The sequence below is a fragment of the Schistocerca gregaria genome, chromosome 1, assembly GCF_023897955.1.
Source record: "Schistocerca gregaria isolate iqSchGreg1 chromosome 1, iqSchGreg1.2, whole genome shotgun sequence".
In the NCBI taxonomy this organism is placed as follows: domain Eukaryota; kingdom Metazoa; phylum Arthropoda; class Insecta; order Orthoptera; family Acrididae; genus Schistocerca; species Schistocerca gregaria.
In genome coordinates this window covers 391,325,548-391,397,636 of record NC_064920.1, presented here as the reverse complement: position 1 = coordinate 391,397,636, position 72,089 = coordinate 391,325,548, and positions in this window count along the sequence as shown.

Below are 72,089 nucleotides of genomic sequence, written 5' to 3'. Positions count from 1 at the left end.
TTAAAATGGCTGTCGTTTTAGTTGAATGCTGATTCTCTCGCTATGCCTGTTAATGCTGTTTTGTTTCATGAAATCTTCCTCGTTTGACAGCCTTCTGTTTCCTCTCCGTTCGCCGGAAGCATTCATACTCACGCAGCTACTTTTATAGTCGGTTACCTCCCTAATAATACGTCTCGGAGAGAAAAAAATGATACAAAATAATGGCATTCAAGATGTGATGCTAACACAGAATGCTAAAGATTTCCTTGGAAGTCAAAATATCAAATGAAGAATTCTTCGGTGGGCTGGAGGGAGAGAAGCCGTATCCTCAGAAGTTTATCCAACACAGAAAGAACTACTGGATCGGCCATCAGACTGGACACAATAGTTTCATTAAAGGTGTCGCTGTAGGGACAGCGGAGGGGAAGAATACAAGAAGCAAATCAAGACTGGAGTACATCACACAGATAATAAATAACCTTGACCATTCTCAAGAGGAGGGCCGAAGGCAGAGCTGCTGCCAACCAACCTGATCACTGAATATCTAAGAGAGAGAGAGAGAGAGAGAGAGAGAGAGAGAGAGAGAGAGAGACAGAACATGAATCACCTGAGTACAAATGACAGCTCCGCCAGTGGAGCGCCCATTTATATCTTGTGTAGGCCACACTATCGCCATCTGTTTATGGGCATATCGCTATCGCATGACTTTGTCACCTCATTGTATTTACAAGAAGGTGTGTAAGAGTACATTTGACAACCGAATCAAAGCACTAGATATCATTTCATACGAGGCTTGTAGACCACCTTTCAAATCATGGATTTAGCATTTCTCCACAATATGTCTTATTGTCTGTTCAGTCAAAGGCTGCATTTTACAATTAGCACATTTTTATCGAGATGTGACCCATTTCTGTTATTTGAAACCGGTCCAGTCCAAATGTTTCTCACTAGGGAAGATGAAAGACTGCAGATTTCTTCGTTGGGCTTTTAGTTAAGCGTACTTTGTGGGGTGGCTGCTCATTGCGACGTTCTTCCCACTTCTCTGTGACTGAAAACGTCTCTGAACCGAAGATCGACCTAATATGGCTTGTGTGACTTCACCACTGCTTGTGGGTTCTGAAAAGTACTCTGTAGTTTTTGGGTCCTGGGGGTCTCTGCCTTAATAATTTGCTCCTTTGTGGTCTTTGAGAGCATGGTGGCGTCTGATGATTGAGGTCCCATAGTGGAGCTGTTACCTCACGGCTGAACCCCAAGCTAAAGGCACTCGCTGCTGCCAGATACACCCACAAATGCGAAACGTCGATGGAGACACGCCATCGCTACTGGCAGTCTGCTTACGTCAGAGCGCATCGCTGCTCAGCGCACTCTTTGATAGCCCGTTCTGATAGCCAATGCGATACTAGCAACATCACGTAGCTCAAATCCACGATCGAGCTAGTACCATTAGTCAGAACACTGTCCCAATGTTCGTAGTCAAATGTGATGTGGTATGTGACTGTCATTCAGTGCAAGACATGAACCTTTATCATAGCGTGCTGCGGTTGTATCAAATATAAATCAGGCTCGTATTTACATGGATGGACACCAGGCATTAAGTGTCTTGTATCAATTTTACTGAAACTCATCTAATGTCCATTATACAGCCTATGTTGTAGCATCTACTCGATCTTCTCCAGAAGTCAAAGCCATTGAATTTTTGTCTTGCTTGCTACGACGTATAGAAGAGAACAAGAGGACGTAGGAGTCTACCAGTGAATGAGAGTTGATTTGGTATTTCCAGTAACTGTTCTGATAGCCTCATCCAGATGTACCTAAATTTGTATGTCAACCGTGTTCCCGTGGAGGGGGCAAAATATTCAGCAGCTGAATATACTTAGCTTAAACTGTAATGTCATACCGAGAATGACATTTAAATATTGAGAGATTACTTACGGGAATCTTCGACAGAATACAGTAGCACGTAGAACATCCGGTGTGAGACACAAATTAAATTATGTGACCTCGTAAAAATAAGGAATACCAACAGCCATACTTTTTATAAAATATATTCATTGCGGGACAAGTTTCGACACTACGTTGTCATCCACAAGCCCTCGCGCAAACTGAATTGTGATATCTGACATTCGGTGCATTAGGACAGCTACAATGTATACTCACTGGTCCCATGGAATTCTGTTTACACTATGTGTACACTCCAGCCATACACGGTACCTGTCCTAATGCTCCGAGGGTTAGATATCACATCTCAGTCTGTATAGGCACCTGAAGATGACATTAATGTCGCGTAATTAATATATTTTCTAAAATGTACGGCGGTTGATATTCCTTATTTCTGCAAGTTTGTGACCAGCCGCATTGCCACGTCCACTTCGATGACTGATCATCAAAGACTTTGCTGTGACCTTTTGTTTTACTTGGGTTCAGCTGGAATCTTACTCTGCAAAAGTCCTCAAGGTGAACTCACTTAGGAGTGTACTCTCAGTGTTTTATATCTTTGCTTAGACTGAACTTTCCACGAGTTAGCAGCTGATACATCGTGGACAATCAAACTGAATAGAATAGAAGCCAGGAGTGGTCCTTGAAACAGACTGTTTGTCAAGTTTCCCCATCTACTAGCTTTCCCGTTCAGCAGACTCGAAAAATAGCGATCGTAGGGAATGTTGTTGAATTAATGAGTTAGTTTCTGACACGAAATTACGTCAAAATGTCAGCATTTGGCTTTTCAAATATGAAGTTAGCAGCAGGCAAACAAAACAGTAAGCACTTCGAGGGGTACAGCTATTTTTTCAAGCAAAGCTAGAAGGAAAACAGATAATAAATTTGCGACATTCGACTGGGCTATAATCTCAGTGTGATGGGTCCTAAAATATCGTTTACACACTTACCACCGGCCCAAAATTTCTCATCGTGTTCAACGGGCCAACATCGATGAGCACGCGGACTGTAAACTCACAGAGGATATCTTCAGATAATTACCTACAACAGACAGACTGCAGATATTAAAGATAAACATTCAGGTCTATCTTCAAGCGAATATTACAATTTTCTTTGTTTATTTTCAGTGGTCAGTAAAAAACGTTGCCCTCGGCAATGTGCCGTCAGATGAGACTGTTCAAAGAATCGTATTTTGTCCCAACTTAGGCGGAACGTGCTAAAGGACGCCCATAAAACTACTTACATTGTACAGAAAGGGTTTTATGAGGCGCACGCAAATTCATGTGTGCAATAAATGTTTTAACGGCGGCCGTAAAAATGCCCAAAGTAGCGCGCTGTGTCTGCGATATGCAACCGGCAGAAGCGAGGATGATATCAAACTTCGGCAAACGGACTCGTTGCAATACCGCTAACCATAAAACCGCCGGGTTGTATTAATGCTCGGTCGGTGCGTCAAGCTTCAGTGCTGAACATATCTTTCCGAGAAGCCCGTAACATATTTTTTTCTACAGACGTGAGAAGATTACAGTTCCTCATATAGAATACTGGTGTGTAAAAACTACCTTCGGAAGAAGAGTTACAGCTTATTCTGCTCTTTCGCATGGTGTATACGGTATTGGTTCTATGTGCTGAGTTTAAATCGAATCAGGGACTGGCACCTTGTTTTCATGGCCCTTATGTTAGAAATTGCGGTGTCAATGCTCCTCTAACAGGCTGATTAAATGTTCATCATATCACACACCAAGCGATTGGGCGGTTCAAAACCCTGCCGTCTAGAAGTTTTCCACGATATCCCTTATCACTTACGCCAAGATGTTTCCTCTGCAGTGGCACGGACTGTTTCCTGCCACATCCTTCCCAATTCCTAACATTTGGTTCATTTGTAATGACGTTAAATCATAATTCTCCTTCCTTTCTTACTGCTTCCAGCTGTAAATCGCATTCTCCCCATTATTCCATCCAAATTTTGCAGATCACAGCAGTACAACGAATCTGCTGCAAAGATTCTTACGATTCATATTGAAATGGAAATTTTCTCCGTTTTAACACGTATGTATTTCGTCTTTGTTTTCAGGTATGCCAGCAAGAGGTGTTAATTAATTCTTATGTGTTCTGATGAGTGCCATGTTTTATTCTCTTTGCGATCACTGTTTAAAAGCAGCACTTGCACTTCACTTTTGTGTGCCCTTTCACTACCCTTTTTTTTTTTCGCTGTGTTCTGCATCTGCCTGTTTCAAAACCCTGTTTCTCAGGCACGAATAGACATTTCAAGTTGAAATTTATGTCGCATATTGTCTACGGTCCCTTGTCGGTGGAAAAAAGTGAGGCTTCTAAGCCAATGTAATCAAACAAGAAAATGCTCAAATGGCTCTAAGCACTATGGGACTCAACATCTGAGGTCGACAGTCCCCAAGACTTAGAACTACTTAAACGTAACTACCCTAATTACAACCCACACATCCAATCTCAAGGCATGACCGTAGCAGCAGCGCGCTTCCGGACTGAAGTGCCTAGATAATCAAACAATATGGCCCTTTATGTCACGTATTCTGATATTCGGGAACTCACTCATCAGTATCTACAGGGCACTTCCCGTTGACCTAGAATAGAAAATTTGCCAAGAAGGAAGGTTGCACTCTACCACCAAAGGAAAACACCAGATAATTGTTAATCTGCAATTGTCATACAAAAAAAGAAATTTGTCATTTACTATCTGACTGTCTCTCCGTCCGTCTTGTTAAGACCTCTTTTACCTCAGAAACGGTTGGACGTATCAACCTGAAATTTGTGTCACATACTAAGGTCTATGAAACCTTGGTGATATACTAAGCAAAATCTTCTGGGTCAATGCAATCAAAAGGTACGGCCGTTTATGTCATATATTTTGATACTCGCACACTCACTCTTTTAAAATATGTGGGTACTTTCCCTCGACACTAAATCATGAAATTTCGCAAGAAGAAAGTTTCACTATATTATACGAGAAAAAATATTTCCTTTGTCATTTGTTATTTGAATTCAAATTTCAAATGAAAACATTCTCGGAAGTTCTGGAATCCTTTCGACCAATATCTTGCCAGGCAAAAAACATCGAGATTCTCTTTTAGTGGAATGGATAAACTGTCTATATGCATAACTAAGTTTGTACGGAAACATCAATGCACGTATCCTACTCACACCTGGCCAATTTGTCTTGTTTCGCTATACTTCGTTCTTTGTACATGTCGGGAACTGAAAACTTATTCTGATGATCTAGCTCCTAATTCACATGATTACTGAGAGAACTGTTTTGGTTTCTAGTGTAATTCTCTTTGCTGCATCGAGAAAATTAAATCGACACAACTAACATGAAATGAAAATTCTATTTAAATAAAAGTAAAAATATTTATATCCCAGCACGAAAATGGTGTTTTGATTGCTATACAAGAATATTCAGTTGTAACTTTTCTTTGTTCCAGTCTCAGAACGCAGATTACGGTAATCAACGTCTGTTATCAGGCGATGATCTCCCTCTTCATAGATCTGCTGAAATACGGTAGCAGGAATGTAAATTGAAAGTTTCTGTAGGAATTCCATCGTAATTTGGAGTAATACTGTAGAAAGAGTCGATGAATTTGTATAAAGCGGTAAATTCCAGAAATGCTGAATATTTTGATGCCATTCTGCAGTATATTTATAGCCATTTTCTGCTCCGTTAACAACTGGACCGATATAGCAACTTATTACAGTGTGTGTGACACAAATACCGATACATTGTTTCAAACGAACTCTCTGCTGTTGATATTAGTTGTTTATTCATTGTGAGGCAATATGATTGCTACGTAATGTAAACTCTGTGTTTGTAGTTAGGTGAACCTCGTTTTCTTCCTCATGATCTGAGAATTAATAACGCCAGCAGCAAAGACATAACGTTTATTTGTTTTTCTTTTTTTTTCGTTGTGTGTTGGATAAGAGAGCCTGTTGTCAGGAGGTACGAAAATATAGACTCTATGACTGCAATATCGTTTTTTTGTGTGATTTACCTGAAGTCGTTTTGGTAAAATACAGACATATCTGGAAAAGGATCTGTGAATGACAAAACTAAAGAAATATCAGTATACAAGCTTTCAATCAACAGACAGGAATTGCCTACTTTTAAGGTGAGCATTTTTCTAATTTTTTTGCGTCTGCGTGGCAACTAGTTAATTCTATCATCATCATCAGAGACCAAATCCGCACCGTAGGAATTTTGGTACACGTTACATGTAGAATACAGTAATATAAACATTTGCTATAGTGCAATGTAAGAGTAGTGACCTTTTCTTGTGTGCGACAGTTTAAGAGAAATGCAACGCCATTTCCTTGACAGCAGCTACGTAACAGAACAAAGTGGTAGGTCATAGTATAGTAGATTTGCAGTCGTACGTAAAGTGGTGGAGCGCGCAATAAAGACGCGAAACAGGACTGAAATGGAAAAGAAGGAATCTAACAGCGGACCGCGAAATAAGGAAATAAGTAAAAACAAAAGCTTATTGCCTGTATAGTATGAATAGGAGCGATGGAGGCTGGAATTCACCGTGGCAGGAAGTGGCAGTGTTTCGAAATTCGCATTGTTGTTTAACCCTGAATTACAGAAGGTGCTCACTTGTAACTAAAACTCGAAGTAGAAATGATGAAAGGATTGGAGACGGTAAGTGCAGAGAACGCGAGCACGTGCAGAGAAAATCTAAGATAATAATTGATCTTGCAAACTGTGAAGCAAATGTTTGCAATTGTAAACGAAAAACTCAGAAGAGGAACTCCTGTAATATGACTGTAGAAATTTAGCAGTTTGTGCTTTTCGTTTCGTTAAAAATTACCAAGCAGCGAAGGAAGAATCTACTGCCATGACAAATATTTTCATGAATGAACGAGAAGCTTTTATGGGTGTCAAAGCTGTTAAAGTAAGTGAAACGTTCCCTTAGAAAAATTATACACGACTGTGCTTAAACTGACACACAATATTTTTAGCGCAACGCAACCTGACTTTCAATAATCCCTTCAAAAGAATAGCCCTGACTAACATTAATCTATACCTTTCACAGATCACTTACCTCACAAAAATCTTCGTTACTCAAGCTACTGCAATACAGCGAGCACCACTACTGCCAGCTAAATAAAAGATTCGAACTACTGAAGGCACTAACTACTGATAGGCATAGTTAGCAAATGAAAGATTTTGATAGAGAACAAACACTGTATTTACCTCAATAGTGTTCAAAAGTCATAATGTATATAGCAGTTCATGACATCCAGGCTTACAAATTTCAAAACTCCGCCATCTGTCTCCCCACATCCACCACTGCTGGCGGCTCACCTCCAACTGCGTAACGCTACGCGCTGTTAACATCCAGCTGCCCAACACTACAATGGCGAGTATTACAACAATGCCAACCAGCCACTGACTGCACACAGCACAGCCAGTGATTTCATACATAGCGCTACGTGGCGTTACCAATACAAAAAACCTAATCAGCCTACTTACATAAGGACCAAAAATATTAAAGTGCCGCTCAGAAGTTTACAGGTTTTACAATTTACTGTCAGCAGGTACTTCACCCACATTAACTTAATGCAACTGTTAATTCTGTTATTGAAGAGGACGTAAAAATCTGGAATACTGCTGTGGTAGTAGGGTTCGTGCGATCAAGTATCCTTGTAATGGGCAAACGAGAAAGATTCACGACGTCTGTAATAACAGGCATCCATAGACACAGCAGCAGTGTACTGAAAAAACTGCTAGTTCATGTGCAAGTGCCATGTGTTGTACGCGTATAGCATGATGGTGTAGCCGTCAAAAATACTGAAGAAGTTACACAAAAAATGCAGCAACGTATTAGTGTATCACAACCTTGATCGCGTGGTGGTAAGGGTGTGTTTGTTGTTGGTGCCCTGGTTAAATGTAAGAAATTTTACTACTTCGATTTTTTTTTACATGGCAACAAAGTAAATGTGCCACCATCAATACAGTCTATAGCCGCAATGTCGCAGTAGTAAATACGCCAATTTTTAGGAAAAGTGGAATTAGTGTACATTATCGAAGTTATTGTACTTGCTTACAGAGCACACACAGACCACGATGAACAACTTTATTGACTGTCGCTAGCTGTCATAAAAAATGACAAAGCTAATTCCTCAAAATTTTGTGAATTACATTTACGCAGTCTTATTTTAGCACTGACACCTGAAGATAATAATCGCCGCCTGGAACGCCGTCATTTACTTTAACCTGCAACCTCAGCCCAAAATGATGTACCTCTTCTATTACAACAGCAGAAAAGGAAATGCATCACCATTAAGGTCTGTGTTCATTGGCAGAAAGGTGTGTACACTGAGTGATAGTAGTGTTAGCGATTCATTTGTCACCGCCATCAGCGATCAGATGGCCTTCCGGAGGCCTGTTTGTGCACCCTCTGTTTTGACTCTGTGGGCAGTAACTGCACAGAAATTAGAGATGAATAGTGTTGGCATCATTCTACGTTCCAACCACGCATCACCGATGAGTATGTACGGTTGTTGGCAACTTCATTCATTTGAAAGGGGTAGGATTGTGGAGCTGCAGGAAGCTCACTGGCCGAATACACGGATTGCTGCACATGTTGAACATAATACATGGGTGTTGCTTCGCTGTTTTCAACATTGGACTGTGGAACATTCCCACACCTGCAAATCAGGTTCTGGACGCCCGTTCAGTAAAGACGCAAGTGAATGTCGACGCGTTGTGCAGGGGTGCCCAATCGGATATCATCCAGGGACGAAATCTGGTAAACATGCTGCATCATCAGCGACCGTTGGGAACCGTCTGCTTGCAGCACGATTAAGATCACGCGCTCATTTGGTCATGCTCCCACTGAGGACACGACATAGCCAAATATGGCTACTCAGGTGTAGTGAGGCAGTTGACTGGAGATTGGAATGGCGTTCTGCTGTCTTTAGTGCTGAGTGATGGACATATACGTCTATGGCGTAGACTTGGCGACCTGCCTGCCCCATCAGAGACATCATGCTGTGAGGGCCTATCAACTACAAAAAAATGGTTCAAATGGCTCTGAGCACTATGAGACTTAACTCCTAAGGTCATCAGTCCCTTAGAACTTAGAACTACTTAAACCTAACTAACCTAAGGACATCACACACATCCATGCCCGAGGCAGGGTTCGAACCTGCGACCGTAGAGGCCACGCGGTTCCAGACCGTAGCGCCTTTAACCGCTTGGCCACACCGGCCGACCTATCGCTTTCAACTCGCGTTCACATTTGGTGTTTCTGCAGCGGAAAGTAACCGCTGTCCGCTATATAGTACTTGCTGTTATTCCCGTGATACCACCATTCCTACGACAGGAAGCTGATGTACTTTTTCCGCTGGATACCGCACTTCCCCAAACGGTTGCTGCTACACAACGGGGCCTTCCGGGTGGACAACAACTGTTTTGGTCACCAAGATCACCAGCTAATATACTTTCGGGTACGATGTAAAGGCGACTTACTCGTTTCCCAGGTTCTGCAAGAAGCATTGCTGAATTTGCAACCAAAGACAGAAGATTCTTGGAGTAGTCAATCACCTTTATTACACTACTGGCCATTAAAATTGCTGCAACACGAAGATGACGTGCAACAGACGCGAAATTTACCGATCGGAAGAAGATACTGTGATGTGCAAACAATTAGATTTTCAGAGCATTCACATAGGGTTGACGCCGGTGGCGACACCTACAACGTTCTGACATGAGGAAAGTTTCCAACTGATTTCTGAGACATCAACAGCAGTTGACCGGCGTTGCCTCGTGAGACGTTGTTGTGATGCCTCGTGTAAGACTTTGTTAAAGGTCGGATTGTAGCCTATCGCGATTGCGGTTTATCGTATTTCGACATTGCTATTCGCATTGGTCGAGATCCAATGACTGTTAGCAGAATATGGAATCGGTGGGTTCATGTCGGTAATACGGAACGCCTTGCTGGATCCCAACGGCCTCGTATCACTAGCAGTCGAGATGACAGGCTTCTTATCCGCATGACTGTAACGGATCGTGCAGCCGCGTCTCGATCCCAGAGTCAGCAGATGGGGACGTTTGCAAGACAACAACCATCTGCACGAACAGTTCGACGACGATTGCAGCAGGATGGACTATCAGCTCGGAGACCATGGCTGCGGTTACCCTTGACGCTGTATCACAGACAGGAGCGCATGCTGTGGTGTAGTCGACGACGAACCTGGGTGCACGAATGGCAAAACGTCATTTTTTCGAATGAATCCATATTCTGTTTACAGCATCATGATGGTCACATCCGTGTTTGGCGACATCGCGGTGAACGGACATTGGAAGCCTGTATTCGTCATCGCCGTACTGGCCTATCACCCAGCGTGATGATATGGGGTGCCATTGGTTACACGTCTCGGTCACCTCTTGTTCGCATTGACGGCACTTTGAACAGTGGACGTTACATTTCAGATGTGTTGCTACCCGTGGCTCTACCCTTGATTCGATCCCTGTGAAACCCTACATTTCAGGAGGATAATGCACGACCGCATATTGCAGGTCATGTATGGGTCTTTCTGGATACAGAATATGTTCGACTGCTGCTCTGGCCAAGACATTCTCCAGATCTCTAACTAATTGAAAACGTCTGGTCAATGGTGACCGAGCAACTGGCTTCTCACAAAACGCCAGTCACTACTCTTTATGAACTGTGGTATCGTGTTGAAGGCGCATGGGCAGCTGTACCTGTACACGCCATCCAAGCTATATTTGACTCAATGCCTAGGCGTATCTAGGTCTTTATTACGGCCAGAGGTGGTTGTTCTAGGTACTGATTTCTCAGGATCTATGCACCCAGATTGCGTGAAAATGTAATCACGTCTCAGTTCTAGTATATTTGTCCAATGAATCATCTGCATTTCTTCTTGGTGTAGCAACTTTTATGGCAAGTAGTGTATCTTTTACATGCTAGAACACACGCTTACAAGTGTGGATATACTACATATTGAAGTATGTGTTTCATTTTGTCTGAAATTGCTGTCATATACTCCTACAACGAGGAACTATCTATTACCTCACTTCTCAATCAAATGAACTCGTCCTTGAGGCTGTTGCATTATTTTCCCCGTTAGTGTATTATTGGATGTCCATTAAATTCAGTGACGAAGTCTATTTATTATCAGGATATGCAAAATACGCAGGGATGCCGAAAATGGCCAATGCAGCAAACGTGACCTGCTACGTATGTACTCTCAGGCAAATTTCATCGCCCCAAGAACCTGCACAAGGAATTTCAGGGGTGCCGGCACCAGAGGGTCTTTGAGGCGGCTTCCTTGCCTCCAACCCCCCCCCCCCCCCCCCCCCACCCCTTTTTCTTCTGCACACAGCACCCTTTCCCGCAATTCCCCGGCTCATGATTTATCCCAGCCGGCGTGCAATCGAGGCGCTATTGTTGCGAGGGGTGGCGTGTTGTTATTTAATGAGAGGCCGTCCGGCGCGGTGTTTTTGCTGCCACTCCGCGCCGGGGGCTGCCCGCTCTGCCTGCCTCACAGCAATCAAGCTTTAATGCGATTGGAGCGGCCGCTGCAATTCCCTTTACGGGCCCCTACAGGCCTCCGCACAGTTACTTAAGAATCTCTTTGAGAGGCCAGGCCCGCAGGTATGCCGCCCTTACTCTCGGCTTTAAGGGCCCGGCCCTGATACAAAGGGCGCCGGCTGCCGGGGCTGCGCTCTGTCGCCAGACTGTGTGCGTGACTTGCGACACACCCCGTAACGCGAGCTTCAAATATTCATGCGCTCGCCACCGCTGCTGTGGCCGTTCTGAATGGGATGTGACACACGTACCTGTAGAGTAAAGCGACATCGTCATTTTGTGATAGAATAATGAAAGAGCCATGTGGCGCAATAATTAATAATTACAGACTGCCTATTTATTTTACGGTATATTCGAAATTCTGAGAAAAATACGTGTAGCGAAATCGACTAACATACAATACGAACAAGAACCATTCGGGAGGAATAAGAGTGGGAAACGAAGAATGAAGTGCTCGGATTAAAAATGCTGCAGGACAGGATGCAACTTCCCGCCTCTACTGATCAATCTTTACATCGAAGAAGCAACGACATGAATAAAGGAAAGGTTCAGGAGCGGCATTAAAATTCAAGGTGAAAGGATACTAACGATGAGATCAAGAGAAGACTTTTCTATCCTCACGTAAACCGAACAAGAACTACACGATCTGTCGAATGGAATGGAGAGTCGAATTAGTACAGAATGTGAACTGAGACTAAATCGAAGACAGACGAAAGTAATGAGAGGTAGCACAAATGAGAACAGCGAGAAAACATGAGAACTGGGGATCACGATGTAGACGAAGCAATTCTTCTACCTTGGAAGCAAAATAACCTATGACGGACGTAGTGACCAGGACATAAAAATCAGACTAGCATTGGCAAAAAAGTGCATTCCTGTGCAAGAGAAATCTACAATTATGTAAGTGTCTGTGAGAAAAATCGTAAATAAAGAGAATCGAAAATGAGCGAAGAAAGCAACATATACAGGGTGAAAAGTATTTAAACCGACAAACTCTGGCATGTTGTACGGGAGACGAAAACAAATATTTTTCCCTAATGTCATTTTTTCCTATGAGGAGTATTTAAAACAGTAGAGGAAGATTTCTAGCAGCAAATTAATTAAACCAACAAACACTTTTACTTTTTTTATGACCAATTGACAACACATTAACACAACCCAATTTCAATTACAGTAGATTTTCAAAAATGCTGCCATTGACACGTAAACTAAGGTTACACCATCGGATCATGTTCTGTCTGACACGGGCAAACGCCCCAGGAGTATCCTGAATTGTTACTGCTGCTGCTACTATCCCCTGGTGATGCAACAGGAATTTCGTAAACAAGGTTGCGCATCTCTCCCCACACAAAAAAGTCCAGGGTGGACATATCTGGGGATCGAGCAGGCCATGGTACAGGACCACCTCTGCCAATCCACGTTTCCGGGAACCGGCGGTCCAGGAATCGACGCACACGACCACTGAAATGTGCTAGCACCCCGTCATATTGGAACCACATGCGTTGTCTTGTAGGGAGCGGGACGTCTTCCAGCAATTCTGGCAATGCTCTGGCGAAAACATTGCAATAGTGCCTGCCATTTAATGGCCTAGGTAGCAAATACGGCCCAATTAAGCAGTCCCTAACAACACCGACATTCACATTAACGAAGAACCACACTTGATGAGCGCTAGTAACTGTGGCATGTGGGTTATCCTCACTCCAAACATTTGAACTGTGCATGTTGAAGACTCAATCCGCCCGAACGTTGCTTCATCGGTAAACAACACAAAGGATGGAAATGCAGGATGCATTTCACACTGTTCCAGGTACCATTGCGAAAATTGTGCTGTGGGTGGATAATCCACTGGTTCCAGGTTGTGGACACAATGTAAGTGAAATGGTGGTAAGAACTGCTCTCGAAGGACTGTTCTCACATTCGTCTAATTCGTCCCCATGTTACGTGCAATTGCATGTGTGCTGATTGAAGGATCCCGCTCCACATGCTACAAGACAGCTTCCTCAAATTGCAGCGTCCTTACCGTGAGACGGTGTCCTTGTCCTGGTAATCTGCTAAATGACCCGGTCTCACGCACAAGTTGGTACACAGCAGCAAAGGTCGTATGATGCGGAATACGGCGATTAAGATATTGCTGTTGATAAACACTATGTGCAGCTAGTCCGTTGTGGTGCGTTACGTAGTACGCACCAACCATATCAGTGCACTCACTCCAGGTGTATGGTTCCATTAGTAAACTGGTGGATAGCTGTTGCCTACAACTGAAGATCGTAATACGGCCTCTAACAACTGAAAAGCGTAATACGGCTTCCACCGGTCTAAATAAACCTCATAGGAAAAAATGACATTAGGGAAAATATTTGTTTTGATGTCCCCTACAATCTCCCAGAGCATGTCTGTTTAAATACTTTTCACCCTGTAGAAAACGTTGGCAAGGAGGATAACTTCCTTGATACTGGAGGGAACTGCATAGGGTAAAAACTGTAGAAGAAGACAGCGATTGGAATACATACCTAAAACAAATAACTGAGAACGTAGGCAGCAAGTACTACTCCAGCATAAAGTTGGCACAGGAGTGGAATTCGTGACGGGCCGCGTCGAAACAGTCAGAAGACATGACCAGAAAGGTCTCTGTTGGATTCCTTTCATGTTAATTTCTTAAATCCGTTGCCATTTACGGCATAAATTCCTTTTCTAAATTTACTGTGGTGTTTCTGACTATCTGGGAGGAGACTGAGCAGTGAAACGTGTTACTTTGACACATAAACAATAACGATCTGTCACACTACTACACTTTAAAACTCAGTTTATATGTAATTCATGTCACACAGTCTCATACGGAACCTACATTCGCTTTCTTTTGTATACTGTATATGATAAGATACTGTCATCCCCCTTCCTTTCTGTGTGAGAGGATGAATGAGCGAATATATTTCTAGTTGCATGCTTTAGGGTAGCAGACAAGCCTGTCTGCTAGAAAACAGTAGGGCCAACGTCGGAACAGGTAGCTTCGCTTTCTAGAAGCAAAGAGGTTTCTATTCCTGGTATGGTCGTGTCCGTCCCTTGTCATGTTGGTATAGGGAGCTGCCTCTCTGGTCACTTCCGTTTTGTATAGGGATGCACGCTCGGTAGTGGGCAGGTCAGTCGGTGCGCGGCGAGCGTCTGAAGTGGTAAGATCTCCGGCTAAGCGCGTGTCTGCTAAGTCCGTAGGACAATGGATTTCATAAGTTCAGCCTAACTGAAAATTTAATCACTTTTATTTCAGGTTTAGCTCTAAAATACTTAATGTTATCTTAAATTGCAACGCAGTGTAATTCGAATGTGAGGTTCGTAATGTATTCCGGTAGTTGCTTTGTCACTACTTTGTGAGTAAAGTGGAACCACGTGTTGATCAGTAACTCTAAGATTATCAATCTTAAATGCGAATGTGCTTGATATTATAACGTCTCGTCTTGACAATATTTTTCAATATAGCAACTTTTCTTTATGTTCAACCCTCGTGGGGTGTACTTTGTGAGACCAGTACCACGTGCTTATACAGTTGTTTGACACATCAGGTTAATAGTAAGACGATAGTAACCAGTTCGAAGTTTTTCTTTTGTAAATTGCTTTTCGATCAAATTTATTTTAATTATCAGAATTATTGTGGAGTTACACTCTTTGTGTAAGCCAAGTTGACCACCTCAAGCGTGTCTAAATATTCATGGTGGTGTCTGTTTATTCTATATCGTGTCTCCCTACCACTTTCGCCCAACGACGCTCTGAGCGTGTTTTTTAGGGAATTAACTAGTTTGAACCTGGGACCTGGGACCTGTTGCTGGTAAGGAGACGCCAGACCACACATGACATGTAGAATTCAGAAGAGTTCAGTGAGACTAGCTCCAGTGCACTCCCTGTAAAAGAATCTTAATACTAACTAAATGTAGTGGAAAGGGTTGAAGGCTTTCCTATTTTTAGTTAGCTGGTAAAATAACGTCGAAAAAGCAGTTAAGTTTACCATTGGAAATTTTATTCTACTCACAAAACATCGTTTATAAATTGCACTATTGATAAAAGGAAATGTTTTAATACAGGGTGGTAAAAACCAACTGCGTTCAACAAAAATGTGAACGAGTATTCCCTGAATGGGTTTCCAAGTTCTACAATCGATCGAAGGATGACCTATGCCATATCACATCTATAATCTAGGTTTAATTTAAGTATCACAAAAGACAAAACTATCAAAATGGTCTACAGTGACCCTCAATTACCTTTAATTACTTATCTAACTTGTCGTAAATTACAGTGGCTGATGTGGCTTCTCAATAACTATATAAAAGAAAAATTATCGCGTTTCAGATATGTTCTTGAAGTGGCAAATGTGAACACCATGAGTTTTAATTAACGATCGACACTAGTATTACGCAAAAAAGGTGTGTAACAGATGAGACTTCTGCAGTTCTGAGTGAAGGATTATGCGCTCAAAAATGCGGCATCGCGTGCGTTCATTACCTTGTCGGTGTTTAGGCAGCGTCAGGGCAGCGGCAGGCAGCACAGCTCCGCTCACCTCGCCATCTCGGAAGTAACTCTATCCTTACTACAATTTACCGAAGTTGGTTTAAAAAAAAAAACTATCTGGCTGTGTTTTAATCTGACCAATCAGGGTCTCAATGTTAACCTTAAGCTCCGCCTACAAAAATTCTGTCTATCCAATGAGAAACGTTATACTTTTCGTGGTGGGGCAATGTTTTTAAAGTTTGCAACGTAACAGAGACGCTAAAAAGTCTCACGCTAAAACGTGCGGGTGGTAGACTTAGCGGTAGGCTAGCGACGTGGGTGTCCACTCCGTCCGTTATCGTAGGGCCTTCTAGCTTAACACGGTTCTGCTCTCGGCTTCTGTCCTCGTTTCTCCCCTCGGAACTGCGTCTGCCTCACAGTGGGAAGGTATGACATCCGTTTAGGCATTCTTGTGTTAGTCTGTGGTATTCCATTTGCTCACTCGTTTCTCGTATTACTTTGGTTAATTTAAAGTCATGATTTATTCGGAGTTATGTGACATACTACTGGATTTGCTTATTATGTCAGGGTCTTCATGGAAGGTGTTGGATTTAACTGACACCTTACACATGTGGTGTAATCATCAAAGTAGCCCTCAGTTATTCTTTTCGGGAAGATTTCACATAGAGTTAGTATGAATTTAGTATACCAGGGTGTGGTAATTACATGACGGACAGGATTGCGCTACGAACGTAACTTCTTTGGGTGAAAATTGAATCAGTTGGTTGTGGTGAATTTCCTATTGCATATGTTTCAACGTTCTTCGTATGTTATTTTATGAATGTAGTGTTGTATGCAGTCTCCCAGTCTTGGCTCCATATTTGATGTGTTCTGTAAGATTACAAACTCACATTTTCACAATCCTAAATAAGACACCAGCTTAGTTATGGCTGAAGTTTAATATGCTGAAATTTCAATGATCAATGTTAAAATAAATTTCCAAATATAAACTGATCTATTTCTTTTTATTTAAATTCTCTTATATATATATATATATATATATATATATATATATATATATATATATATATATATATATATATACTCCTGGAAATGGAAAAAAGAACACACTGACACTGGTGTGTCAGACCCACCATACTTGCTCCGGACACTGCGAGAGGGCTGTACAAGCAATGATCACACGCACGGCACAGCGGACACACCAGGAACCGCGGTGTTGGCCGTCGAATGGCGCTAGCTGCTCAGCATTTGTGCACCGCCGCTGTCAGTGTCAGCCAGTTTGCCGTGGCATACGGAGCTCCATCGCAGTCTTTAACACTGGTATCATGCCGCGACAGCGTGGACGTGAACCGTATGTGCAGTTGACGGACTTTGAGCGAGGGCGTATAGTGGGCATGCGGGAGGCCAGGTGGACGTACCGCCGAATTGCTCAACACGTGGGGCGTGAGGTCTCCACAGTACATCGATGTTGTCGCCAGTGGTCGGCGGAAGGTGCACGTGCCCGTCGACCTGGGACCGGACCGCAGCGACGCACGGATGCACGCCAAGACCGTAGGATCCTACGCAGTGCCGTAGGTGACCGCACCGCCACTTCCCAGCAAATTAGGGACACTGTTGCTCCTGGGGTATCGGCGAGGACCATTCGCAACTGTCTCCATGAAGCTGGGCTACGGTCCCGCACACCGTTAGGCCGTCTTCCGCTCACGCCCCAACATCGTGCAGCCCACCTCCAGTGGTGTAGCGACAGGCGTGAATGGAGGGACGAATGGAGACGTGTCGTCTTCAGCGATGAGAGTCGCTTCTGCCTTGGTGCCAATGATGGTCGTATGCGTGTTTGGCGCCGTGCAGGTGAGCGCCACAATCAGGACTGCATATGACCGAGGCACACAGGTCCAACACCCGGCATCATGGTGTGGGGAGCGATCTCCTACACTGGCCGTACACCTCTGGTGATCGTTGAGGGGACACTGAATAGTGCACGGTACATCCAAACCGTCATCGAAGCCATCGTTCTACCATTCCTAGACCGGCAAGGGAACTTGCTGTTCCAACAGGACAATGCACGTCCGCATGTATCCCGTGCCACCCAACGTGCTCTAGAAGGTGTAAGTCAACTACCCTGGCCAGCAAGATCTCCGGACCTGTCCCCCATTGAGCATGTTTGGGACTGGATGAAGCGTCGTCTCACGCGGTCTGCACGTCCAGCACGAACGCTGGTCCAACTGAGGCGCCAGGTGGAAATGGCATGGCAAGCCGTTCCACAGGACTACATCCAGCATCTCTACGATCGTCTCCATGGGAGAATAGCAGCCTGCATTGCTGCGAAAGGTGGATATACACTGTACTAGTGCCGACATTGTGCATGCTCTGTTGCCTGTGTCTATGTGCCTGTGGTTCTGTCAGTGTGATCATGTGATGTATCTGACCCCAGGAATGTGTCAATAAAGTTTCCCCTTCCTGGGACAATGAATTCAAGGTGTTCTTATTTCAATTTCCAGGAGTAATATATATAGTATTCGTATGAGTATTAAAAGATTATAATTAATGTTAGTCTGGTTGGGAATTTGGTAAACTAGACTGGATACCTGGTGAAACAGTTGCGCAGTAATGCAAGGTTAATTTCCCCACGCAGCTCACAGCCTATCACCAAGGACACTTGACTTATCATCTAGCGACAAAATAGAAAATACATAGAATTCAACAGAGATTGGGAAGTGTACACCTGGAGATTAGACTGTTTATGCAACCACTGACAGAGCTACACGTTTTCTATGCACACATTACAGTCTCGTAGGAAATAAAAAAGGGCTCTGTATATTTGAGGATCTTCACGATGTAACACAACAAGGGCACCTTCAGTTTCACAGTGTTCTGCGGTAAGCCAGCTTCTCTCTGTTTCGAAAAAGGTCTAGATTCAAATGGTTCAAATGGCTCTAAGCACTATGGGCCTTAACATCTGAGGTTATCAGTCCCCTAGACTTAGAACTACTTAAACCTAACTAGCCTAAGGACATCAGACACATCCATGCCCGAGGAAGGATTCGAACCTGCGACCGTAGCAGCAGCGCGGTTCCGGACTGTAGCGGCTAGAACCGCTCGGCCACAGCGGCGGACGAGAAAGATCTAGGACGACAGCAATTTGTTGCCATGACCTTCTTTCTTCTGACAGGCGCAGGTATAATTCTTTAATGTGTAAGGGATGTAAGTAGGAAAGAGCTGAATCATGACTGGTACACATTTATAGCAGGGCAGTTTTCAGCTTCCTGCTCGCCTGAAGTTTTCGAAAACACGGGTTGCTCCCAATCATTGGTTAGACCGCAGCGTAGTATTGACCTTCATGGCAGAGTGAAAGGCGCCAGTCTTCCCCATTCATCCTGCCAGTTGCCGCCTCTGCCATACGAAATCGTAGAATGATAGACTGGCGTTCATTAGAAGGACTCAGACATTGGTCTCCTTCATTAGCTGGTTCCAACGGAATTCGATGAGCTTCTCTTCGACTCTATCGCACTCACAGAACTAAGGTTACCCTGGACGAGACGTGCTAGTCTTGTACTTACCTTCCGTGTTTCCGCTACACGACTGCATCCCTTGTGGTACGGGTCCCACACTGATAACCAATAAGCAAGTATGACTCGAACGAGGATTTTGTCAGGTACCTTCTTCGAGGACTACACTTCCTAACGACTCTCCCAATGAATATCAGTACGTAAACTACCTTTCTTGAGTTTAATTTTATGTAGTCCTTCCACTTTTAATCGCTGCGTACGCACAATGCCAAATACTAAATGGATGTTACTACTTCCAGTGTTTGTTCGGTAACTGTGAAATATACAACAAAAGGGCTCTCCGCCTATTTGAGCAGTACGATACATTTGTTTATGATGATGGTCAACTGCTAATCGTCACATCAAGCATCGGTCATCTGCAGGTGTTCCTGCAGTTATGGTCCTATAATATTCCCTTACGTACAACATATTTGTCTCCGTTAATGTAATGACCTGTTGTGCTCTGTATCCTAGGAATTCAGTCACATAACTAATCTAATCTTCCATAGGATCTAATTTTGTTCATTACGCGACATGCTCAACTGGAGAAAATATCTTCCGGACATCAAGAATTTCTTTTTATTTATAATTACACGATGCGTTCCAGGATGTGATTCCCACTTTTTTCTCCGTGTACTACGCCTTTTTTCGTGAAGTTTTTGATGTGCAGAACCTCACACATAATAATCATTACAAAAACATGGCATAGCACACGGAGAAAAAACGCGCCAGAAAGTGGAATCAAATTCCAGATCTCACCGTATAATCATAAATAAAAGAAAATCATGTGTGGAAGCAAAACAAAGTTATTTACAAAAAAACCATTACTAAAAACATGAATCTGAGAGATAACTGGAAACGAACTAAGTGCTGTAAGCAAGTGCCAATATCACCACATGTCTAAGTCGCAAGAAGTCGCTCCTATATGCGGCTGCAATTCCAGTACATGGGACCTCGAACCTATTGTTCAGTTTTCGCTGGCTGCCTATCAAGGCTTTCTGAGAGACATCCTCCTCGATCCATGGTCATGAAGCATCCCAAGTTGACCTTCTCTTGTGGAGTGCCACTAGTACACTGGTAGAGCGACATTCCCCTTGAGAAAAACCACTGCTAGTATGAGCGTGCGAACTGAAACCTTTTAATCTGAAATGAAAGGTGGTTACGATATCAGTTTGGCACAAAGGCTGACACACAGATTGCGAAAACAGGGACTGGCAAATGGAATGTATCCAAGAGAAAAACATTGAGAAGCCCACGCCGCAATATGAAAATCACGCGATTTAATTCTGCAAGTACTCTAGCCTTTCACTGTATGTACATTTCAAACGTACGACCCTTCAATCACTAAAGCTTCTTCACCTTTCTTTCATCTGTCAAGCCCACATCACCTAGCTCCTGCGTTCCCTATAGCAGTAAAGCAGGTGAGACAAACTGCGGCAGAAACATTGTCAATTAAAACAGACAACAAACACAGCACACACTTTTAATTCATGCGACTAATTCCTAGATTTCTTTACACTTTTTACAGTCGAACAAAGTGCGTTTTTACTTAAAAGTCTCAGTATCATTGGCTTCCCCTAATTTTATACTATGTTGAAGCTTAGTTTATAATTTTGTCATGTAGGCAACCGCAGCTTAATCTATGCATAGTTAGAAGATTTAAAAAAAAATTGGCGATATCTTCTAACTTTAGGTTAATTTAGGCTGGACGACATGAAGCCAGGAAACAAATTCTATCTCCCAACGTTCTATGAGGCACATATCCTTGCATCATCAAATGCTATGCATGCTGAAAGAGCCACGAATAATCTTTGACAATTAAGAGTCATCACTGAGGGATATAATAATTGGGACCAATCCTGGTAGTACTTACAAAAATAGCTGTTTCAGCTATGATGATCCGTGATTATGTAAGATCGTATACATTTTAATAGCTTAGTGTAATACAGCCAGTTTTTATCTGAAAATTTGATTCATTATTGCGACACCAGTAGCACCTTGATTCCACAGTAAACGAGGATTAGCGAACACAATCAGATTCTACAATTTTTAGTAGCTTGATTTGTTGCACTCCGTTTGTCTAGCGATATAGATGTCTTCGAAATAACGTCAGCCACTCCCCATATAAGTGCTTATCTTCTTCTCGTATAGGAACTACATATGTAGGAATGTAAGCATTATCAATAAATTTGACTTATAATATAGCAGAAGCAAAGAGTTGTCTTTAAGCAATGCTTTCGAAAGTTTCCTCATCATCTCCAAGCACAGTAATACTTTCCTAGAGGATGCGTTCAGTTCGTACACAGCCGGACGGGATTAGCCGAGCGGTCTAGGGCGCTGCAGTCATGGACTGTGCGGCTAGTCCCGGAGGAGGTTCGAGTCCTCCCTCGGGCATGGGTGTGTGTCTTTGTCCTTAGGATAATTTAGGTTAAGTAGTGTGTAAGCTTAGGGACTGATGACCTTAGCCCTTAAGTCCCATAAGATTTCACACGCATTTGAACATTTTGAACAGTTCGTACACAACCCCCGTGTTTCACCGAAGATGGCGAGCAGGGAAACTGTTGAAACTTGGTCGTACGACGACACACTTATTCACTGATAATCTGGCTAGATTTCATCAGTAATTCGCTGTAGGTGTTTAACGAAGTAACTGTCTGTGACAGCAAATGACGTACTCCGTAACGAAATAGGAGCAATTGGATAGTAACGTCTCGACCAGTATATCGGACATTTTTTCCTTGTAGGTGCATACTTAAAACATTTTTGTTACGGAATCTTTCTGTTATCTTCTTTTGTCTCGTTATTAAATCAGACACAACTTGAATCCATACGTGAGGGGGACATGTATTTCGCAGTTTAAGTCTGAAGGGACTGTACAAGGCACAAGTTTAACCTACCCGGTTCTACGGCCTTTATCCATTAACATGTTTCTCAAGAGAATTTGCTAACAAAGCGACTGCGTTGTTCACAATCTGCAAGTGCGCTCAAGCAAACTCTCGCCCCCTTATCTCCACTTCTCCCTCTCCCTCAACCTCTTACTCACGCGCGTACACATACACGCGCACAGACACTCACAGCGTTGTTCTGCGTGCTGAATACCCGACAGGCGGTGGTTACAATGAACTGCGGCCGAAAGCACTCTGCGTTTGAGCTCTTAGACTATCGCACCATCTTTGACTAGCAACTAAACCGGCATGGATCGCGGGTTCGAATCTAGCCACTGCTCAAACTTTGTATAAAATTCGTTAGCAATATCGGCCGAAGACTTCCAGTGTCACCCTCGTTCTGCCAACGGCCATGTCAAAGAGGGCGAAAGAGTGGACCTAATGCCCTTTTGGAGAGAAATTACCCCAAAAGGAGAAAGAAATAGCGACGACATGAGTGCGCAGTAGACAATGGCAACATATGCATTAAAGAGAGACGTAGTGTATCCACAAATATGTAGTCTGTAATTGCAAAAGTGTCGTGATTATCTCTCCACAGGCAAAAGATTGCGGATTAGTCAAAATTCGAAACCCCGCTTGGTGACTGGCAAATGGAATGTACCCAAGAGAAAAACATTGAGAGAGTCAACGGCAGGTTTCCATACTACGAGTCATCTACATCTAAATCGTACACCGCAATCCACCTAATAGTGTATGGTGGAGGGTACTTTCGGCACTACCGTCTGATCCCAACAACGCTCTTCCACTAGCGTATAGTGCGTGGGAAGAATGAATGTCGGTAAGCCTCTGTATTGGCGCTTATTTTTTCGAATTTTTTCCTCGTGATCAATACGAGAATTGTACGTGGGGGGAAGTAATATGTTGTCCGACTCTTCCTGAAGAGTGCTGTTCCGAAATTTCAGTAGTAAGTCTCTCCGTAATGCACAACGCTCTGTCGCCAGCTAAACGATCCTGTGACAAAACACTCCGCTCTTCGTTGGATCTTCTCTATCTCCTCTATCAGTCCTACCCGATAGGGATCCCAGATAGATGAACAATACTCAAGAATTGGTCGAACAAGCGCCTTATAAGCCACTTCTCTGTTAGATGAGTTACATTTCCTTAAGATTCTTCCGATGAATCTTAGTCTGGTATCTGCTTTTCCCACTATCTGTTTTATATGGTCATTCTACTTACGGTCGATCTGGATAGTTACGCCTAGATATTTTACGGCAGTATGTATGCGCAGTATGTTACATTTATTTACGTTCAGGGTCATGTGTCAGAGCCTGCACCTTTCATCAGTTCTCTGCAGGTCGTTCTGGAAATTTTTACTATCTTATGATGTTACAACTTTGGTATAGACAACTGCATCATCTGAGAATAGCCTTAAAGGGCATCCGACGTTTTCAGTTCTATCTGCAAGAAAGCCTTGACCCTGTCGAAAGTCTACTCCGATACTCCGTAAGCTCGAATTCTTTTCATTAAGCGGCAATGCGGGACGGTGTTAAATGCCTTTCTGAAATCAAGATACCCGGCATCAACCAGTGCGCCGTTGTCATCTGTGCTGTGGACCTCATGGAGGAACAGAGCTTGCGCGGCCCTCCCCCCGGAGGTTAGAGTCCTCCCTCGTGCATGGGCGTGTGTGTTGTTCTCAGCATAAGTTAGTTTAAGTTAGATTAAGTAGTGTGTAAGTCTAGGGACCGATGGCCTCACCAGTTTGGTCCCTTAGGAACCTGCACACATTTGAACATTTGAGGAACAGAGTGAGCTAAGTGTCGCTAGAACTCTGTTTGCGAAATCCATGTTGACTTTTATAGAGGAGATGTTCATTTTCCCAAAAAAGTCGTAATTCTTCTGCATAAAACATGTTCCATAATTCTATGACAGGTGGACGTCAATGACGTAAGTCTGTAATTGTGTGGATCTGTCTTACGGCATTTCTTAAAAACGGGAATGACCTACGCTTCTTTCCAGTCGTCAGGTACCTTTTGTTTCCCAAGTGAAATACGGTAAATTACTGCTAGAAGAGGAGAAAGTTATTTCGCATAATCTTTATAGAATCTTATAGGTATCTCATCCGGTCCCGATGTCTTTCCACTACTAAGCGAATGTAGGTGCTATTCAAGTTCCCCTTTCGGTTATCTATGTATTTGCAATTTCGACGTTCGTATGACGATTGAAAGGAGGGACAGTGTTATACTCTTCCGTGGTAAAACAACGGAAGTCAGAGCTTGGAGTGTCAGAAGTTTTATTGTGGTGGAGAAACTAGAAAATCAGGAAAGGTCAGTCGAGATACAGTGCGTGTCAGTGAAGCGAAATGGAAAGAATGATTTCTGATCAGACGAATAGGGAGTAATATCAACAGAAAGCAGAAAATGTTATAGCTAGAGTAGGAATGCAGGATAGAGGGTGAGTTACTGCTAACAGTTCAGTAACAGGATTGTTTTCATCATTAGACAGAGAAAGCGTATGAAGATATGGGAAGGGTAATTCGGTAAGTAATGGAGATGGAAGCCACCTGACAATAGGGGAGGGGCCTGGAACACTATAGCAAAGGAGGGAACTGAAAAAGACTTACGGGAGAATGCGGGACTGGGAATAAGAGACGACAAGAATAATTCAGTTCTCCAGTAAATTTCAGTTAGTAATAGCAGATATACTATTCAAAAATCACAAGAGGAGAAGGTATACTTGTAGAAGGTCTTCGGTGTGGGATGATACCAGCTGCATCGCGTCATGGTCAGACAGAGAGTCCGAAATCAAATATTGAAATCCAAGTTCCCATTTCGAATACCTGGGTGGGGACTGGAAAGGGGCAGGTAACCGTGAGAAAATGACAGGACTGATGTAGCCTCGGATCACAACTTACTGATGATGAAGAGGAGGCTGAAATTTAAGAGACTACCTCGGATGAACTTGTGCTCAAAGAAGTGGGATACTGAATTACTAACGAACGGTAAGATGCGCTTCAAATTATCTGAAGCTACAGCCCTGTGATAATGAATATCTGAGTAAGCAGTTGAGGAGGAGCGGAAAGCTCTGAAAAGAGCAATAACAGACGTTGTCAAAAACGTGGCTACAAGGAAAGTAACTCCGAAGAAACTTTGGGAAACAGAAGAAGTGCTTCAACTGGGTTGATTGAAGGCACAGAAAAAGTCTGAAGAAGCTTAGATGAAACGAAAATTAAACGGTCGAACATTGAGATTGAAATGCGAATTCCACTGTGAAGTACAGAGGAGATAGCGAATGATTGAAGAACTACACAGGAGCGCTCTGCGAGATGTGGGGGTTGGTGGAGGGTGGTTGTCTAATGACGTGATTAGGAACAACGGAAGACCGGAAAGTCGATATCGAAGACATAGGAAAAAGAGTACTAGGGTCATAATTCTTCTAGGGCTTTGGAACGATTGCCATAAAATAAAGCAGAAGAGATCCCGAATACCTGGAATCGTTGGGAATTGGCAATAAGACGACTGTTCAATTTGGCGTGGAAAATCTATAAGACTGCAGACGTACTTCCATACTTCCCTTAAAATATCATGCATTATGATCCCGAAGACATCTAGAGCAGATAAGTGCGAGAACTATCTCACTCATCAGCTTAGGATCTGGAGCCTCTTAGATGCTGACAAAAATAAGATTGCACAAGAGAATGGAAATGAAAATTTTACATTGTTGGGATGTCTACAAGTTTGACTTTAAGGCAGGTAAAGGCACCAGAAAGGCATTCTAACACTGCGCTTGTTAATGAGAACAAGATTTAATGCAAAAAGGATTTGTCGAACTAGAAAAAAGTGCGCCAATGTAAACTAATGGAAGATGATCAAGAGTCACACAAAAGTAAGGGCAGGGTATAAGAAAAGAATGTTGAGTAATTTACAATAGAACTAAAACTAGACAATAAGAATGAACAAGGACGAAATGCTCGTATTAAAAAGCAGATAAGACCGTGATATAGTTTTTTGTCCTTACTGTTCAATCTATACATCACAAAACCAATGTCGGAAAGAAAAAAATTGTTCAAGACCGGGATTAGAATTCAGGGAGAAAAGATGTCCATGATAAGATTCACTGATGATGCTGCTATCCTTAGTGAAAGTGAAGGAGAATTACATGTTGATTGAAAGCACAGTCTAATGAGTACGAATATGAATAGAGAATAAACCGAATAAGATGAAGGTAATAAGGAGTAGCGAAAATGAGATTAACGGTATACTGAATATCAAAATTGTGGACAACGAAATATGTAGATGAACGAATTCTGATTCCTTCGAAGGAAAACGAAATATGACTGATGGAGCGTAGAGGCTATAAAAAGCAGACTAGCACAGCCAAAGAGGCAAGCCTGGTGGAACCTAGTCTGCTAGTATCAAATATACACACATGAATAAATAGTTTTACGTCACCCTGGTTCACATAACTCTTAGACGTTGACTGTGGATATTGTATCGCAGACACAGTCTGTGTGACTCTTCAGAGAAGCCAATAAACCCTCCCAAAGGAGTAAACAACTATGCATGACCAGCGCCTATTAGACGGAGGGGGACGGACAGCGGAACAGTTCGTCTTTACGTCAGGGAGGAGGTACGCAACTCGTGTTGTCTGTACAGTAGTTCAACCATGCCTAGACGGGCAGTACGGCGGTTCGATCGAGTCCGCATTGTTACTTTGTGCCAGGAAGGGCTCACAACAATGGAAGTGTTGAGTGAGAGAACCAAAGCGATGTTGTTCGGACATGGAGGAGATACAGAAAAGTATAGAGATGACATGCCTCGCTCAAATCGTCCGAGGGCTACTACTGCAGTGGATGACCGCTACTTATGGATATGGCTCGGAGGAACCCTGGCAGCAAGCCTCCATATTCGATAATGCTGTCCGTGCAGCCACAGGACGTTGTTTTAGGACTCAAAGTGTGCGCTATAGGCTGCGCGAAGCGCAACTTCACTCCCAACGTCCATGGCGAGGTCCATGCAGCGCGGTACACATGGGCCAACAACATGCCGAATTAACGCGCTCAGGACTGGCTTCACGATCTATTCACTGATGAGTATCACATGCGCCTTCAATTAGACGATCATCGGAGACGTGTTTGGAGGTAACCCGGTCAGGCTGAACGCCTTAGACACACTATCCAGCGAGTGCAGCAAGGTGGAGGTCGCCTGCTGTTTTGGGGTGGTATTATGTGGGGCCGACGTACGCCGCTGGTGGTCACGGAATGCGCCGTAACGGCTGTATGATACGTGAATGCCATCCTCCGACCGATAGTACCACCATATCGACAGCACATTGGCGAGGCATTCGTCTGCATGGACGACTGTTCCCGCCCCCATAATGCATATTTTGTGAATGATTTCTTTCAGGACAAGACATCGCTCGACTAGAGTGGACAGCATGTTCTCCAGGCATGACTCATATCGAACTTGTCTGGGATGGATTGAAAAAGGCTGTTAATGGACGAACTGACCCACCAACCACTCTGAAGGACCTACGCCGAATCACCATTGAGGAGTGGAACAATCTGGACCAACAGTGCCTTGATGAACTTGTGGATAGTATACCATGACGAATACAGGCAAGCATCAATGCAAGACAATGTGCTACTGGGTATTAGAGGTACCGGTGTGTACAGCAGTCTGGACCACCACCTCTGAAGGTCTAGCTGTATGGTGGTACAACATACAATGAGTTATTTCCATGAGCAATAAAAAAAAAGTGGAAATGATGTTTATGTTGCGCTCTGTTCTAATTTTCTGTACAGGTTCCGGAACTCTCTTTTGATGTGTGGAATTTTAACCTGGGGAAAAAATTTAAAGAGGTGTTTGAAGCGCAGCATTGTATGGTAGTAAATCATGGTAGGTGGGGAAACTGAAGAGAGAATCGAAGCGATTGAGGTATGGTGCTATAGAAAAGTGTTGAAATTAAGTAGAGTGTTATGGTACTTGGACGTTCTCAGAAAAATCGTAACGAAAGAAACATGAGGAAAACACTGACAAGAAGAAGGGACAGAACAACAGGACATCTGTTAAAGCATCAAGAAATAACTTGCGTAATATTGGAGGGATCTGAAGAGGGTAATAACTCAAGGAGAGAACAGAGATTGGAATATAATCAGCAACTGAGGACATAGTGTGCCAGAGCTACTATGAGGTGATGAGGTTGGCCCACCGTTTGGTTAACTAAAGGGAAAAGCATCACATTGACTTTTCAAAAATTGGTTACTTATTTACTATTTAATAAAATACTAGCAAATTGTGCACAATTCTCCGGACAGTAAAAAAATAAACCCCAACTTTGAATTCAAACAAGCTATAGTAATAAAAGTTAAAATTGAAATAAAAGTGATAAATACTATAATTAATTTTACTCTTAAGTCCACGTCAGTCATATTTTCCGCCTGCAAACCTACCTATGTGGAAACGACCATAATTGCTGAATGCTGGTAAAACTCACTCGTCCAAGAAAGAAAATCCACGTAATCCACGCGTCTATTTCTCAGGCTACCGGCTCATCGTAGACGGTCTTGAGGGCCAGTTGGTGGCAGTGAGAACAGGTTCCAAGAACGCTATGCTTGTAGCCTAACGTGCTACTGAATAGTTCTCTGGTACAACGATGACAATAATGCTTGGCTGGAAAATTGTAGCAAATGTAACGATGAGAAGTTGAATCATAACGGTATTCCACGGGTTGTATCCCTCCTCAATACCTACAGGGCAAAAATTTAAACTTCATTGCCACACGTTGTTGCGCGTCGCCTCATATTGTTCAGTCCACAGTGAGTCTGAAACGTCATCCAACAACAGTTCAACCGGTGTTGAAAAATAAACGAAAAGAGTTTTTTTATGAGAAAGACATTCTTAAAATCGCATGAAACTAGACTCTATTGAGATCATTCAGTAGTAATATGATAAAGCTATTGAAGCGTCATGTGAACTACCTCTCTTAACAGAAACAAAAAACAAAGAAACTCATACGATTGGTGAGTTGTTAGTCAAAATTTCTACTCTTAAAGCAAACAAACTGGAATTGAGATGATAGGGAAAAATGGGCAAGATATTTCTTTCAAACAACAGTGAGGAACGTGGGCTCGAACAGCTAGATGAATGACTGAAAATGTCTCTATTTCTTGCGTCGCAGTGTGACGATTCTATTGATGTAGCCGGGGGTGGCCGAGCGGTTCCAGGCGCTACAGTCTACAACCGCGCTACCGCTACGGTCGCAGGTTCGAATCCTGCCTCGGGCATGGATGTGTGTGATGTCCTTAGGTTTAAGTACTTCTAAGTTCTAGGGGACTGATGACCTCAGAAGTTAAGTCCCACTGTGCTCAGAGCCATTTGAACCATTTTTCTGATTTTATTGATATATCTCAACAGTGCCACTTAATAATACACATCCGATTTGTGGAAGAGAAGAAAATAATGAAAGAAGAATTGTTTTCTAAAAATTTGGAAACCACATTAAGAGGTTCCGATGTTTCTAACCTGCCGTTAGTGAATTTTTGCTTGAAAATGGTTTGCACTGATACAGAGTTATGGGAATTCGCACAGGCGTACCGCCAGCCTTGATAGGTCCACATTCAGGCTTCCTAAATATTGCTGAATGAAAAACTGCTGATCTTATTAGATTTCATTGTATCATCCACAGCCAACCCGCAAGCTTCTAATACGTTACCTGAGAAACTGACTACTGCACGGAAAGTGGCTATCAGTGTAAATAAAATTAGGTCAAGCGCCGTAAATTTTTGTATTTTTTCCGAGTCCTATACCATGATCTCAGCACTGAACATCAGTCGACAATCTGTCATGCTGGTGGCTTTGAAAAGGCAATGTGCTTAGCAGGCTGAAATAAGTGGTAGACATATTTCTTTTGAATTTACTTTATATCTTCCCTAATATTAGTTGCAGACGTTTTTGAAACCTCGACTAACTTAAATTTGAAACTGTGGGGTAGAAACTTCACATAATGACACAACTACAGACGACTTATGTGAATGCTCCCATTACTAACTTCCGTTATTCCCTCAACTTCTATATAGGCAACAGTGCGATGTCAACGAGTGGAGAAATATCTTCACTGAAAACTTGGAATGACATCAGGAACCATTCGGACTTTATTTTCCTCATTCACTTTTAGAAGACTGGCAGTCCACTTTTCACAGTTGACGTGAATGCACTTACTGATGAAATAAAAGGGAATGCAATTGTGCAATTGAACTGAAATGCGATTGGAGTGCCAAGTAACAAACACAAAAAATAGGATTGGAAGAATTTTGGACCAGTTTCCTACCTACTTATCTAGGAGTGGCAAAGGAAGGCAAAGGAAGCCTTAAAGTGTTTTACAGTTTGAGAGACTAGAAGCCTCTTGTGGCCCGTCTCCTATTTTACTATTTTTTTCTATTTGATATCATTTTATTAATGTGCCTCACTGGGGATAGGCTGAGAAAGGTCACTGCTGTAAATTAAATCGGTATTGAGAAGTCTGATTTTTATTCATGATATTCCAATTAATACTGTGACATAGTTCTGTCTTCTGTCTTTCTTATGTGGGTGAGCTGGGGCAGGACAAGGACCACCTGAAATCAGTGTGGCAGAAAAACGTGTGGTCGAGCCGGGCCGGCTTTTCTGCGTATAGGAGAAATTGTTCAGATAGTGAAGGGAGATGAAAATTTAATAGTCGTGAGTGACTGGAATTCGACAGTAGGAAAAAGAAGAGAAGGAAACGTAGTAGGTGGATATGGAATGGAGCTAAGAAACGAAAAAGGAAGCCGAATGGTAGAATTTTGCACACAGAATAACTTAATCATAGCTAACACTTCGTTCAAGAATCATAAAAGAAGGTTGTATACATGAAAGAATCCTGGAGATACAGGAAGGCCTGAGATAGATTATATAATGGTAAGACAGAGATTCAGGAACCACATTTTAAAATGTAACACATTTCCAGGGGCAGATGTGGACTCTGAACACAATCTATTGGTTATGAACTGTATATTAAAACTGAAGAAACCGCAAAAAGGTAGGAATTTGAGGAGATTGGACCTGCATAACCTGAAAGAACCAGAGGTTGTAGAGAGCTTCAGGGAGAGCATTAGGGAACTATTGACAAGAATAGGAGAAAGAAATACATAGAAGAAGAATGGGTAGGTTTGAGAGACGAAATAGTGAAGGTAGCAGAGGATCAAGTAGGTAAAAAGACGAGGGCTGATAGAAATCCTTGGGTAACAGAAGATAATATTGTAGATGAAGATGACATGGGACATACGATACTACGTGAAGAGTTTGACAGAGCACTGAAAGACCTAAGTCGAAACAAGGTCCCATTAGAACTACTTACAGCCTTGGGAGAGCCAGGCCTAACAAAACTACCATCTAGTGAGCAAGATATATGAGATAGGCGAAATAACCTCTGACTTCAAGAAGAATACACTCCTGGAAATTGAAATAAGAACACCGTGAATTCATTGTCCCAGGAAGGGGAACTTTATTGACACATTCCTGGGGTCAGATACATCACATGATCACACTGACAGAACCACAGGCACACAGACATAGGCAACAGAGCATGCACAATGTCGGCACTAGTACACTGTATATCCACTTTTCGCAGCAATGCAGGCTGCTATTCTCCCATGGAGACGATCGTAGAGATGCTGGATGTAGTCCTGTGGAACGGCTTGCCATGCCATTTCCACCTGGCGCCTCAGTTGGACCAGCGTTCGAGCTGGACGTGCAGACCGCGTGAGACGACGCTTCATCCAGTCCCAAACATGCTCAATGGGGGACAGATCCGGAGATCTTGCTGGCCAGGGTAGTTGACTTACACCTTCTAGAGCACGTTGGGTGGCACGGGATACATGCGGACGTGCATTGTCCTGTTGGAACAGCAAGTTCCCTTGCCGGTTTAAGAATGGTAGAACGATGGGTTCGATTACGGTTTGGATGTACTGTGCACTATTCAGTGTCCCCTCGACGATCACCAGAGGTGTACGGCCAGTGTAGGAGATCGCTCCCCACACCATGATGCCGGGTGTTGGACCTGTGTGCCTCGGTCGTAGGCAGTCCTGATTGTGGCGCTCACCTGTACGGCGCCAAACACGCATGCGACCATCATTGGCACCAAGGCAGAAGCGACAATCATCGCTGAAGACGACACGTCTCCATTCGTCCCTCCATTCACGCCTGTCGCGACACCACTGGAGGCGGGCTGCACGATGTTGGGGCGTGAGCGGATGACGGCCTAACGGTGTGCGGGAGCGTAGCCCAGCTTCATGGAGACGGATGCGAATGGTCCTCGCCGATACCCTAGGAGCAACAGTGTCCCTAATTTGCTGGGAAGTGGCGGTGCGGTCCCCTACGGCATTGCGTAGGATCCTACGGTCTTGGCGTGCATCCGTGCGTCGCTGCGGTCCGGTCCCAGGTCGACGGGCACGTGCACCTTCCGCCGACCACTGGCGACAACATCGATGTACTGTGGAGACCTCACGCCCCACGTGTTGAGCAATTCGGCGGTACGTCCACCCGGCCTCCCGCATGCCCACTATATGCCCTCGCTCAAAGTCCGTCAACTGCACATACGGTTCACGTCCACGCTGTCGCGGCATGCTACCAGTGTTAAAGACTGCGATGGAGCTCCGTATGCCACGGCAAACTGGCTGACACTGACGGCGGCGGTGCACAAATGCTGCGCAGGTAGCGCCATTCGACGGCCAACACCGCGGTTCCTGGTGTGTCCGCTGTGCCGTGCGTGTGATCATTGCTTGTACAGCCCTCTCGCAGTGTCCGGAGCAAGTATGGTTGGTCTGACACACCGGTGTCAATGTGCTTTTTTCCATTTCCAGGAGTGTATAATAATCACATTCCCAAAGAAAGCAGGTGTTGACAGATGTGAAAAATTACCGAACTCTCAGTTTAATAAGCCACGGGTGCAAAATACTAAAGCGAATTCATTACAGACGAATGGAAAAGCTGGTAAAAGCTGACATCGGGGACGATCTGTTTAGATTCCGTAGAAATGTTGGAACACGCGAGGCAGAACTGATCCTATGACTTATCTTAGAAAATAGCTTAAGGAAAGGCAAACCTACGTATCTAGGTTTTGTAGACTTGGAGAAAGCTTTTGACAATGTTATCTGGAATATTCTCTTTCAAATTCAGAAAGTGGCAGGGGTAAAATACAGGGAGCGAATAGCTATTTACAATTTGTACGGAAACCAGATGGCAGTTATAAGAGTCAAGGGGCATGAAAGGGAAGCAGTGGTTGGGAAAGGAGTGAGACAGGGTTGTAGTCTCTCCCCGATGTTATTCAATCTGTATATTGAGCAAGCAGTAAAGGAAACAAAAGAAAACGTTGGAGTAGGTATTAAAATCCATGGAGAAGAAATAAAAACTTTTAGGTTCGCCGATGACATTGTAATTCTGACAGAGATCTGGAAGAGCAGCTGAACGGAATGGATAGTGCCTTAAAAGGGGGATTATGATGAACATCAACAAAAGGTAAACGAGGATAATGGAATGTAGTCGAATTAAATCGGGTGATACTGCGGGAATTAGATTAGGAAATGAGACGCTTAAAGCAGTAAATGAGTTTTGCTATTTGGGGAGCAAAATAACTGATGATGGTCGAAGAAGTGAGGATATAAAACGTAGACTGGCAATGGCAAGGAGAGCTTTTCTGAAGAAGATAAATTTGTTAACATCGAGTATAGATTTAAGCGTCGGGAAGTCGTTTCTGAAAGTATTTGTGTGGAGTGAAGCCATGTGTGGAAGTGAAACGTGGACGGTAATAGTTTGGACAAGAAAAGAATAGAAACTTTCGAAATGTGGTGCTACAGAAGAATGCTGAACATTACATTGGTAGATCACGTAACTAACTAGAAAGTATTGAATAGAATTGGAGATAAGAGAAATTTTTTACACAACTTGACTATAAGAAGGGATAGGATGGTAGGGCATGTTCTGAGGCATCAAGGGATCACCAATTTAGTGCTGGAGGGCAGCGTGGAGGGTAAAAATCGTAGAGGGAGACCAAGAGATGAATAAACTAAGCAGATTCAGAAGGATGTAGTTTGCAGTAAGTACTGGGAGATGAAGCAGTTTGCACAGGATAAAGTAGCATAGAGAGCTGCATCAAATCAGTCTCTGGACTGAAGACCACAACAACAACCGAAGGCGGAGTGGACAATGGTGTGTGGTGGCGCCTTACGGCGGCCTATCTGATAGGCTCTTGGCCACTACATTAGGCACGAAGCGACGGCGGTCGGGACTTACTGCAGCCAGCGTTAAGCGTTTTATTGATGTTTGCCGTCTGGGCTTCGCTTGGACGACACCAGTGGTTGTTGGAATCTGAGATCGATGCCACGGGACACCAGACACACGTGACTAGCGTCCAAGCGACATTTTGTTCGTACTTGGCAAAGGTTTTCACAGGTTCTTTCACCCGTCCCACAAACTGCAGGCTGTTGATTGGGCAACTTAACAAGATGTAAGGTGACGTCAGAGACCCCTACTGAAAAATGGTGGCTACAACCTCGATAGGTACTAAAATGTTGCTGCCCAGATTCGCGGGATTTTGCGGAGTGCACTCAACACAGACAATTGCGCGTTTTCCTTCTGCCTCCTAGCGTCTAGCAAGGTAGGGGTCGAGAACCCACAAGCTTTGCGTGTCGGTGCTCCGTGCAGGAGAGGTAGAGTCTTTCCTGGACCTCTAGGAAGAATAGCTGTACTGATATTGTGTCCTTCAGGATGTTCTTGCGCCAACTTAGGTCTACGAATACCCCAGCGATTCAGAGAGAAGTTTAGATCTCTTCCGGGAATTTATCTCATCGTTTTTTATCAGCGTCATTGACCATCAGACAGCCCAGCAGTACAGAGGTCAGTGTCTGCACGATCGGAATGCTATTTGACGTCTACACACTGCTTGAGACCTTGGTGGTAAAGCTTTAGCAGCCCCTGTGTAATATAGATCTGAAATTCTTCTCGGACGGTCTCAACAGGGTATACTCTCGTTTTGGCGCTACAGTACCCATGATTTTGCATGAAGATTTTACAGAGAGATCTCATTTCAATCTGCATGCGCAAGATTACGAGTATGGACGACCATCAGCTTTATAATGGAATGGTCGAGGATAGATACAATATTGCAGTGCGCATATTGTTAAGAAGAGAGATGCAATGTTCCTTCGGACATGCATGAATGTACGGCAATATCGTATTTATCCACCGATCCAGGCATCGAGTTTACGTTGAAATGTCCCGCTGTACAAGGTTCTGCCCTGTTGCCTCTGCTGTGTGTCCTCCACACAGCCGACAAGCGAACGCCAACCTACTCTTGTTTATCCCCTCCAGAAATCTCGACAATCTCACCAGCTCCATCTCAATCAGTTCAACTCCTGGTTCAACCAGTCGGTTTTCTAACGCCACCAAGGGATGCGAACTGCGGCCTTGTGTGTGCGTGCTGTGAGAAAACAATGGTTCGATGGTTCGGATGAAGCACGTCCCTTACACGCGGTTTGCTTGAGATTCTCCTAGCTGCGTCTATATCGCCACGTATCTCCGTCGGCAACATCTTGCCTCACCTATCTCACATTTCGTGCATTGTCCGAGACATGCCTAGGACATGTCCGCCTAGGACCAAGGATTTTTACGCGCTACTGCGACAAATTCCCCGTAACTTACTAGAGACCAAAGAACATGATGTGGAGTGCCACCAGTCAGCCCTTTCTCCCTAACGACATCCAGGAGATTTAGTACCATATAGTCAACAGGAAATTTGCCACGAAACGCAACTGTACAACATCGGTTTTTCTCCTTAGCCGGCCACTTGACAAAGATGGCCATCGTTTGGCGTGCGCCTCACCGAAGAACGTGAGGCCATTCCTACAGCAAATGACTGCATGTTACATCCGAGTGCTACCTGATGTGATCGAACCTCAAATTTTCCTATGCACGGGGGACATATACTTTCACGCCGCCAAATGTCATACCGTTAATTGGGTAAAGGAGTGGGTGGTCGTTTACTTCCCTGTGAGAGAAAAAATTTCCGTCTAGACTCCTGGAACTATTTACGAACAGCCTAGGCTGTTTGCCAGCTATCTTCGACAGGTCTTTGTTACATCCAGACTTACCTGGGGAGTATAAGTAGATGAGGGCACGAGGGCAACTACCCTTCCCCCCCCCCCCCTACCTTCCTCCCCGCAACTACCCACACCTCTTGTCCCATCCGGCGGAGAGTGAGTTTCAGCCGCGTAATGATCAGTACTAACCCAAGACACCCGATGGATCGGGTAGGGTGTCGTGAATGCGAGCCCTATTTTTTCTAGTATTCTGTTTTCTTCTTTTACACGGGTGTTGGCGTCCACAGACGGCAACATAAATGTGCTGGAGGACCATGAGTTGGAGAGGAGTGTATAATGTTTCGAATCCATTAAGATTGTAATAAAACACGAGAGTTGAGATAATCACTGATTATTCATAGTCAATTTAACAACGAAAATATACATCTTTGCCGCTTACATGGCGCCCGCGGCCACGAGCTAAGGACACCCGCCAGACCGACAGCCCATTCACCACAGCCAAATTTCTCCCTCGCAGCGGCGAATGTACGGTTAAGGTGCCCTTGTACAGGTGACACGCTGAGACTGTCAGACATGTAAACGCCCCCAGAGAGGGCAGCACTGTCCAGAGACTCAGTCAGAAGTAACAACCGAACAGTCCGTGACGTATGCTCCCCATAATTTCACAATAATATTAAAGACCAAAAAATATAAAATACACTACTGGCTATTAAAATTTTCTACACCAAGAAGAAATGCAGGTGATAAACGGGTATTCATTGGATAAATACACTCCTGGAAATTGAAATAAGAACACCGTGAATTCATTGTCCCAGGAAGGGGAAACTTTATTGACACATTCCTGGGGTCAGATACATCACATGATCACACTGACAGAACCACAGGCACATAGACAAAGGCAACAGAGCATGCACAATGTCGGCAATAGTACACTGTATATCCACTTTTCGCAGCAATGCAGGCTGCTATTCTCCCATGGAGACGATCGTAGAGATGCTGGATGTAGTTCTGTGGAACGGCTTGCCATGCCATTTCCACTTGGCGCCTCAGTTGGACCAGCGTTCGTGCTGGACGTGCAGACCGCGTGAGACGACACTTCATCCAGCCCCCAAACATGCTCAATGGGGGACAGATCCGGAGATCTTGCTGACCAGGGTAGTTGACTTACACCTTCTAGAGCACGTTGGGTGGCAAGGGATACATGCGGACGTGCATTGTCCTGTTGGAACAGCAAGTTCCCTTGCCGGTCTAGGAATGGTAGAACGATGAGTTCGATGACGGTTTGGATGTACCGTGCACTATTCAGTGTCCCCTCGACGATCACCAGAGGTGTACGGCCAGTGTAGGAGATCGCTCCCCACATAATGATGCCGGTTGTTGGCCCTGTGTGCCTCGGTCGTATGCAGTCCTGATTGTGGCGCTCACCTGCACGGCGCCAAACACGCATACGACCATCATTGGCACCAAGGCAGAAGCGACTCTCATCGCTGAAGACGACACGTCTCCATTCGTCCCTCCATTCACGCCTGTCACGACACCACTGGAGGCAGGCTGCACGATGTTGGGGCGTGAGCGGAAGACGGCCTAACGGTGTGCGGGACCGTAGCCCAGCTTCATGGAGACGGATGCGAATGGTTCTCGCCGATACCCCAGGAGCAACAGTGTCCCTAATTTGCTGGGAAGTGGCGGTGCGGTCCCCTACGGCACTGCGTAGGATCCTACGGTCTTGGCGTGCATCCGTGCGTCGCTGCGGTCCGGTCCCAGGTCGACGGGCACGTGCACCTTCCGCCGACCCATGGCGACAACATCGATGTACTGTGGAGACCTCACGCCCCACGTGTTGAGCAATTCGGCGGTACGTTCACCCGGCGTCCCGCATGCCCACTATACGCCCTCGCTCAAAGTCCGTCAACTGCACATACGGTTCACGTCCACGCTGTCGCGGCATGCTACCAGTGTTAAAGACTGCGATGGAGCTCCGTATGCCACGGCAAACTGGCTGACACTGACGGCGGCGGTGCACAAATGTTGCGCAGCTAGCGCCATTCGACGGCCAACACCGCAGTTCCTGGTGTGTCCGCTGTGCCATGCGTGTGATCATTGCTTCTACAGCCCTCTCGCAGTGTCCGGAGCAAGTATGGTGGGTCTGACACACTGGTGTCAATGTGTTCTTTTTTCCATTTCCAGGAGTGTATATTACACTAGAACTGACATGTGGTTATATTTTCATGGAATTTGGGTACATAGATCCTGAGAAATCAGTACCCAGAACAACCACCTCTGGCCGTAATGACGACCTTGATACGCCTGGGCATTGAGTTAAACAGAGCTTGTATGGGGTGGCAGGTACTGCTGCCCAATGCAGCTTCAACACGATACTACAGTTCATCAAGAGTTGTGATTGCCGTATTTTGACGAGGCAGTTGCTAGGACGAACGAGACCTTTCCAATTGGTGAGAGATCTGGAGAATGTGGTGGCCAGGGCAGCAGTCGAACATTTTCTGTATCGAGAAAGACCCATACAGGACCTGCAACATGCGGTCGTGCATTATACTGCTGAAATGTAGGGTTTCGCAGGGGTCGAATGAAGGGTAGAGCCGCGGGTCGTAACACATCTGAAATGTAACGTTCACTGTTCAAAGTGCCGTCAATGCGAACAAGAGGTGACAGACACGTGTAACCAATGGCACCCCGTACCATCACGCCGGGTGATACGCCTGTATGGCAATGACGATACAAGCTTCCAATGTCCGTTCACCTCGATGTCGTCAAACTCAGATCCAACCATCACGATGCTGGAAACAGAACCTGTATTCATCTGAAAATGTGACGTTTTGCCATTCGGGCACCCAGGTTCGTTGTTGAGTACACCATCACAGGCGCTCCTGCCTGTGATGCAGCGTCAAGGGTAATCACAGTCACGGTCTCCGAGCTAGTAGTCCGCACTGCTGCAAACATCTTCGAACTCTTCGTGCAGATGGTTGTTGTCTTACAAACGTCCCCATCTGTTAACTCAGGGATCGAGACATGGCGATAAGATGCCTGTCATCTCGACTGCTAGTGATACGAGACGGTTGGGATCCAGCACGGCGTTCCGCATTACCCTTGTAACCTCCCCACAAAATAAAATATAATAATATGAATAATACTCTCATTTAGCGTAACTACCCAACAGTGAAAATATAATACAATGTGACAAACCTATAATCTTTCAATAATTGACAGTCAACTTAACCTGGTAAATTTTAGACGTCAGCAATGCTGTGTCATGGCCCTGATACATCATTCTGAATAAGCTGAAAAATCTTACCTTAATTAGGTCGCCGGATAACGCGTATATATCTGCTCCTATAAGAAATTTTTCCTGGCGCAGCTAAGTGCAATTCTGGCCGATAGATTTGTCTTATATAAAACGGAAGAACTGATTTTTCTTTTCAATAATCGGGATGCCCAAGGATTGGAGATATTATTGAATTGTGTAAATTGAGATTAATGTCAAAAGTTACTTTTTATGACAAAGATTATTATTAACAGATTTTTTTAAACATTTACATGGGACTTGATTAACAATACTACATATGCGCGAGGCTGCTTTTACCTTATCCTATAACGCTCAGGCTCTGCCATCGCTGCACACGACCGGCCCAGCCAACACGATACACCAGACCAGACTGCTCGCTAGCAACAACTTACTGCAACTTCAGTCAATACTACTCTTTGGTCTCAGGTTCTCTTCTAGCTTACATATCGCAGGCAGCGCGTGAGCAATACATCGAAATTACATCAGCTCGAGTACGCTAGCAACAAATTCTTTAATTACGGACCTCTTACATAACCCTCCACTGGGGGGCAAAAATTTGGCAGCGATGGTGAGTCAATTAGACTTGCCATGAGTAACAAATTTTTCTATACTCTATTTAGTTTACCAAGGCTACAGTCACAGAGTATATACATCATTGATAAGTGCAGAACATATTAAGAAATTAGAGTGCACATGCACTCATATTCAGAAATGACAAAGTATATACGCAATGAGTACAAAATATATTAACAAATGACAAAGTGCACACGCACAATAAAAGTTTCTATCATTTTACAAGAATTAAAATGCACTGTATAAGCCTTTACTATTTTATAGGAACTAGGAAAGAAATGGAAAGGATAGCATCATGTTTGTAGCACAGTAGGTTGCACGTTGCAGCACTGAAAGTCCATATCTTTCTACAGAAGCAAAACACGAAGTGAGACAATCTGAAGTTCTCTTCCCTGAAGTATTTATCAGTGTAGCCAAGACACTGTAATGTTGTATTAATATTCAATGTTATCATTTTGGTAGTACATTAGGTACACCAAACAGTGGGACCATAATAACATCTCCATCGTCCAAGGTGGTGGACAGCTTGATATGTCAACACCATATTCTTGTAGAATCCATACTCTTACAGCAACGTGGAATTAGTGCAAAAACCAATATAGTGCCCAATGATCGTGAGGATGGACAGGATAAACGGATATTGCAGTAATTAGGTCAGAAGGTGAAGGACACATTAAGTCTTATGCTAGTCATCATAGAGTTACACTAGTGTATCAACCGATATGAACAATATTGAGTATTACGAAACACTATTCATAACTCATCTTACTGAATCAGTGGCATTCATTGGCCAGTTACAAAGTGTTCATATAGTGTTACAAAACATTATTCAGTGTTATTCACAAGTCATCATTTAAAACAGGAGCTATTGAGTTACTGACATTCATTGGCTAGGTACAAAACATTATTCAGTCAATCAGTGGCATTCATTGGCCAGTTACAAAGTATTCATATAGTGTTACAAAACATTATTCCGTGTTATTCACAAGTCATAATATAAAACAGGAGCTATTGAGTGTAGCATCAAGCTACTGGTGTTTGTATATGATATCATGTAAGTGACATGAGACATATTTAAAATGTAAGACATTGGAACTATTACTCAAGGTCGGTAGCCCAATAATACGTAGACATAATGGAATCAATACACAGAAAATTTACATTATCTTTACGTCTAAAAATATATCTTAAACTGGTAGCATTATTTAGTTGTGTACTGGTAATAGTTGGGACTCGTAATTTTTTTTTTTTTATTTTTTTATTTTTTGGCAATGCGTTGCACTGGGATCGATAATTAATTTCTGGGGCATGAAAATATTTGCCTTTGACTTATTGCTGGAAATAAGGATTATTAACGTCATTCGTCATGAGTCAGCTGTAGCAACGTTATGAAACAAGTACAGTATATGTGATCACATTTATAAATGATAGACACAACTGGGTAAAACAATGCAAGTACTAGAACAGGTTTAATAAGTAACAGGTTTAGTAAGTGTCATGAAAAGCTTCAAACGGAAAAAATACAAAGTGGATTATTGAGCTGAAAGAAGAAATGCATGTTATGCTGAAAAGTAGTGAACTTCGAATTAACAGGTAATGAAACGTGTACTTAATATGTATGTACTCTAGCTGTCTTTTCCAAAACATTCAGTCATTATCCTATGCGAATTAGACATACTGTCAAAAGGAACTGCAACAAATACTTAAATAACTACATAGCATTTCTTAACTAACAGTAAATATTATCATCATCTGTAAAGAAAAACTTCATTATTCATATTATCATATTCTTCATATAACTATTCATCATCATTTATCATCATCTGCAAAAAATAGACACTTCATTATGCATATTCATATTACCATTTACTTCATACAACTATTCATTATCATTCATTACTTCATATAGTATAGAGTTTCTTACTTCTAGCATATTTCATCAATAAAATTAACATCTGTATTTCTGTCTGACAGTCTGCATCAATCGCCTTGTATTCTGAAAGAAAAATAATTAGTCAAGACTGCTATCATACGATGTGTACAGTATATTCCGGTTAATGCTTGTTAATTCTGATCCATTTACTCTTCATGACAGTATATTGCATTTTCTTTCCTTCATTCTGATGGTAAAATTTCCATTTCATAGTAAACCACTGTGGTTGTTTAATTCATTTCTTTTACACCTTATTGCTTTCTGAAAAATGATGAATATGGATTAATATCTTGCATTTAATTCATATACCCATTAAATAAAAACTTGTTTCTAGTAATATAATTAAGCATACAGCATAGCATGACAGGAAACATATTAGGTCAAAAACATAGACAATTTTCAAGTGCAAAAAATGTATACACAGTATCATAATGTAGCGCCAAAAAAATCTAGAATAGGCAAAATATCATGACAGAAAACGTATTAGGTTAAAAACATAGACAGTTTTCAAGTGCAAAAAATGTACACACAGTATCATAATGTAGTAGCAAAACATGTAAAACAGTCAAGATGATGAGATATCATAAGGAAAAATGTCAAAGGCAACTGTTGCTTGTTACATCTTAAAGATTTCATAGTGCATACAGGCAAAAGTTCTACTTTCGATAGGAAAACAATCATACATACACAAAAAAATCGAAAATGTGCACGGTCTGATATATAACGACAAGAAAAGCGACCTGCTAACCTTACCGTGCCGGGCACTTGCCAGGAAAAAATATGATAATCATCAGTAAATACACTCCTGGAAATGGAAAAAAGAACACATTGACACCAGTGTGTCAGACCCACCATACTTGCTCCGGACACTGCGAGAGGGCTGTACAAGCAATGATCACACGCACGGCACAGCGGACACACCAGGAACCGCGGTGTTGGCCGTCGAATGGCGCTAGCTGCGCACCATTTGTGCACCGCCGCCGTCAGTGTCAGCCAGTTTGCCGTGGCATACGGAGCTCCATCGCAGTCTTTAACACTGGTAGCATGCCGCGACAGCGTGGACGTGAACCGTATGTGCAGTTGACGGACCTTGAGCGAGGGCGTATAGTGGGCATGTGGGAGGCCAGGTGGACGTACCGCCGAATTGCTCAACACGTGGGGCGTCAGGTCTCCACAGTACATCGATGTTGTCACCAGTGGTCGGCGGAAAGTGCACGTGCCCGTCGACCTGGGACCGGACCGCAGCGACGCACGGATGCACGCCAAGACCGTAGGATCCTACGCAGTGCCGTAGGGGACCGCACCGCCACTTCCCAGCAAATTAGGGACACTGTTGCTCCTGGGGTATCGGCGAGGACCATTCGCAACCGTCTCCATAAATCTGGGCTACGCTCCCGCACACCGTTAGGCCGTCTTCCGCTCACGCCCCAACATCGTGCAGCCCGCCTCCAGTGGTGTCGCGACAGGCGTGAATGGAGGGACGAATGGAGACGTGTCGTCTTCAGCGATGAGAGTCGCTTCTTCCTTGGTGCCAATGATGGTCGTATGCGTGTTTGGCGCCGTGCAGGTGAGCGCCACAATCAGGACTGCATACGACCGAGGCACAAAGGGCCAACACCCGGCGTCATTGTGTGGGGAGCGATCTCCTACACTGGCCGTACACCTCTGGTGATCGTCGAGGGGACACTGAATAGTGCACGGTACATCCAAACCGTCATCAAACCCATCGTTCTACCATTCCTAGACCGGCAAGGGAACTTGCTGTTCCAACAGGACAATGCATGTTCGCATGTATCCCGTGCCACCCAACGTGCTCTAGAAGGTGTAAGTCAACTACCCTGGCCAGCAAGATCTCCGGATCTGTCCCCCATTGAGCATGTTTGGGACTGGATGAAGCGTCGTCTCACGCGGTCTGCACGTCCAGCACGAACGCTGGTCCAACTGAGGCGCCAGGTGGAAATGGCATGGCAAGCCGTTCCACAGGACTACATCCAGCATCTCTACGATCGTCTCCATGGGAGAATAGCAGCCTGCATTGCTGCGAAAGGTGGATATACACTGTACTAGTGCCGACATTGTGCATGCTCTGTTGCCTGTGTCTATGTGCCTGTGGTTCTGTCAGTGTGATCATGTGATGTATCTGACCCCAGGAATGTGTCAATATAGTTTCCCCTTCCTGGGACAATGAATTCACGGTGTTCTTATTTCAATTTCCAGGAGTGTAGTCACATAAATATCATTGCGTGAGTGCTCATATAAATATCAGGAAATGGTGGTACAGTGTGATAAATCGTAAAGTATGTTCATTCAATAAAGGGTTTAATATTGGAGACATGGTGATTGCCTTTGCTTTTTCTGGTTCTCAAAGTTTCAACATGTACCACATTGGGATGAGGAATGCTGCGAATTCTGTATGGACCTGCGTATAGAAGTTCAAATTTACTGCATCTTCTCTTTCCTCTGTTGGATAAATAGTGTGTGCGTACTAATATCTTCTGTCCAATGTGAAAGTCACGGCGTGTACAAACCTGTTTTTGCAGTCTTCTCCGGCGCTCTGCGGCACGTTTGATATTGTTGAGCGCAATCTCAATTATTTCATAGTGGCGTAGTCGACGAGATGTAGGAAAGGATACTAATTCTTTAATTTTGTTAGGTGGTTCAACATTTTTCAACATAACAGTTGGAGATAGCATAGTGGATTCATTTGGTATGGAGTTAATTACATCCTGGAATGAGCGTATGTGTGTATCCCAATCAATATGTCTTTATGGCAGTACATTCTACACAGTTTACCAATTTCTTTCATCAGTCGTTCACAAGGGTTCGAAGAAGTTTGATACTTGGATATATAGATCGGAGAAATGTTTCTAGCTCGTAACATACGTGTCCATATCGCAGATCGAAATTGTGGTCCATTGTCGGAAATTACTTTCAATACATGCCCTACATGAAATAAAAAATGTTTTACAAATGCATTCGAAATAGATTTAGCAGTAGCTTTGCGCAATGGAGTGAAGGTAACAAATTTCGAAGCGAGTTCAACAGCGACAAAGATGTAGCAAAATCCTCTATTAGTTCTGGGAATCGGACCAAAAATGTCTACAGCGGCCATGTGTCTCAATTTAACAGGTACAATGGGATGTGACGGAGGAATATGTGAAGTCGTGTCTGCTTTAACTTTCTGGCAGATTTTACATGACGCTAAAACTCGTCGAATACGTTTCTCCATGTTGGCAAAATAACAGCTCTGTCTCAGTATAAGAAAACATTTTCTGGCTCCATAATGTGCGTAACTTAATACCAAATTAATTTGTTAACAAGTTTGTCAGGAATGCATAATAACCAGTTGTTGCCATCAGGGTGAGAGCGGCGAAACAGAATGTTATTGCGTACCGTGTAACGGTTTCTAATGGTAACGTTATTCTTATCTTGCCAAAGGTATTTAATTTCTTTCCATACGTTGTCTTTACTCTGCTCTTGTGCTATGTCTCGTAATGACGATGAAATGAAGTTTTCAAATGCGACTTGTTGAATATACATGAGGCTAGAATTTGCTTGGCAGAAGTTGTTTGCGATGTCTTTCTGATTGTTGCAGAGAGAACGGTATAGTGCGTCTGCTACAATATTTTGTGTACCGGGAATGTGAACAATTGTAAAATTAAATTCCTGTAAATACAGTTTCCATCTGCTTAATCTGTCATGTGTAAATTTAGCGGGAAGTAAAAACTGGATAGCTCCATGGTCTGTGTAAACGGTAGTATGTCTTCCATAAAGAAAATGCCTAAATCGGGTAAATGCCCATACAACACATAATGTTTCAAGTTCTGTAACAGAATAATTGCGTTCAGCAGGTGACAGAATGCGACTTGCAAAAGCGATGTTTTTAATTACTGTATTACCGTCTTCTTCAATTTCCTGAAAAATGTGTACGCCTAAAGCTGTGTTAGAACTGTCGGTGGCAATGGAAAAATTTCTAGTGAGATCTGGGTGTGATAAAAGTGGTGCATTCAACAAAGCTTGTTTCAGATTGACAAATTCAGACTGCGCTTGGCTATCCCATGACCAAATAGTGTTTTTACCCGTCAGTTGGCATAATCTAGGGGTGTCTAAAGCAGAGTAATGAATAAATTTACGGAAAAAGTTAATTAATCCCAGACAGCTGCGTAATTGTTTCTTCGTCGTTGGAACAGTAATGTCACGTAAAGCTTGAAGTTTTTCCGGGTCAGGCGCTAAGCCTTCTGCTGAAATTACATGTCCAAGAAATTTTATAGAAGTTTTGCCAAAGTGTGATTTGCTAAGATTAACTGTCAGTCCTCGTGCACGAAAAGTTTGCAACAGTTGTTCCAGAATCAAATTGTGTTCAGACCAGTTAGCTTCTGCAATAAGAATGTCGTCTACATACGTTGTGATTCTGTCTTTTAATTCTGTCGGAAGTATACTATTCAAACCGCGAATAAATGCTGCTGAAGAAATTGTTAAACCGAAAGGTAATTTGCAAAATTGATAACAGTCACCAAAACAGAGAAATGCTGTGTACTTTATGCAGTTCGGATGGAGCTAAATTTGCCAAAATCCCGATCTCAAATCTAATGTGGAATAAACAGCAGTACCATGAAATTTCTGTAGAAGTTCTTCTAGTGTTTGTGGGCGATCTGTTTCATTAATAATAATGTCATTGATGTGACGCGAATCAAGTACGAGGCGAAGTGAGCCATCCTTTTTCTTAACAATATGGAGCGGGTTTATGTACGGACTAACTGCTGGTTCAATAATACCTTGGTCAAGCATAGCTTGCAATTCTTTCTTAACTTGTTCTCTGTGAATATACGGAATGGGATAATCTTTAGCTTTAAATGTGTCGTGCTGTTTAACTTGAAATTCATACATGAAACCGGACATAGTACCAGGGATGTTGTCAAAAACTGGAGCTTGCTGTAAAAGAATTTTGCGTAGTTGCGTACGTTCGTCGTCTGTATTGCGCTGCTCTGTTTAACTTTATCAGAAATCATTTGCATAACGTCATAGTCGGCTTCGTCTGGTATATTATAGTTGTGTACGAACGTATCTGTGAACAATGTGGAATGACAGTCTATGTTACGTGATGCAGAAATGACAGCTGTCCGATTAATTGTTTGTTCTTCTGCAGATAAAGAGTGCTGAAAATCTAATGCCAGTTGTACATTTTCATCCTTTAACATTAAATAGGAATTTTGAAAGTCAATAATTGCGTCGTGTTGTACCAAAAGATTCGTACCTAAAATAACGTCTGTTGTCAATAAGGGAACAATCCAAAAATATGAGTGGAACGTATGACCTGCAATACAAAATGATAAATGTGTCTGTAATTTTACATCTACTCCTTTACCAGATACTGCTCCTTTTACTTTAGTTTTGCCTAATGGTAACGTAGGATAGGTATTCTCTTCGTTACATTCGTTGAAAGTTTCCTCATTTATAAATGACATAGGTGATCCAGAGTCTATTACTGCTGAAAATGTGGATGATCCAATCTTAACTTCAATGACAGGGTGGGAAATGGTTTTTTGAATAACTGGTTTTTCATGCAAAAGAGTGTCTCGGATGTCGTCAAAAGTAATAAAATTTTCATGAACAAGAGTCTGTGTATCAAAAGTATTGCTTACATCGCTGGAAGGTTCAATCTGTGCTGTATCTAGTCAAATTCTATCTGACATGCTGTTATTTGTGGGAGGATGCTGTGGCATTTCCACTATTTGTACTGTTCTGTTATTTCTCTCTGACGTATTACGTTGGGGATGATATCTACTGTCTGGTTCATTCATGATAATCTGTTGTTGCCGATGATTCTGCTGCTGGTAAGACCGACTGTTACGCTGAAAACTATACTCATTACCTTTACGTCTGTCATAATAATCGTTGCTATACGGCGCGTTGCGGTAGGAATTGAAATGGTGTGTTCTCTGTACGTAGTGATTTCCTCGATGCAGTGCGTTACTATTTGTTGGAGCCGACGCTATACGTGTAGGCGGCGAAACATTAAAGCTTGGTTGACCTTGCAGACTACATTGTTGGTTTGGTATGCTAACCGGCTGCTTTTGATGCTGTTGCTGTTGTTCCCAAAATGTGTTTGCGATTGCTGGAAATTTTGTACATACTGATGATTAAACTTTTCTCTGGTATTAAAGTTCTCGTGGTTATCATTTCTGGAGCGTATAATGATGACTGTCACTTTCAGGTAAAACGCGTCGTATCAGGTTGTCTTTACTCATTCTTAATCCTAGATAGATCGATAGTTGAAGAGCTGTTTTGATAGATATAAAGGATAGTAGAAGAGAAGGCAGCAGTCCAGAAAACTAAAGATGAAATAGCACTACTACGGCTCGGGGCCCTGTGCACGCTACGGCACATATTCATCGAAGCGTAATGAATCCCCTGAGGTCTCTTACGCGCTGTAAATAAATTTTAGTTTCTGCATTACAGGCAATGCCGGTGAAAATTCAAAAGCAAATTGTTGTATCCAGTCCAATCCTAGTTTCTGCATTACAGGCAATGCCGGTGAAAATTCAAAAACAAATTGTTGTATCCAGGCCAATTCTAGTTTCTGCATTACAGGCCAAGCTGATCAAAATACAAAAGCAAATTGTCGTATCCAGTCCAAATAGTGTATCTGACTTCTGTCATCCTTAAATACCTTAAATTTCCTAACGGACAGAAAGTGCTTGTAATCAAAATTTTCGTCTCTGAATGTCTGAACAGGTCCAGGACTGTATGATAATCTGTTTGTCTGAGACTGTTCGGAATCTAAGTCACGTACTCTCTGTAAATTACCTAAATTGTACTGGCTGTGTGAGTGTGAGAAATGTTCGGAACGTGGCGCATGCTGTGATGTGTTAAAGGCTGAAATATTTTTCATCTCCGTCAATTCATGCTGTAAAGATGACATTTTTCTTCGTAATGTATCATTGGACGAACCTATCTCACTAATCGTCTGCTGTAAATTTGGGAATTCGGGTGTTTGATTAAACGAAACTGGTGACGTATCGTCCGATTTGGTGTCATTGTTATTTTCTATAACGTTAATACGACTGGCCAATTCATCAAATTTTTCAGTCAATGCTTTAACCTGATCATCATTTTTAGTGTCACAAGCATTAATTTGTTTTTGGATTTCACGGGTAGTTTTGTTCAATTTCTTAACGTCTGCTTTAATGGCATCGGGATCCTGTATTAATTCTAATTGTTCAAGTCTGTTGGTCACTGTCTGAAAGTCTACTGTGTGTGTGTCTGTTTTTGTTTTAAGATCGGAGATTTCATCATGCAATTCGGTGTTCAACTGTTTAATAGTATTGATTTCGTCTGATACTGTAGCAATGTTATTGTCTACGTATGATTTTGCTTTCGTAAATAATTTACGCTATCTTCCTGTCTCTGTGCAGTAATTGTTTCCATGACTTGTTTCTTTACTTTGTTCTGTTCCTGTATGAATTTAAGGTAACGCGTTTCACTGTTTTGTAGGTGGTGATTAAAACGTTCGTCAATTAGGCTGTTCTGTTGTTCGAATTTCTTGTCTACTTTCGCGTCCAGCGTGTGTGAAAGTTCTGCTGACATTAATTTAAACTCGTCGCGTAACTGTGTTGCGTTTTGAGAACATTGTTTAGCGACTGCACTAATTTCATCTCTAAGTAATTTAGTTGTGGCTGCATGTGTATTACTTAATTCTTGTGCTACAGATCTAATTTCTTCACTACTACTCCTAGCACAAGCCTTAATTTCCTCACGTAACTGTTCTTTAGTATCATGACATTGCACGGCAACGGCTGTAATCTGTTCACGAAGTTGTTTGTAATTGCTGTCTTGTTTTTCATTCGACTGTTTGAAACTTTCATTAAGTTGTTTGAAATTGTTGTCTTGTTTTTCATTAAGTTGTTTGTTCTATTCATTAATTTGTTGTTTGAGATTTTCATTAAGTTGTAGCAATAATGCCATAACTCGATCCATGCCAAAATTAGCTGCTGTATTCTCTGTGCTGTGTGATGGTGTACCTGCATGTGTCACGTTTTGTATAACCATTTGGTCATTGTCTGATTCACAAAAAGGTTTGCTAATTGGACGTGCACTGTGGGTCACTACCCCGGAATCAAATAAATCTGACGTATTTTGACTACATTGTTCATCTTCGTGAGAAAAATTTATCTGTTCACTGTGTAAATTTTGCAAATCAGGTGTGTTAAACTGGGCAGCGTTCATTGTAACGGAACGTGCCGCCTCATCAATTGTCGTTAAATTAACAGAGGACACAATTGAATTTCTTTGCTCATCATTAGCATTAAAATCATTACTAGTGATCGGTACGCACTGATTGTCTGTAACTGGAGGATTATCATCAAGACACTGTCGCTAGTATTATCAGTCAAATTATTAAAGTCGGCTTTTTCACTCATTACGACTCGCGATGTACTGTTAGCAGTTTTTCGCGGCATTTTCACAACTCAAAGTTAAGCACAAAATCAAACAAAGACAAACCAAAAATGGAACAAATACAGTCACAAAAAAAAGCAATAAATTGCCGATAATCTGTGAAAGAAAAAGTGACAAATTAGTAAATGCGTTGCGCCAGATGCAAACTACTTTTAATATTAAGTAAATAAGAGCAGATATATAGCTGACCACTTCTCAGAAATTCACAAAAATACGATCCTGGCCGGTTGTCGCCAAGTGTAACCTCCCCACAAAATAAAATATAATAATATGAATAATACTCTCATTTAGCGTAATTACCAAACAGTGAAAATATAATACAATGTGACAAACCTATAACCTTTCAATAATTGACAGTCAATTTAACCTGGTAAATTTTAGACGTCAGCAATGCTGTGTCATGGCCCTGATACATCATTCTGAATAAGCTGAAAAATCTTACCTTAATTAGGTCGCCGGATAACGCGTATATATCGGCTCCTATAAGAAATTTTTCCTGGCGCAGCTAAGTGCAATGCTGGCCGATAGATTTGTCTTATATAAAAGGGAAGAACTGATTTTTCTTTTCAATAATCGGGATGCCCAAGGATTGGAGATATTATTGAATTGTGTAAATTGAGATTAATATCAAAAGTTACTTTTTATAAGAAAGATTATTATTAACAGATTTTTTTTTAAAAAATTTACATGGGGCTTGATTAACAATACTACATATGCGCGAGGCTGCTTTTACCTTATCCTATAACGCTCAGGCTCTGCCATCGCTGCACACGACCGGCCCAGCCAACACGATACACCAGACACGACTGCTCGCTAGCAACAACTTACTGCAACTGCAGTCAATACTACTCTTTGGTCTCAGATTCTCTTCTAGCTTACATATCGCAGGCAGCGCGTGAGCAATACATTGAAATTACATCAGCTCGAGTGCGCTAGCAACAAATTCTTTAATTAAGGACCTCTTACACCCTCCTGAACCCACCGATTCCATATTCTGCCAACAGTCATTGGATCTCGACCAAAGCGGCCAGCAATGTCGTGATACGGTAAACCGCAATCGCGATAGGCTACAATCCGACCTTTATGAAAGACGGAAACGTGATGGTATGCATTTCTCCTCCTTACACGAGGCATCACAACAACGTTTCACCAAGCAACGCCGCTCACCTGTGCTAGTGTATGAGAAATCGGTTGGAAACTTTCTTAATGTCAGGACGTTGTAGGTGTCGCCACCGGCTCCAACCTTATATGAATGCACTGAAAAGGTAATCATTTGTATATCGCAGCATATTCTTCCTGTCGGTTAAATTTCGAATCTGTAGCACGCCATCTTCGTGGTGTAGCAATGTTAATGGCCAGTAGTGTATTAGAGAAAAACAAAAATGTAAAATTTTATTGATTGGCGACTCCATAGAGTGTTCTGTGCACCACGACCAGATAATGGATATAATTGGAAGGAGAAACAGGATTGGTCGTTTGTTTTTGTTTTATTGTCCGCAAAATCGATTTTCAGTCACTTAGTGACGATCCTTAGTGCTGTAATATACAATTAAAATTGGTAGGCACTGCTGTCAACAAGCTTAGAGCGATCACATAAACTGATCTCTCTAAGTTTGTTGATACCTGCACTGAGGATGGTCACTAAGTGACTGAAAATCGATTTTGCGGATAATAAAACAAAAAAAATGACCATTGCTTTTTCTCCTTCCAAAAATGAAAAAAAAAAATAAACAAAAATGCCTTACACTACAGTGGATGCCCATCTCTCTCACTTTCGTACGACACGCTGGCTCAGTGTCGGTGAATGGGACACTGTGGGCAGGCCACGGGTTTTGACTCCCCTCTGCCCCTCGATCCCTGCCGGTCCTTTCCTTGCACACACACACACACACACACACACACACACACATACACGAAGAAGGAAAGAGAAATTAAGGCGACCGCTCTCATCCGGGTTCATGTTCCTGCATGTCCAAAGCTACACTGCATCGTACTTTTTAGCCTAAAAGAAACTGCAACATCGTATTTTTTCTTTATCTTCCAGACATTGTCTTCACCCACACGTCTGTAACTGTGTATTATCTAACCTTCTGTTAGAAGCAAAGAATTGTTTGCCCATTACATGTCGTGACGCAGTGGAGTAATGTGCCATCAATGCGACAAATATTCCCCCACAGACAAGTAACTTTGTGGGTGATTCAGCCATTTTCTCTCCTGTGGCGCGCATCATTTCTCGACAGGCGGCAATGGCCGGCCAGTCCTCTCCGAATTCTAGAAGCTGGCTGCCTGTTTCCGTTCGCAAAGCCCTGCCAGAGGGCTTTCGGCCCCTGCCGGAACTTTCTCGCCTCTTTTTTGTCGCTGCGCACGGCTTTGGCAACAGAGCGGCAAGTTGCAGGCAGGCCGGGTTCTCGTCGGCTCGGCGGGGATGCCGGGGTAATCCAGGACGGCTGCGGTAAACAAATTAATTATTCGGAGCGGGAGGTGCGCTACGCTGCGGCGACCGCCACGGCTTTCCCTGCCGCTGCTGCTGGTGGTGGGATTGGCCGTAGCAGGGCTTAGCCGTGGGCGCTGAGGCAGCCGTCTCCCCCACAACACAGCACGTCACAGCCCGTAGTGCTACAAGCTCTGCACTCTCCTCTGGCTACTTTGAACTGACGTTGTGCACTACTCCTCAGGCACGTTCTAATACAGAGAAAGCTCTGACGTCGTCTGCCCTGACCGTTCTCCCCAGACAAAGTAATAGAACGGGAGGTAAAAATTAGTGCACGACTATTCCACAAACGCGTTCAGTATTTCAACGATAGACAGTAGTCGCTCTACATCTACCTACATACTCCGCAATCCACCATACGGTGCGTGGCGGAGCTTACCTCGTACCACAACTAGCATCTTCTCTCCCTGTTCCACTCCCAAACAGAACGAGGGAAAAATGACTGTCTATATGCCTCTATACGAGCTCTAATCTCTCTTACCTTTGAGGTCTTTCCGCGAAATATAAGTTGGTGACAGTAAAATTGTACTGCAGTCATCCTCAAATGCCGGTTCTCTAAATTTCCTCAGTAGCGAATTACGAAAAGAACGCCTCCTTTCCTCCAGAGACTCCCACCCGAGTTCCTTAAGCATTTCCGTAACACTCGCGTGATGATCAAACCTACCAGTAACAAATCTAGCAGCCCGCCTCTGAATTGCTTCTATGTCCTCCCTCAATCCGACCTGACAGGGATCTCAAACGCTCGAGCAGTACTCAAGAATAGGTCGTATTAGTGTTTTATAAGCGGTCTCCTTTACAGATGAACCACATCTTCCCAAAATTCTACCAATGAACCGAAGACGACTATCCACCTTCCCCACAACTGCCATTACATGCTTGTCCCACTTCATATCGCTCTGCAATGTTACGCCCAAATATTTAATCGACGTGACTGTGTCAAGTGCTACACTACTAATGGAGTATTCAAACATTACAGGATACTTTTTCCTATTCATCTGCATTCATTTACATTTATCTACATTGAGAGTTAGCTGCCATTCTTTACACCAATCACAAATCGTGTCCAAGTCATCTTGCATCCTCCTACAGTCACTCAACGACGACACCTTCCCGTACACCACAGCATCATCAGCAAACAGCCGCACATTGCTATCCACCCTATCCAAAAGATCATTTATGTAGATAGAAAACAACAGCGGATCTACCACACTTCCCTGGGTCACTCCAGATGATACCCTCACCTCCGATGAACACTCACCATCGAGGAGAACGAACTGGGTTCTATTACTTAAGCAGTCTTCGAGCCACTCACATATTTGGGAACCAATCCCATATGCTCGTACCTTAGTTAGGAATCTGCAGTGGGGCACCGAGTCAAACGCTTTCCGGAAGTCAACGGATATGGCATTCGTCTGATACCCTTCATCCATGGTTCGCAAGGTATCATGTGAAAAAAGGGCGAGTTGCGTTTCGCCGGAGCGATGCTTTCTAAAGTCGTGCTCATGCATGGACAGCAACTTCTCTGTCTCACGGAAATTCATTATATTCGAGAATCTTGCAACAAACCGATGTTATGGATATTGGTCTGTAATTTTGAGGATCCCTCCTTCTACCCTTCTTATATACAGGCGTCACCTGCGCTTTGTTCCAGTCGCTCGGGACTTTTCGTTGGGCAAGAGATTCGCGATAAATGCAAGCTAAGTAAGGAGCCCGTGCAGTAGAGTACTGGCTGCAAAACCGAATTGGAATCCCATCAGGACCTGGCGATTTATTTCTTTTCAACCCATTCGGCTGCTTCATAACCCCAGGGATGTCCATCACTATGTTCTCCATACGGGAATCTGTACGAGACTCAAACGGCGGTATGTTTGTACGATCCTTCTGAGTGAAATATTTCTCAAATGCTAAATTTAAAATTCCAGCTTTCGTTTAGCTGTCTTCCCTTGCCAGGCCAGCTCTGCTGGAATGTCTCCTTAAGAGCAAGCATTGAAAAATCACACAACTGTAGGAGAAACCGTAGCAGGCTTTGTAGTTGGAGTCTGTGATTTTCTGGCAGATGAAATGTGTGTGCAGGACCTTCATTACAACCCGGCGCCTTATCTTACACGTACAATGCTATTACCCACTGAGCTGTCCAGGCGCGACTGAGGACCAGTGTATATGATGGAGGGTAGCGATTTGAGACCGGAATGCTCATTCGGCAGGCGAATAATTCCAGGTAGGTATTGTTTTGGGTTCGAACCTTGGGCCGTCACACAGTTTGACGTGCCAGAGAATTTCAAAACCACGTCACTCCGCTGTAAAGATCAATTACAGAATGAGAGAGTGTTTTAAAAATATAATTTGGGTCCTCCTTTAGTATGCAGGGGGTATGAAAAAGAATCATCCGCTTTGGCATGTCTATCTTTGTGAAACTAATAAAAATATACAAAGAGTTTATTTTTATGGGCGGGACACTCAAAAAAGGTTTTTTCCATATATTTTATTAGGTGTGAAATGCACGGTGTATGTCAATGTGGTATTCAGAGTGTTCCCACACAGCAGGAAGCATGTCTGAGTTACAGCTTCCACGCTGCTGTTACGCGGTGTCTCAGTTCATTTACTGTTGTCGGTTACGGAGACACATAAGCCTAAACAAGAAATAATCACAGACAGTCAGGTCTGGTGACCTTGGAGGCCTGTATGTGTAAGGCTGAATCATCTGGTCCAGTGCGACCGATCCATCGTACAGTAATCTCTTCATTTAAAAAGTCCTCCACTTCCACGTGCCAGTGCGGCAGCGCACCATAGTGTTGACGAATGAAGTAGTTCGAATCAAACTGTGGGACGGGAAAGTTCTCAAGTATACAGGGATAGATTCTTCCTTTAACAGTGTTCTCGGCAAAGATAAATGGACCATCCACCTTTTCCTATGAAACTGTACAAATCACATTTAATTTTGCAGAGTCCCTCTCATGTTGTTCAACTTCGTGTGGTTGTTCCGTACACCATATTCTCACACTAAGATGGTTCACCTGTACATTTAAATGGACTGTTGCCTCGTCACTAAACCCTAAGCTTGGTAGAAAATTGACATCCTCCATCTTATCAAGAATGAAATAACAGAACTCCACGCGTTGTTGTTTGTCAGCTTCACGAAGAGCTTGCAGTAGCTTAATTTTGTATGTTTCATGCGTAAACGTCGGCGCAACACAAGTGAGATAAAATAGGAATAACACAAGTTTTTTTTTTTTTTTTTTTTTTTTTTTTTGCACTATGCCTGTCGATGGTTCACACCCTCCTCTTCAGGTAGAGAATTGTTCAGAATAGTACAGAGGCCTTTTAGCAGTAGCCCACCAAGGGCAATGTAGTTTGTGTTGCGTCGTTTGAGGGACAGTAGAATTGTAAAAAAAAAAAAAAAACTGCATACTGCTACTTGTCGTATTTCCCCTGCTCTGTATATAATGTTTACACTGTCCCTATTACTGTGAAGGTGTAATGTACAGCGGGCAGGACATACAAAAAGTAGCTGTACTCTGATTCTGTTGAGTAATATTACCACACGCAAAACAGGCCACGTATTACATGCTTCGATAACAACATTATGACATAGACGTCGAGCTACGTAGCGCCCTTTGAGGAAGCGTCTAGCATTATCGAATATGATCTTCTCTATGGTCCATGTCTTATGGTGTGAGGTGTCACGTCTCTTGGGCGTACTGACCTACAAATCTTTTAAACTTTGTGACCCTGTACTCCTTCCCTTTCAGGGATGCATTTGGCCCTGACTTCATTTCTATGGATGACAGTGCATGATCGCAGCGAAATTCTCAGGTCCAGGAACTCACAGAATGAGAGCTTATTCGGTTAACGGACCGGCACGTCCGTCCCTGCCTCGCCCTTAAATTCCATTGAGTACGTGCGGTATACGTTGGGGAGGGGGGGGGGGGGGAGGCGTATTGCATCACATCCAGATGCACCAACGACCATCGAACAGTTGTGAACGGCGCTGGTGGACTCTTCACCTTGCCATCATGTACTGCTGTCCATGATGATCCCACACTCCATTAAGAACCACATGCCTCCTCACCTAATGTGCAAGAGAATATCACGAAGCCTAGTGATTTCAGTGTAATTATTGCCTTTGAATGACTGTGACATTACCGTTCGTCGGATTGCACATTTCTTTCAGTTACCTCAGGTATTATAATGTAGCAGTTATTTATAAGTATGATCCAAGTCACACACGTTCTGGCAGTTATACTTCGAGTGGAAGCTACTTTCACCTTTAAGTTTTGCAACCGGTCTACTTGTGTATTAACGTATGGTTCTCAATGCTATTAGTGTGACCCTTCAACTCCTGATGATGTTTGCTTTGTGGGGCGCTCAACTGCTAGGACTCAGCATCCGTACAAAGTCCCAACGTTTACACAGTCCAGTTTTCGTCGCAGTCCACTCTAGCCACTGTCATGTATGATGATGATGAAATGATGAGGCCAACCAAACACCAAGACCACGGGTCGAGAAAATCCCAAACCCGGTCGGGAATCTAACCCAGAGCCCCGTCGCAGCAATGTTAGAAATCTGACGACGAGCTGACGACGCTTCAGCTTCCGTCAGGTACTTCAAAGGCAGTTTCTGTACTTCTGTATTAGTGGGCACAGGGGCTTTAAAGTGGAAAATGTTAATGGTATACTATGTGATCAAAAGTATCCAGACACCACCAAAAACATACGTTTTACATATTAGGTGCACTGTGCTGCAACCTACTGCCAGGTAGCCATATCAGCGACCTCAGTATATCATTAGACATCGCGAGAGATCAGAATGGGGCGCTCCGTGGAACTCACAGACTTCGATCTTGGTCAAGTGATTGGGTGTCACTTGTGTCATACGTTTGTACGCGAGATTTCCACGCTTCTAAACGTCCCTAGGTCCACTTGTTCCGATATGATAGTGAAGTGGAAACGTGAACTGACTCGTACAGCACAAAAGCGTACAGGCTGACCTCGTATGTTGATTGACAGGGACCACCGACAGTTGAAGATGGTCGTAGTGTGTAATAGGCCGACATCTATCCAGATCATCACACAGGAATTTCAAACTGCATCAGGATCAGCTGCAAGTACTAAGACAGTTAGGCGGGAAGTGAGAAAACTTGGATTTCACTGTCGAGGGGCTACTCATAAGGCACGCATAACGCTGGTAAATTCCAAACGACGCCTCGCTTGGTTAAGGAGCGTAAACATTGGCCGATTGAATAGTGGAAAAACGTTGTGTTGAGTGACGAATCACGGTACACAGTCTGATCCGATAGCACGGTGTGCGTATGGCGACTGCCCGGTAAACGTCATCTGCCAGCGTGTGTAGTGCCAACAGGAAAATTCCGAAGCGGTGGCATTATGGTGTGGTCGTGTTTTTCATGGAGTGGGCTAGAACCCCTTGTTGTTTTGCATGGCACTGTCACAGCACAGGCATACACTGATGTTTTAAACACCTTCTTGCTTCCTACTGTTGAAGAGCAATTTGGGGATGGCGATTGCATCTTTCAGCACGATCGAGCACCTGTTCATAATGCATGACCTGTGGGGGGAGCGGTTACTCCACGACAATATCCCTGTAATGGACTGGTCAACACAGAGTCCTAATCTGAATCCTATAGAACACCTTTGGGATGTTTTAGAACATCGAATTCGTTCCAAGCCTCACTGATCTCTTCTCAGTGCAGCACACCGTGAAGAATGGGCTGCCATTCCCCAATAAACCTTCCAGCAACTGAATGAACTTATGCCTGTGAGAGTGGAAGCTGTCATCAAGGCTAAGGGTGGGCCAACACCATATTGAATTCCAGCATCATCGATGGAGGGCGTGACAAGCTTGTATGTCATTTTCAGCCAGGTGTCCGGATACTTTTGATCACATAGTGTATACAAAAACCTCAATTCAAGAAAATCACTCCCTGATTCAGAAGGGCCGATATGACCACATTGGCCGGAATCCGTTATGTTCGGCTGCTTGGAGACCATATGGAGCAATTCGTAGAGTTCATGTCCCCAAACAAGAAGGTGGCCTGTCGCGGGTTTGTGGGCAACCCGACCGAATGGTTTGGCCACCCAGATCGCCTGACATGAATCCTATCGAACATACACACCGGCCATTAAAATTGCTACACCACGAAGATGACGTGCTACAGACGCGAAAATTAACCAACAGGAAGAAGATGCCTCGACATGCAAATGATTTCAGAGCATTCACACAAGGTGGGTGCCGGTGGTGACACCTACAACGTGCTGACATGAGGAAAGTTTCCAAACGATTTTTCATACACAAACAGCAGCTGACCGGCGTCGCCTGGTGAAGCGCTGTTGTGATGCCTCGTGTAAGAAGGACATATGCGTACCATCACGTTTCCGACGTTGATAAAGGTCGGATCGTAGCCTATCGCGATTGCGGTTTATCGTATCCCAACAATACTGCTCGAGTGTGGTCGAGATCCAATGACTATTAGCAGAATAAGGAATCGCTGGGTTCAGGAGGGTAATACGGAACGCCGTGCTGGATCCCAACGGCCTCGTGTCACTAGCAGTCGAGATGACAGGCATCGTAACCGCATGGCTGTAACGGATCGTGCAGCCACGTCTCGATGCCTGAGTCAACAGATGGGTACGTTTGCAAGACAACAACCATCTCCATGAACAGTTCGATGACGTTTGCAGCAGCATGGACTATCAGCTCGGAGACCGTGGCTGCGGTTACCCTTGACGCTGCAACACAGACAGGAGCGCCTGCGATGGTGTACTCAACGAGGAACCTGGGTGAACGAATGGCAAAACGTCATTTTTTCGTATGAATCCAGGTTCGGTTTACAGCATCATGATCGCCGCATCCGTGTTCGGCGACATCGCGGTGAACGCACATTGGAAGCGTGTATTCGTCATCGCCATTCTGGCATATCTCCCGGCGTGATGGTATGAAGTGCCATTGGTTACACGTCTCGGTCACCTCTTGTTCACACTGACGGCACTTTGAACAGTGGACGTTACATTTCAGATGTGTCACGACCCGAGGCTCTACCCTTCATTCGATCCCTGCGAAACCCCACATTTCAGCAGGATAATGCACGACCACATGTTGTAGGTCCTGTACGGGCCTTTCTGGATACAGAAAATATTCGACTGCTGCCCTGGCCAGCACATTCTCCAGATCTCTCACCAACTGAAAACGTCTGGTCAATGGTGGCCGAGCAACTGGCTCGTCTCTTTACGCCATTCACTACTCTTGATGAGCTGTGGTATGGTGTCGAAGCTGCGCCTGTTGAAGCTGTACCTGTACACGCCATCCAAGCTCTGTTTGACTCAATGCCCAGGCGTATCACTGCCGTTATTACGGCCAGAGGTGGTTGGCCTGTGTATTGATTTCTGAGGATCTATGCACCCACATTGCGTGAAAATGTAATCAAAATGGTTCCAATGGCTCTGAGCACTGACGGACTTAACTTCTGAGGTCATCAGTCCCTTAGAACGCAGAACTACGTATACCTAACTAGCCTAGGACATCACATATCCATGCCCGAGGCGGTCGCGCGGTTCCAGACTGTAGCGCGTAGAACCGCTCGTCCACTTCGGGGCGAAAATGTAATCACATGTCATTTCTAGCATAACATATTTATCCAATCGGCATTTCTTCCTGGTGTAGCAATTTTAATGGCCGGTAGTGTATATTGAATCGAGAGGCCAGTTGATTCACAAAATCCTGCACCTGAAACACTTCGCAGTGATTGGCGGCTATAGAGGCAACGGGGCTCAATATGTCTGCAAGGGACTTCCAACGACTTGTTGAGTGCAAGCCACGTCGAGCTGCCTGGCAAAAAGAGGGCGGTCTCGATTTGGGAGGTATCCTATGACTTTTGTTAGGCCAGTGTATTATGCTGCGAAAACCTATAAATTCACATCACATCAGTGTTTCCAGTATTTACGACGAAGTTGTATACTTTTCTTTGAAAAATAAAATTAGACTCTTATCAACTAAATTCTTAAATGCTCTGTCGTGAAAAGTAAACCCGTTAGGATCTGCGTTGGTATAACAAAAAATACTTGCAAATTTTTTTAATGATCTCCTAACATGCTAAGTCAAAACGCAGAAGTAAGCGAAGGAAAGCCGATTTGGTGAAAGGATGGTTGAGAGGACATGGTAGTTACAAAGCAGAGTCAATCCGTCTTGAACCGAACGCTGAGGCCTCACTGGGTCTTCGCAAGGCGCAAGGCGACGCTCCCTGACTCAGCGGGAAGAAGCCAACTTGGTTAATTACGAGCAGCGCGGTCACCTGAGTCATTAGCTGAGGAGGCGGCTAGCAGGGGCGGGCCACAGCTGCGAGCGAGGCTGCAGGCGGATCGATGGCCGTGGCTAATCGGGGCCCTCCATTTCCTCTGACAGATTGCCGCCGATTGCCTGCTGTATTCATCAGGTTGGGCTCCAATCCAGGCGCCGCGCTCTAAGATTCCGCGCCGCTGTGCTCAGCCAGTTCTGCGGAACGCCTTGGAGGGAAGGGGTGTGGAGCAGAAAGAGGAAGGGGGAAGGGGGAAGAGCGACGGGCTGCACCAGCAATATGTTATAGCACCTGTGCTTGACAAGTGTGATGTTGCATTGCTAAAACCTTAGTTCGAGGGACACCGCCTTGAAAAACCAAAACTGTTACTCTGAACCTTGGTCGTAGTCCTGCTTCAGAGCGATGCGTATTTCCCAACGACTGATGACTTCGAGAGGCCTTGATGAAGTCCCCACTACGGCTCTGCAGGAAACATCCCACCTCCGAAATCATCCTGTCGTTCCCAAATGGCTGTCTGGGAATGAGGAAGAAGTCACTGGTTGTTATGTGAGGAGAAAGCGTGGCGATGAAGCGAAATTGATAGCGCACAGAAGCGGCATGTGTGCCCGTCCAGTACAGGCGAGAAAAAGTTGCGGAGCAAAAGCAGTTCTCTTGAAATCTTCCCATGACGCTATGTCTTGACAGCCTGAAACAGTCTGCTTAAATTTCGTCCCATAGTCTGGTTAGGAGATTTCAGTACGGTTTGCTTTTTACACATTTTTGCGTCATCAATCTTCTGACACGTACGATGCGATCCGGCACAAGTTCATCTTTCTCGACAATCTCTTCGCCTCAGAGTAGGTTTTTGCACCCAACGACCTCAATAATGTGCTGTGTTCCAAAACTTTAAATTCTTTTAGCACAGTATCGTAATGTCATTGCGTAGTAAATTCGTCGATTATCTGACTGTATAATAGATAGAATTCTAATCTGTCTCTTCTGTCATCTGGTTTAAAGGCTTCTGCCCATAGACGTCTTGACTGCCTCTTTTTGTGCAAATAGCCACTTGCGGCAGGGCGGTAAAGAAAGTGCGGTTGCAGAGTTCACACGAATTTGCGTATACAAATGTTTGTTAAAAATGTTATTGCAAATTTTGGCTCTCACGTAAGTCTCAGGGGATGATTTCCACACTTGGTGCATTAGTACACTTCCACACCCTCGCTTTTGTTATAGTTTATGAATTAATTATTCACTCAGGCATAAGTACAGTTTATGCTACGGAACAAGAATTAGGCGATTATTATACGAAAATCAGTTTTTCACGACACAGTTCAATCACTATTTATTGGCATTGTTATTTTCTTTCGCGCAATGAAATTAGCACTGGTGAGACGCTTTACAGTTTTACTTTAATAATAATTTGACGACGAGCCCCTAATAGCAGTAATGTAGGCTGCTATAAACGAAAATTATTCAAATAATTCGAACTGAACCACGAGACCCACTGTCCTCTTTCTTCTAGCAGTTTCGGCGCCGATGTATACCTCGTAATTCGCACTCACACAAATAATCGTAGCACTTCCAGTTCACCAAATATATGCTTGCACAGTTGCACTATCAAACAGTAATCTTTATCGAAATAAATCGGCGCGAGAAGAAATTCTCAAACTACCACATGGGACACCCTCAAAAAAATGGCTCTGACTACTATGGGACTTAACATCTGTGGTAATCAGTCCCCTAGAACTGAAAACTACTTAAACCTAACTAACCTAAGGACATCACACACATCCATGCCCGAAGCAGGATTTGAATCTGTGACCGTAGCGGTCACGCTGTTCCAGACTGTAGCGCCTAGAACCGCTCTGGCACCCCGGTCGGCGGCCACCCTCATGTGGGGCTTGCTCGCCACCCACTCTCCGAAACGACTGACCAATGACTGACCCCTGGCCAAGATGGCCGCTCTCTTATAGAGACTGGTTATGCACGTGCCAATCGCACCAGTTATGGTTACAAATTTTGCTACACACATCCCTCGACAGAAATAAGTACAACATCGGAACCCCGCTCTAGAAAGTGCATCTTATTTACTATGCTACATTAATTTCTAGGATTATTCTATCGCCCGTAAATCAAGTTTTAGTTTTTGTAAAATTGCGCCACTCATCGCAAATTTGTTTGATGACATATGTGCTGCACAGTTTTAACATAGAACTGCATATAGTACCATTTTTAGACGTAATCTATAGCGATCTACATATTGCGCTGCTCAAAATCTTCATATCTATAATAATTAATTAATTACGGGCGATAAATTTTAATAATAATTTGCAAACAATGAAAACTATTGCAAGTTAAGCGGTTCTAGGCGCTACAGTCTGGAACCTCGCGACCGCTACGGTCTCAGGTTCGAATCCTGCCTCGGGCATGGATGTGTGTGATGTCCTTAGTTAGGTTTAAGTAGTTCTAAATTCTAGGGGACTGATGACCTCGGAAGATAAGTCCCATAGTGCTCAGAGCCATTTGACCCATTTTTGTATTCTATTGATATAGCTCAACAGTGCCACTTAATAACATACATCCGATTTGTGGAAGAGAAGAAAATAACAAATAATCACATTAAAAGGTTCTGATGTAAACCTGCCGTTTGTGACGTTTTGGTTGAAAATAGTTTGCACTGATACAGAGTTATGGGAATTCGTACAGGCGTAAGTTTAGTCCCATAGTGCACAGAACCATTTTTTTCTAAAAAAAATTCAGATTGTTCGAAATGTTTCATCATTATGATGCTATGTTTTACGCGGTCTTTAGTAGCTTCAGACCAATGTGCTGAGAGGAAGGCATGATAAAATTCTCCTTCACTGTGACAATCTTGAATGACCGATCGCATTCTTACAGCTGGTTCATTCTCTAAACAACCACACATAAATTCCGATCTGTGCTCTAATGATCAGTTGGGAGGAAAACAATGAGAGAACTGATGAACCCATTCTCGTGGAGGAATGTCGTGGCCAGAATTCTTAAATGTTTTTAATTTACGTGCAGTAATGAACAGCTGATTGTCAAAGTCATCGTGTCGGCGAGTTGCATATCGGTCATTGTTACACCGTGTCAGCGGTTCCATCTCAAAATTAGGTGCACCTTGCCAATTTCATTCATAATTTCCGAAATGCCCTGTGTTATTAATTTGTGGCTTCTCCGTATTTCTAAGTCCCTCTTCCCGTGTTGGAGCGCGAGTCTCCTCTGAAATATATAATTCTTGTATTACCGGGCGATCAAAAAGTCAGTATAAATTTGAAAACTTAATAAACCACGCAATAATGTAGATAGAGAGGTAAAAATTGACATACATGCTTGGAATGACATCGGGCTTTATTAGATCCAAAAAAAGTGTTGCTAGACGCCTGAAAGATGTCTTGCGAGCGTCGTTTGGTGATGATCGTGTGCTCATCTGCCACTTTCGTCATGCTTCACCTGCCAGGTCCCCAGACCTCAGTCCGTGCGATTATTGGCTTTATGGTTACCTAAAGTAGCAAGTATATCGTGATGGACCGACATCTCTAGGGATGCTGAAAGACAACATCCGACGCCAATGCCTCACCATAACTCCGGACATGCTTTACAGTGCTGTTCACAACATTATTCCTCGACTACAGCTATTGTTGAGGAATGATGGTGGACATATTGAGTATTTCCTGTAAAGAACATAATCTGTGCTTTGCCTCACTTTGTTATGCTGATTATTGCTATTCTGATCAGATGAAGCCCCTTCTGTCGCACAGTTTTTGAACGTTTGTATTTTTTCGGTTCTAATAAAACCCCATATCATTCCAAACATGTTTGTCAATTTGTACCTCTCTATCTACATTATTACATGATTTATTAAGTTTTCAAATTTATACTGAATTTTTGATCGCCCGGTATTTGTGTCAACTGATCTTGTGCTTCGCGGATTTCTCTTTTGTGTTGCATATTAATTTGGTTCTGATTTTGTTTCAATTTCCTAGTTTGTTCGTACTCTTCAGTGTCATTAAAGACTACAGGTGATGTGTCATTCTGATTATCATCTACCTTCGTACATAAATTGTTTAGCTGATCCGAAAGTTCGACTACTTTCTCTTGTAATGAACTAATTTCCTCCATGTGTCTTTCTGAACCAATTTACAGAGTATCTACTGTGTCATTTAAGTTATCCTGAGTTTTTGCAAGTTGCGTAACCGAATCGGTAGATGCGACTGAGTCCATTTTAGCCCGCAAGGTCTCGTGATTCTCATGAAAAATGGTTTGTAGTTCTTTTATGACTGCTTCGTGATTTTGAAATGTATTTTCATGTCACGAAAAAAATAGGTTGAAAATGCTCACAAATTTGTGTTTTTACGTCACTACAGACTTTTTGACATTTAGGTTCAATTTTAAGTAACTCTGCAGTTAAATCTTCATGAGCTTGTTCAAGCATTTGTTCCAGTGAGTCTAACTTTTGAAGCTTTTGCTGTGTTTGTCTCTGATTTTGTTCCATTGTGTCTAACTTTTGAAGCTTGTAATGTTGTTGCTTTAATTTGTTATGTGAAAGCGGTGCTAATAGACAATAAAAGCGGGTTAAGAGCTGTGAGCTATCTGAGGAAGTTAACGTTGCATTACTGAGCAACTGTTTCACCAGGTATCCAGTCTAGCAAACCAAATTTCCAACCAGACTAACATTAATAATAATCTTTTAATAGTCATACGAAAACCGGTGATACATATATAAAAAAGAGAATTTAAATAAAAAGAAATAAATCAGTTTATATTTGGAAATTTATTTTAACATTGATCATTGAAATTTCAGCATATTAAACTTGAGTCATAACTAAGCTGCTGCCTTACTTAGGATTGTGAAAATGTGAATTAATAATCTTACGGAACACATCAAATAGGGATCCAAGATTGGGAGACTGCATACAACACTACATTCATAAAATAACACACGAAGAACATTGAAACATATGCAAGAGGAAGTTAACCACAACCAACCGATTCAATTTTCACCCAAAGAAGTTACGTTTGTAGCGCAATCCTGTCCGTCATGTAATTACCACACACTGGTATACTAAATTCATACTAACTCTCTGAGAAATCTTCCCGAAAAGAATAGCTGAGGGCTACTTTGATGATTACACCACATGCTTCACGTGGTCAACTTGGTTTACACAAAGAGTGTAACTCCACAATAATTTTGATGATTAAAATAAATTATATCGAAAAGCAATTTACAAAAGAAAAACCTCGAACTGGTTACTATCGTCTTACTATTAACCTGAAGGGTCAAACAACTGTATAAGCACGTGGTACTGGTCTCACAAAGTACACCCCACGTGGGTTGAACATAAAGGAAAGTTGCTATATTGAAAAATATTGTCAAGACGAGACGTTATAATCTCACGAACATTCGCATTTAAGATTGATGATCTTAGTTACAGTTACTGATCAACACGTGGTTCCACTTTACTCACAAAGCAGTGACAAAGCAACTACTGGAAAACATTCTGAAGTTCACACTCGAAATACACTGCGTTGCAATTTAAGATAACATTAGATATTTTAGAGCTAAACCTGAAATAAGGGTGATAAATTTTCAGTTAGGCTGAACTTAAGAAATCCATTGTTGTATGGACTTAGCAGACACGCGCTTAGCCGGAGATCTTACCACTTCAGACGCTCGCCACGGACCGACTCACCTGCGCTCCTACCGAGCCTGCTTCCCGATACAAAACGGAAGTGACCAGAGGGGCAGCCTCCTATACCAACGTGACAAGGGAAGGACAGGACAATACTAAGGATAGAAACTTCTTTGCTTTTAGAAAGCGTAGCTACCTGTTCCGACGTTGGTCCTACTGTTCTCTAGCAGACAGGCTTGTCTGCTACCCTAAAGCATGCAACTGGAAATACATTTGCTCATTCATCCTCTCACACAGAAGGGAAGTGGGATGACAGTATCTTATCATATACAGTACATAAAAGAAAGCGGATGTAGGTTCCATATGAGACTGTGTGACATGAATTGCATATAAACTGTGTTTTAAAGTGTAGTAGTGTGACAGATCGTTCTTGTTTATGTGTAAAAGTAACACGTTCCACTACTCAGTCTCCTCGCAGATAGTCAGAAACGCCACAGTAAATTTAGAAGAGGAATTTTTGCCGTAAATGACAACAAATTTAAGAAGTTAACATGAAAGGAATCCAACAGAGACCTATCAAGCTGTTGTCCCATTTGTTTCTGATTTTGTTAAAGGGTTGTGTCTATCTATTGAAGCCTTTGTCCCATTTCTTGCATTAATTGTAATAACAATGCAATGATGTTTGAAACCTGTTCTTCAGGGCTATTCGGATGTGCATTTGAACCGGCAATATTCGCATTTTGAAAAGCAGAAAATGTGTCTTTACTTACTTGAGAAAATGGTGAGGACGCAAAACCTGTATCTGCAGTATTTGCAAGATTGTGTCCTGTCATTTCGGATTCCTGAGGCGAGGTGTTGGCGACCAATTGATCGATAATGTTTCCCTGTTCACTAATTGTTTCACTATCTACGCCATTATCAGCGCTCGCTCCATTTACCTATGCACAGTTGCCAAATTACTACGTTGAAAGTCTGTTAATTCATTACACAGTGGTGCTGATAAGCTACACTCGTCGTCACTATCATTTCTCAGTTTACTTTGGAGACAAGTGTTACGTTTTCACACGCCATAATTGTCACAGTATTTCACACGATGACACAGAAAAGCACAATTTGAAGAGCAAAAATAAGAAAACACATTTACAAAGCACTGAAAATAATATCTAGTTAATTGCAAGCACAGCTGCAAAATACTTGGTGCAAATCTACATGCATGCCACTACTGTTTTTTCTGAACAACAATGAAAACTACAGCTACAAAAGAGATTCTCTCTACAATTTTGCGCTAGTAATAAACAATAACTACACTAATTACACAAACTACAAGAAAAAATCAGAAGATTCCAGTGAGGTATCCTGGCAAGGTCGCCATATGAAACATCCCCTTAGAAAAATTTGTGAATTGCTGTGCTGATAAACCTCTTACGTTATTTGATTTTCAAACAGCTGAGTAGAACTGAACGTACTCAGATATTTGTCTCTTTACTTATTCTGATCAACATTAAACTGACACACAATATTTTTAGAGCAACGCAGTCAGGCTTTCAATAATCCCTACAAAAGAATGGCCCTGACTAACAATAACCTATGCCTTTCATGAATCACTTACCTCACAAATATCTTCCTTACTACAACTGCTGCAATACAGCGAGCGCCAAACTTTCATTTTCATGTGCTTCCTTGTTCTTTTTATTATTATTATTATCGCGCTTCCAACTGTCGTTGTATTAAATTTGCTTGACTACAGTATGAGTTACGATGGCAATGCAAAATAGTGTGTAAACGTGCCCCAATAAAACTACGTAAAAACGTCCCATCGCAAAATCTGAATAGGTTTCGAAACTTGAATACTAACTTTCGGGCTTTCGAATAGTACAAATGTACCTTGCATAGCATAATCATCTATTGTTAAGGCACATACCTTTACCTGTTCTCAGATATTGAATGTATGCTCCATTAAGACGTTTACTCTTCTGGTGCCATGAAGGTTTTGAGAATCCTGAGCAGATGACAGTAGTTCCATTGTCAATATCGCTCTAGACGGAATGGTACCAGACAAAAATACTCAGTGTAATCGTGTTCTGGTTTCTGCTATTCTGAGAAAATTAGTGTGATCGAGAGCAAAAGTAATTCAAGAAAGAATTGATAAGGATAATTATCAGGATACACGTAGAATACACTGAATACTCATACCTACATTACTACAGTTGGGTCGGCGTAAGTTGATCCCAGCGTTGTTGCTGGCATTCAACTACCAGACGCCAACAGCTGCAGGCGAAAACAATAACAGTTTTTCGAACTCTGGCAATACTTGGGCTTTACCAGATTGGTTCCGTTAGACTCGTGAAGCTGCTGCGTCCAGCGCACTGCTACTTTCAGTGATATTTTTGCAGTGTCTTCCACCATAGAGGGCTCTGTTCATAGCCTACAGTTTTGTCACAGGTTGCCCATCTAACGGTTTCCAGGGCCAACAGATACTAGGCTGTCAATATTTCATGTAATTTATGGCTAAATTAAAAAATTTAAATGTTGTCATAACCTAGTCATCAAGAGATACACCACCGAAGTTAGGCGCTGTCGGGCTGGGCTAGCTAACACTTCGAAGACTAACCATTCGGACCGCCCAGAGCTGACGGCAAGCGGCGTGCACTCAGCCCTTATAGGCAAACTAAGAAGCTACTTGATTGAGAAGTAGCGACTCCGGTCTCGTAAACTGACATACGGCGGGGAGAGCGGTGTGCTGACCACATCCAGTGATGCCTGTGAGCTGAGGATGATACGGCGGCCGTTGGTACCGTTGGTCCTTCATGGGCTGCTCTGGCGGGGTTTAGTTTTTTAGAAACTGTGCGTATCTAGAGATAGCACAACTTGATGCGGTCCAATACGCAGACCATTATCCATCCAGTGTTTGACAGCAAAAACACGTAGCGACTTGCTACAAACTTTATAGGTAATAGAAAACCATTTCGAATCCTTTTGTCGCTGTCACCCACCATAAAATAAGGAAAGGAAATAATTTTATCGCTTACTACATTTTCACTGTTCATGCAGTAAGACTAACGAAAAGGCACGGCGTTTAAATGTATTCCTTTTCTGATAACTTTATTCGCTATACATACTTTCCGCATTCATGAACCTGCGAAATTATGTCATTGTACGACACATACACTATGTGATCAAAAGTATCCGGACACCCATAAAAACATACGCTTTTCTTATTAAGTTAATTGTGCGGCCACTTACTGCCAGGTACTCCATATCAGCGACCTCAGTAGTCATTAGACATCGCGAGGGAGCAGAATGGGGTGATCCGCAGAACTCACGGACTTCGAACGTGGTCAGGTAATTTGGTGTCACTTGTGTTCATACGTCTGTACGCGGCGTACACACTCATAAACATCCCTAGATCCACTGTTTCCGCTGTGATAGTGAAGTGGAAACGTGAACGGACACGTACAGCACAAAAGCGTACAGGCCGACCGCATCTGTTAACTGACAAAGACCGCCGACAGTTGAAGAGGGTCGCAATGTGTAATAGGCACATATCTATCCGGATCATCACAAAGGAATTCCAGACTACATCAGGATCCCACTTCTAGTACTATAACAATTAAGCGGGAGGTGAGAAAACTTGGATTTCATGGTCGAGGGGCTGCTCATAAGGCACACATCACGCCGGTAAATGCCAGACGACGCCTCGCTTGGTGAAGGAGCGTAAACATTGGACGATTGAACAGTGGAAAAACATTGTGTAGATTGACGAACCACGGTACACGATGTGCCGATCCGATGGCAGGCTGTCGGTATGGCGAATGCCCGGTGAACGTCATTTACCAGAGGGTATAGCGCCAACAATAAAATTCGGAAGCGGTGGTGTTTTTAAAGGAGGGGGTCGCACCCCTTGTTGTTTTGCGTGACACTAATAGAGAACAGGCCTACATTGAAGTATTAAGCACCTCATTGCTTCCCATTTCTGACGAGCAGTTTGGAGATTGCGATTGCATCTTTCAGCACGATCGAGCACCTGTTCATAATGCACGACCAGTGGAGGAGTGGTTACATGACAATGACATCCCTATAATGGACTGGCCTGCACAGAGTCCTGACCTGAATCGTATAGACCATCTTTGGGATGTTTTGGAACGCCGACTTCGTGCCAGGCCTCACCGACCGACACGATACCTCTCCTCAATGCAGCACTCCTTGAAGAATGGGCTGCCATTCCGCAAGAAACCTTCCAGCACCTGACTGAATGTATGCCTGCGAGAGTGGGAGCTGTTATCAAGGCTAAGGGTGGGTCAACTCCATACTGAATTCCAGCGCTACCGATGGACATGTAAACATTTTCAGCCAGGTGTCCGGATACTTTTGATCACATAGTGTAGTTAAGAAGATTTGACGTCATAAGCTTTGAAGTGCGTGAAAAACTAATTTTTGCTCAAAACCGATCGCAAATTACATACATCATATTCATACAGTGTTTGTTAATGAGAGGACTTAGCGACTTCCACAAACCCTAAACGTAATTTCAAATCTTTACCAGAGTTTTCCTCGTTTGTATGCATAACGTCAAAAATTTATCCATAAATTCATTTGTAAAGTAATGAGAAATTTGATGCTATTTTATATATAGAAGTTCGATTCCTTAAACAGTCAGGGTGTGCTGGTTTTCTAAATTCTGTTAGCTATTTGAGCAAATCGTCTCGGATTACTTCTGTATTTACGCTCCATACTTCACGTAAAATACTTGAAACGTGGTAATATTTTTGAGTAATTCGTGTGTGTAACACCTACCACGGCTTTTATTGACTTAGTTTCAATAAAATACCACGTTCCGCTTTTTCCCAAGTACCCACCTGAA